A 71,254-nucleotide genomic window follows, 5' to 3' on the forward strand; every position below is an offset into this window, starting at 1 on the left:
CCATCGCTTCTTCATAGTTCGAAGGTTCACCGTTGTCTAACAACATGATTTCCAAGACAGGGTTGCCGTACCAATCTGGTGCGGAACGTGTCCTTGTGGACCTTCGAATTTTAGTAGGAGCTTGATCAGAAGTATCTTGATCATCATCATTAACTTCCTCTCTAGTCGGTGCAGGCACCTCAGGAACATTTTCTTGAGTTGCGCCATTTTCCGGTTCAAGAGGTAATACTTCATCAAGTTCTACTTTCCTCCCACTTACTTCTTTCGAGAGAAACTCCTTCTCTAGAAAGGATCCATTCTTGGCAACAAAGATCTTGCCTTCGGATCTGAGGTAGAAGGTATACCCAATAGTTTCTTTAGGGTATCCTATGAAGACGCATTTTTCTGACTTGGGTTCGAGCTTTTCAGGTTGAAGTTTCTTGACATAAGCATCGCATCCCCAAACTTTTAGAAACGACAGCTTAGGTTTCTTCCCAAACCATAATTCATACGGTGTCGTCTCAACGGATTTCAACGGAGCCCTATTTAAAGTGAATGCGGCAGTCTCTAAAGCATAGCCCCAAAAAGATAGCGGTAAATCGGTAAGAGACATCATAGATCGCACCATATCTAATAGAGTGCGATTACGACGTTCGGACACACCATTACGCTGAGGTGTTCCAGGCGGCGTGAGTTGTGAAACTATTCCACATTTTCTTAAGTGTGTGCCAAATTTGTGACTCAAGTATTCTCCTCCACGATCTGATCGCAGGAACTTGATTTTTCTGTCACGTTGATTCTCAACCTCACTCTGAAATTCCTTAAACTTTTCAAAGGTCTCAGACTTGTGTTTCATTAAGTAGACATACCCATATCTACTCAAGTCATCAGTGAGGGTGAGAACATAACGATAGCCACCGCGAGCCTCAACACTCATTGGACCGCACACATCAGTATGTATGATTTCCAATAAGTTGGTTGCTCGCTCCATTGTTCCTGAGAACGGAGTCTTGGTCATTTTACCCATGAGGCATGGTTCGCACGTGTCAAATGATTCGTAATCAAGAGACTCTAAAAGTCCATCAGCATGGAGCTTCTTCATGCGTTTGACACCTATGTGACCAAGGCGGCAGTGCCACAAGTATGTGGGACTATCATTATCAATCTTACATCTTTTGGTACTCACACTATGAACATGTGTAGCATTACGCTTGAGATTCATGAAGAATAAACCATTCACCATCGGAGCATGACCATAAAACATATCTCTCATATAAATAGAACAACCATTATTCTCGGATTTAAATGAGTAGCCATCTCGAATTAAACGAGATCCTGATACAATGTTCATGCTTAAAGCTGGCACTAAATAACAATTATTAAGGTTTAAAATTAATCCCGAAGGTAAATGTAGAGGTAGCGTGCCGACGGCGATCACATTGACCTTGGAACCATTCCTGACGTGCATCGTCACCTCGTCCTTCGCCAGTCTCCGCTTATTCCGCAGCTCCTGTTTTGAGTTACAAATGTGAGCAACCGCACCGGTATCAAATACCCAGGAGCTACTACGAGTATTGGTAAGGTACACATCAATTACATGTATATCACATATACCTTTCGTGATGCCGGCCTTCTTGTCCGCTAAGTATTTGGGGCAATTCCGCTTCCAGTGACCACTTTCCTTGCAATAAAAGCACTCAGTCTCGGGCTTGGGTCCATTCTTTGGCTTCTTCCCGGCAGCTTGCTTGCCGGGCGCGGCAACTCCCTTGCCGTACTTCTTGAAGGCTTTCTTACCCTTGCCCTTCTTGAACTTAGTGGTTTTATTCACCATCAACACTTGATGTTCCTTTTTGACTTCTACCTCTGCTGATTTCAGCATTGCAAATACTCCAGGAATGATCTTTTCCATCCCCTGCATATTGAAGCTCTTGTAGCTCGGTGGAAGCGACTGAAGGATTCTGTCAATGACCGCGTCATCCGGGAGATTAACTCCCAGCTGAGTTAAGCGGTTATGCAACCCAGACATAGTGAGTATGTGCTCACTGACAGAACTTTTTTCCTCCATCTTACAGCTAAAGAACTTGTCGGAGACTTGATATCTCTTGACCCGGGCATGAGCTTGGAAAACCATTTTCAGCTCTTCGAACATCTCATATGCTCCGTGTCTCTCAAAACGTTTTTGGAGTCCCGGCTCTAAGCTGTAAAGCATGCCGCACTGAACAAGGGAGTAGTCATCAGTACGTGCCTGCCAAGCGTTCATAACGTCTTGTTCTGCAGGGAGAACAGGTGCATCACCTAGCGGTGCTTGTAGGACATAATCTTTCTTGGCAGCTATGAGGATGATCCTCAGGTTCCGAACCCAGTCCGTATAGTTGCTGCCATCGTCTTTCAGCTTGGTTTTCTCTAGGAACGCGTTGAAGTTGAGGACAACGTTGGCCATTTGATCTACAAGACATATTGTAAAGATTTTAGACTAAGTTCATGATAATTAAGTTCATCTAATCAAATTATTCAATGAACTCCCACTTAGATAGACATCCCTCCAGTAATCTAAGTATAACATGATCCGAGTTAACTAGGCCGTGTCCGATCATCACGTGAGACGGACCAGTCAACATCGGTGAACATCTTCATGTTGATCGTATCTTCTATACGACTCATGCTCGACCTTTCGGTCTTCTGTGTTCCAAGGCCATGTCTGTACATGCTAGGCTTGTCAAGTCAACCTAAGTGTTTGCATGTGTAAATCTGTCTTACACCCGTTGTATGTGAATGTTGGAATCTAACACCCGATCATCACGTGGTGCTTCGAAACAACGAACTGTTGCAACGGTGCACAGTTAGGGGGAACACTTTCTTGAAATTATTATGAGGGATCATCTTATTTACTACCGTCGTTATAAGTAAACAAGATGCAGAAACATGATAAACATCACATGCAATCAAATAATAAAAGTGACATGATATGGCCAATATCACATAGCTCCTTTGATCTCCATCTTGGGGCTCCATGATCATCTTGTCACCGGCATGACACCATGATCTCCATTATCGTGTCTCCATGAAGTTGCTCGCCAACTATTACTTCTACTACTACGGCTAACGCGTTTAGCAATAAAGTAAAGCAATTTACATGGCGTTTCTCAATGACACGCAGGTCATACAAAAAAATAAAGACAACTCCTATGGCTCCTGCCGGTTGTCATACTCATCGACATGCAAGTCGTGATTCCTATTACAATAGCATGAACATCTCATACATCACATATATATCATTCATCATTCATCACAACTTTGGCCATATCACATCACAGAACACTTGCTGCAAAAACAAGTTAGACGTCCTCTAATTGTTGTTGCATGTTTTACGTGGCTGAAATAGGGTTCTAGCAAGAACGTTTTCTTACCTACGTGAAAGCCACAATGTGATTTGTCAACTTCTATTTACCCTTCATAAGGACCCTTTTCATCAAATCCGCTCCAACTAAAGTGGGAGAGACAGACACCCGCCAGCCACCTTATGCAACTAGTGCATGTCAGTCGGTGGAACCGGTCTCACGTAAGCGTACGTGTAAGGTTGGTCCGGGTCGCTTCATCCCACAATACCGTTGAAGCATGATAAGACTAGTAGCGGCAAGAAAGTTGACAACATCTACGCCCACAACAAATTGTGTTCTACTCGTGCAAAAGGAACTACGCATAAACCTGGCTCATGATGCCACTGTTGGAGAACGTTGCAGAAAACAAAAAATTTTCCTACGGTTTCACAAAGATCCATCTATGATTCATCTAGCAACGAGTGATCGGACTGCATCTACATACCTTTGTAGATCACGCGCAGAAGCGTTCAAAGAACGGGGATGAGGAAGTCATACTCGACGTGATCCAAATCACCGGAGATCCTAACACCGAACGGACGGCACCTCCGCGTTCAACACACGTACGGTCAGCGTGACGTCTCCTCCTTCTTGATCCAGCAAGGGGAAAGGAGAGGTTGAGGAAGATGGCTCCAGCAGCAGCACGACGGCGTGGTGGTGGTGGAGCTGCAGTACTCCGGCAGGGCTTCGCCAAGCTCTATGGAGGAGGAGGATGTGTTGGAGAGGGAGAGGGAGGCACCAAAGGCAAAAGTAAGAGGTCCTCCATCCCACCCACTATATATAGGGGGGCCTAGGGGGGGGGGCGCCGGCCCTAGGAGATGCAATCTCCTAGGGGGGCGGCGGCCAAGGGGTGGGGGGCTTGCCCCCCAAGCAAGGGGGCGCCCCCCCCTTTAGGGTTTCCCCCACCCTAGGCGCATGGGCCCTAGGGGAAGTGGCGCCCCAGCCCACTTTGGGCTGGATCCCTTCCCACTTCATCCCATGGGGCCCTCCGGGATAGGTGGCCCCACCCGGTGGACCCCCGGGACCCTTCCGGTGGTCCCGGTACAATACCGGTGACCCCGAAACTTGTCCCGACGGCCGAAATAGCACTTCCTATATATAATTCTTTACCTCCGGACCATTCCGGAACTCCTCGTGACATCCGGGATCTCATCCGGAACTCCGAACAACATTCGGGTTACTGCATATACATATCCCTACAACCCTAGCGTCACCGAACCTTAAGTGTGTAGACCCTACGGGTTCGGGAGACATGTAGACATGACCGAGATCGCTCTCCGGTCAATAACCAACAGCGGGATCTGGATACCCATGTTGGCTCCCACATGCTCCTCGATGATCTCATCGGATGAACCACGATGCCGAGGATTCAAGCAACCCCGTATACAATTCCCTTTGTCAATCGGTATGCTACTTGCCCGAGATTCGATCGTCGGTATCCCAATACCTTGTTCAATCTCGTTACCGGCAAGTCACTTTACTCATACCGTAATGCATGATCCCGTGACCAGACACTTGGTCACTTTGAGCTCATAATGATGATGCATTACCGAGTGGGCCCAGTGATACCTCTCCGTCATACTGAGTGACAAATCCCAGTCTTGATCTGTGTCAACCCAACAGACACTTTCGGAGATACCCGTAGTATACCTTTATAGTCACCCAGTTACGTTGTGACGTTTGGTATACCCAAAGCACTCCTACAGTATCCGGGAGTTACACGATCTCATGGTCTAAGGAAAGGATACTTGACATTGGAAAAACTCTAGCAAACGAACTATACGATCTTGTGCTATGTTTAGGATTGGGTCTTGTCCATCACATCATTCTCCTAATGATGTGATCTCGTTATCAATGACATCCAATGCCCATAGTCAGGAAACCATGACTATCTATTGATCAACGAGCTAGTCAACTAGAGGCTTACTAGGGACATGTTGATGTCTATTATTCACACATGTATTACGATATCCGGATAACACAATTATAGCATGAATAAAGGACAATTATCATGAACAAGGAAATATAATAATAATGCTTTTATTATTGCCTCTAGGGCATATTTCCAACAGTTAGTCCCAAAAATAATATACAAGTGGATAATAAAGCCAAATAATGTCCAAAACAGTAGATAATATAGCATGGAGAAAAAATTATATATATGTTGGAGACGTATCAACAGCCCCTGCACACAGATAACAACACCTCGCAACCCGACGTGTTAAAGGGGTTGTCAATCCCTTTCGGGGTACGGCGCCAGAAATTGCGTGTTGACAGGAGAAAGTTGTAATTGATTGGATAAATAGATCACAAATAAAATAAAGTGCAACAAAGTATTTTTGGATTTTTGGTTTAATAGATCTAAATATAAATGCAACGAAAAAATAGATCGCAAAGACAAATATATGAGAAATAAGACCCGGGGGCCGTAGGTTTCACTAGTGGCTTCTCTCGAGAAAAATAGCAAATGGTGAGTAAACAAATTACTGTCGGGCAATTGATAGAACTTCAAATAATTATGATGGTATCCAGGCAATGATCATTACATAGGCATCACGTCCAAGATTAGTAGACCGTCTCCCGCCTGCATCTACTACTATTACTCCACGCATCGACTGCTATACAACATGCATCTAGTGTATTAAGTTGATGGGAAAACGGAGTAATGCAATAAGAACGATGACATGATGTAGACAAGATCCGTTTATCTATATGGCGGTAGATATAGATCTCGTCTTTTTATCCTTAGTAGCAACGATACATACGTGTTGGTTCCCTTTCTGTTACTGGGATCAAGCACTGTAAGATCGAACCCACTACCGGGCACCTCTTCCCATTGCAAGATAAATAGATCGAGTTGGCCAGACAAAACTCAAATATCAGAGAAGAAATACGAGGGCTCTAAGAGATCATGCATAAAAGAGATGAAAGAAACTCAAATACTTTCATGGATATAAAAACATAGATCTGATCATAAACTCGAAGTTCATCGATCCCAACAAACACACCGCAAAAGAGTTACATCATATGGATCTCCAAGAGACCATTGTATTGAGAATCAAGAGAGAGAGAGAGAGAGAGATGAAGCCATCTAGCTACTAACTACGGACCCGAAGGTCTACAAAGAACTACTCACACATCATCGGAGAGGCACCAATGGAAGTGGTGAACCCCTCCGTGATGGTGTCTAGATTGGATCTGGTGTTTCTGGACTCTACAACGGCTGGATGCATATTTCGTCGACTCCCCTAGGGTTTTAGGAATATTTGGGTATTTATAGAGCAAAGAGGCGGTCCGGGGGGCACCCGAGGTGGGCACAACCCACCGGGGCGCGCCAGGGCCTCCTGGCGCGCCCTGGTGGGTTGTGCCCCCTCGGGGCACCCCCTAGGTGCAATCAGGGCCCATCTGCTTCCTTTTGGCGCATAAAAAATCATCGTAAAGTTTTGTGCCATTTGGACTCCGTTTGATATTGATTTCCTGCGATGTAAAAAACATGGAAAAAACAGGAACTGTCACTGAGCACTATGTCAATAGGTTAGTACCAAAATGATATAAAATGACTATAAAATGATTATAAAACATCCAAGATTGATAATAAAACAACATGGAACAATAAAAAATTATAGATACGCCGGAGACGTATCAATATGTAGCAAAGGTTTTCACGGCTGGCACATCAACTCCATGGTCTAGCCTTCGTGAGGGTGCTCCAGTCGATCCATCTGCCGTAACCGGAATGTTGTGGTGGGTAATAGGTAGTATGATGGTCCACAACTCACCCGGGAGGAGCGAGAGTCCATTGAGCAAGTTCTCAACACCCCTTTTCCCGGGGGTTCGTTGGCTGACAAATAGGTCGGTCTTGGTTAGGGTCGTCGTCAAGATGGGAAGCCCCATTTTTCTTATCAGGAAAGGATGCACGGGATTGAAGCACCCTCAATATTGTCTCTAGACCCACACACACACCTCAAGTGGGAGAAATTGAACTTTTTGTTAGGTTGCAGAAGAGCCTCCGCTGAAGATGCGAAGGAGGTGTAGTACTACCTTGGCCTCATGTGCTAGCGGCTTGATCAGAAAGACTAAGTCGCTAGTATAGAGTGACAGGCGGTGCCACACTCCCCACCTCCCAAGTGACTGGAACAGGCTCACCACCACTACCACTACAAAATTTGTTGTATTTTGCGCCGTTTCACTTGTGTCATGTATAACCCTTTTTCATCGCGGAAAATACACTGGCGACGTTTTCCGTCCATCACCCCCACCACCACCAAAGCGTCATCATAGAAAATAAAATCTCGACGGTACCACTTCCTCCGTTACACAAGATCGTATCTTAGCCGACAGACCAAAAAATGTCGACAAAACTATCTTCTGCGACGGCCAGAAAATGTCACTACCGTATATACTAACAACCAACCCAACATGCATGACCAGTCAATGAATCTGACGTATGGGCCCATAATATGCCGACGTGGCACCTAACAGCGGGGCTCGGCTAAGGTTTTATCACTAACGGTGCCCGTTAGTGATAATCAGGTTTGACCGGTCAAAGATCCTGACATCTGGGTCCATGGGATGTTGACGTGGCTGCTTACATGTGGGTCCAGAAGCTGGTGACGACGCACATTTCCGTCACAGTTTATTCATTGTTGCAACTGCCAACCAAATTTAAATTTAAATTTTAAAATTTGTAAAATATCAAATATGAGAATGAAATGACTTTCGTTAAAACTGAAAACAGACATGCTTGACACAATTCTGATAATGATCAGCCAACTGAGGAAGTATCATACATGACATAAAAGGAAACCGACAATTTACCACACATTACAAAATATAATAAGGGACGACCATAAGTTTTCGGACGAAAAATACCACCATCAGGGTAGCGACAAGGTGTTGTCAAAGCCCCCCAAAATAGGCCGCGACATGCTTTTGTCAGAGTCATCCTGCATCCTTAAGAGAAAACCTAAAGTTCCTTCTAGTTGCGATTGCTTCTGTTCTATAGAAGAAGTTTTCTCCTCACGTGCCTTCTTGAGAGGTGCAATTTCATCTAGCTGCTTTGCTTTCATCTCTTCGATTTCCTGTTGTTGCATTACCATTCTTGCATTCAGCTCTTCTTGATACCCTATCAAATGCTGATCTCGCAGCTACCTCATGAGTTACAAGCCTCTCTTCAAGCTCTCTAATGTGTTCATGAGAGGTTGACTTCTGCCTGGAGGAAGATGACTCTCCCATGCTTGCGAGGAACGTGCTATGCTTGGAAACGCCCTTGAGAACCTCTGCACAATCCGCACATCTGTTTTTGGCTCTTCACCTACTGCTGGAGTTGCGTGTTGCTTGTCCTTCATTTCCTTCTGCAATATGGTTGAAGCGTTGTTGGTACGGTCTTACAAACATAATATTTTGGGTGGAACATTACATGTGAAATCAACAAATTCCAGAACGCTTACGATTGCTTTTGCCGTAGTCTCACTCATCACCCCATCCTTCTTTCTGATGTGGGTTGGTTAAAAAATTCAATAGGTGTAGGTTTTTCGTTTTGCTCATTACACTAGTACATCAAACAGAATATGATGAACGTTATTGCCGCAGGCCATTTACTTATAAAAATGCGATAATTTGCATGTATGAAGCTGGGGTGCTTATCAAACTGTGATAAGTTGCAATGTAACTTCTAGAGCCAGTTTTATGGGGGAGCTTCACAACACTTCGGTTTGCTTTATTGTAAACCGACGAAGAGTAGGCAATGGCCGCCGCTCTGTTGTAATTCAACGCCGGAGCATGGCCCGAGATTGATCCCCTAAAGCTCGTCCGCTGCCTACCAATGTGTTCGTTGACGACTATAGTCACAACCACAAAATCCTCATCGTCGGACGATGAATTGTCAGGTGAACACATGAAGTTATTGAAAAGGAACTCATCCTCACTATCCATGGTACCTTGCGGGCAAAACGTCAAACACCTTTCTGAGTGTGGTGGGGTAGCGGCCGCTGAAGAGCCTTATGCCCTCCCCATATAGGTAGCAGGCCTATCAAAGTGGAGCGCGAGGCCGACAGTTGTGGAAGCGCTGCTAGACCATGCCTTCTCGTGCTACGACGGCGGTGGCGAGAAAGGGCCACCAATGTCGACAAGAGTGGGCCTCCGATGTGGCGTGGAGGTGGGGGAGTGGGTGGATGCGGGCGGTGTCCTCGGAAAAAGTGGGCAGCGATGGTGAGGGCAGCACGATCGGATGAGGTCGGGTGTGGAGGGAGGGTGAATGGCTGATGTGCCACCGACGTGCGGGCTGGGGGAGAACAAGAGAGAGCGTCACATGTGTCCGTGCTGACGCCCATTCGTTTGCGTCGGCGCGTTGGGTCACGTTTTCAGTTTGTTTTGAACACAGTACAGATGCAAGCGCTCATATACACGCGCATACGCTCATCCCTATGAACGCACACACGCACCCCCTACCCCTATGAGCACCTCTGAAAGACTGAACCGTCATATCATCTTAAAATTTACGAAGTCACCGTAGCCACCTCGTCGTCGATGGAAACTTCTTCTCCCACTGAATGTGCATCGCCGGAAACCTTGAAAAAAATGCATGAATAAATGCGAGCATCAGAATTTGAACCCTAATGGGCTGAGGATATCACAATTTCTTTAACTATTGAACCACAGATTGGTTCGCCGTTTTTGTTTGTTTTGACCCAGACGAATACTCGCGAGTGGAGTTGGCCTAAGGTTGACAATATCTCTTAACTGTACACGTAAACTTTTCGTCCCATCAGCAGAGACGGTAAAAAACCTTCTACAGTAGCCGGCGCCGTTGCTCAAATTACTCGACACCGACGAGCGTGATGAGCGGGTGAACAGGTCCTCCAAAACGGCATCATTGAACGAGTCACGTATGCGTCCGTCCTCATTCCGGCCGCACTCCCCAAGTGATGGTGACAGGTGGTCCCGGTGTAGCGCAAAGAAGCTACACCATGGTCCCACACGTCGGCCCAGGCACGCCCCAAAGCTCCGACCCGTATCAACGCAGCAATTAATTCGGCTCTGCTGAAGAAGAAACCATTAATTCCGCTATCAAGAAGAAGATGCTAGTACTCCAGTACAACAACAATAAATTCCCTTTGCCTATTTTTACCAAAAAAAGTAGTACCATCAGACCCATTCTGATTGTACTATTTTTTTTTTGCGGGGGGTACTATTATTTTGTTAATTGTGACACAGTTGAGACTTGAGAGGTTGCCTCTTGTCTCACAGATGAGAAAACATCAGTGTAGTTTTTTTTTTTCATTTTGGCAGCAGGACATCGGTGTGGGGTTGGATGGGTAACGAGGAAGAAAGGGACGGGCCAGAGCGAGCGAGCAAAGCTGTGTGGTGTGGTTAGGGAAAGCTGATAAAGCGCGAGAGTGATTAGCCGCGGGAAAACGGTGCTTAGCAGCAGCCCACGCGCAACCTTTTCGCCGCTTTCCGCTTTATTATTTTTTTCTTCTCAAAACAGAACGGGAACAAATCCAGCCCCCACCACTCCCACGCCTTTCGCTTTCCCCCCCTCCGTCGCGCTCTGCCTCCCCTCATCAGTCCTCCTCACAAGCGCAGAGAGAGAGAGAGAGAGAGAGAGAGAGAGAGAGGTGCAGAGCGCGTCTGGGTGCGGAGTTACTCTGGCTGGGACTGGCGCTAGCAGCAGCAGCGGCGGCGGCGGCACTGGTGCGCGGTGGTGGCGGGGAGGAGCCGTGGCCAAGAGCGCGGCGCGTCGTCCCGGAGGCCGAGGCGTCCGTCGTCTCTGGGATCTCCGCTTTCCCCCGTTCGAGGTGATTGATTATTTTCCTTCGATTTGTTTCCTTGTTTGGTTCGGCTGGGGAACCGGCGGCCGCCGCGCTTCGTCGCTCGTCGCGGCGTTCGCCGGCGGCGAAGATCTGAATGCGGCGCGGGGTGGGTGCATTCTGAGTCCATAGGCTGGCGGGATTCTGCTGCGATTTTGGTGGGTGCCTCGGGGTTTGAGGAAAGAACCAGGCGTGATTTGGTGGGTTGTTGTTTTCTCATTCTCGCGGAAGTACGCGTCTAATCCGGTGAATTGGTTTGTGATTCTGTTCTGCAGGGTGGAGGATTGGACCTGTTCCTACTCCCGGGGTCTGCTTTCGCTGGGTTTCCGATAAATTGCCCAGGAGCAGGTTTGATTCTTCGAACCCGTGTTGGGCTGGAGAGAAACTTTGTTCTCCTCGTCTCCTTAACCAATCTGTGTGTGACTGTTGCAGGTGAAGTGCTGTCTGTGCTGAAATTTGCCATCTCGGTGCAGGACTCCTGTCGTCCTTGTGTCTTGTTGAGGAGAGAATCGCTTGGGATTTGCCTTGTCTTGGTCGGCTCTTGCTTGGTGTTTGTGCACTTGTTATGCTAAGGTCTGCTGAATGGAGATAGTAGATAAGATTGCGGAGCCTGAAGACCCTCTGGTGGTGACCGCTCGGAAGGTGCAGAGCCTGGAGCCGCCACTGCCGATTCCGATAAAGGCGTCATGGAAAGGGAAAACCTCCCAGCAGCAGGATGAGAAGGATCTGCCAGATGATGGGGAGGAGAGCTTCCAGAGCGTGGATTCCTCAGATGAGGGTGGCCGGAGTTCTTTCTCCGGGGCCAGTCACCCCCTGGAGCCAATTGATATGGATCTTATGAAGACGGTCTATGTCGCCATTGATGAGGAGAAGCCCGAGCCGCCTGTGTCTCTCGTGCGAGGACTGTCAGCGAAAGGGCCGTTCATAGATGACCTCTCGCTCCGTGTCACAGGCCTGAAGGCAAATGCAGTGTGTGTAGGCAGTGGTGAAGGCTTGGCCGAGGAGAGGAAGGTGTCTGGTGCTGCAGTGGCGTCGTTGGCCACGGCGCGCTCGTCACATGCTACGGAAACTGTGTCCTTGCCTCCGGATTCGGAGGAGAAGGACTGTGTCTGGGATGCATCGCTCCCTCCCAGCGGCAATGTCAGCCCTCACAGCAGCATTGACAGCATGGGGGTGGTCACTGCCATGAGCATCGCGAGCAACCGCAGTAACACATACAAAAGTGAAGCCATAGCTAGCGGAACCATGCTTACTGTAGAGAGGAGCTTTGGAAGTGTAAAGAGTAGTGTTCGAGGTGACTCTTTAGAAAGTGCAAAAACAAGCATGAGCCGAGCAAGTGACAGCAGTGGTGTTAGCGATGATAGCAGCTGGAGCCATATCACTGGAGGCACCAGCAAGCCTCATAAGGGGAATGATCCTAGAGGAAAGGCGATTCATGCTGTGCGAATTCGCGATGGCGTGCTTGGGATGAGCCACTTTAGACTGCTCAAGCGTCTAGGCTGTGGTGACATTGGCAGTGTATACCTCTCAGAGTTGAGTGGGACTAGGTGCTACTTTGCAATGAAAGTAATGGACAAGGCATCCTTGGCCAGCAGGAAGAAGTTGAACAGGGCTCAAACTGAGAGGGAGATCCTACAGCTTCTGGATCATCCATTCCTACCAACTCTGTATACACATTTTGAGACTGATAGGTTCTCGTGTCTGGTCATGGAATTTTGTCCGGGTGGCGACTTGCACACTCTGCGACAGAAACAGCCAGGAAAATATTTCTCCGAGTATGCAGCAAGGTATATTAAATCATGAGCGTGTATTCACATTCAGTATTTTTGTTGTCAAGTTTAGCACTCCATTTGCTATCAATTTAATGTAGCTTAGAGTTATTACTATTTCTGCTTTTTAATATTAGACAGTTGAGCCTGAAGCATAATTTCCGAACTGTGCAAGGATTCCGGGTTGGAAATGGTTTCCACAAGGGAAAGAAATTCTGTATAGCTATAGTTTGATAGGAAGCTTATCTTTTGGGGCTTCAGGAAGCAGCTAATATAGTGTTGCCCAGTTACTTGGGCAGGATTTCTGAATAAGGTCTTGTGACTGTTATGAGATGGTGTGCAGAGAAAGGTTAATTGTTCAAATGTAGTCTGCAGGTGTGCTTGTAAATGGTGCATAAATTTATAGATTGAAATGTAGGCAGCATGGTTGAAATGATTTTGGGATATTATAAACCATGCTCCAATTAGCTTTTGCTTTAGCATCTTATCCTTCAATACCAGAATTTTGGTATTCAGTAGCTTAACATATACCTAGTTGGCTAGTTGCAACTAAAATTACTGACATTGTGCTCTCTGATTTTGAGCAGGTTTTATGCTGCAGAAGTTCTTCTAGCTATTGAGTATCTGCACATGCTGGGAGTCGTTTACAGGGACCTGAAGCCAGAAAATGTTCTGGTGCGTGATGATGGCCACATAATGCTTTCAGATTTCGACCTCTCCCTGAGATGTGCAGTGTCACCTACACTAATCAGGACATCGGCCTTTGACTCTGATCCCAGAAGGGCGGGTGGTTCATTCTGTGTGCAACCTACTTGCATGGAGCCTACTTCAGCCTGTATTCAGCCAGCTTGTTTCATGCCCAAATTGTTTGGTCAGAAGAGCAAGAAAAAGACCAAAAAGACAAGGTCTGACCTTGGTCAGAGTGCCATCAACCTGCCCGAGCTCCTCGCAGAACCAACATCAGCTAGATCCATGTCATTCGTTGGGACTCACGAGTACTTGGCCCCAGAAATCATCAAAGGCGAAGGCCATGGAAGTGCGGTCGACTGGTGGACCTTTGGTATCTTCTTGCACGAGCTTCTATACGGCAAGACACCATTCAAGGGGTCAGGCAACCGCGCCACGCTGTTCAACGTGGTCGGTCAGCAGCTGAAGTTCCCCGAGTCGCCGTCGACGAGCTACGCCGGCAGGGACCTCATCAGGGGGCTCCTGGCCAAGGAACCACAGCAGCGCCTTGGCGTGAAGAGGGGCGCGACGGAGATCAAGCAGCACCCGTTCTTCGAGGGCGTGAACTGGGCCCTCATCCGGTGCAGCACGCCGCCCGAGGTCCCGAGGCCCGTCGAGGCCGAGCTGCCTGTGAAGTACGGGGTGTCGGAGGCGGTCGCGAGCACCAACAAGAGGGTGGTCGGCGCGGACGCCAAGTCCGGCGGGAAGTACCTTGACTTTGAGTTCTTTTAGAGTTTGCGCCCTAGCGGCAGAGCTTGTTGTTTGCATACTGTTGGTGTTGTTGGGTCAGTGTGGTGTTGTGATTTCTACGGTGCTGTTTGTGTCAGTCACCGCTGTTACAAATTTCTTGCATCTGAACTGGCCAAAATTAGCTAGGTGTGTTTGATCTCAGTATCCTGATGGAATAGCCGGTCTCTGTTTCTAAACATGTTTTGCGTGCTACAGATTTTGCATTGCAGAAACACTCGGAAGAGTGGCGTCTTCGGGGTTTTACGCCATCACTAGGACAAACGGGCATTCTGACTGACCAGCCCCCCTCGTTTTGGTTAACCCTCCACCCAGTTTTTTCCTTACTGGTTGTAGAATAGAATTTGTGGAATATAATTGTAGCTAAATGTAATTCCGTGTGATTAGTCGCTAGTTTAGATGCAGTGAATTATCACAAAGGAAGGAATAGCTGAGTATGCCTGTATTAATTTCCTCAGCTCGAGAACCCGTTTCAGTACGGAGTCTTTTTCTTTTTTCTTTTTTGAGGGTCGTTTCAGTACGAAGTCTGTAGGGTGCAGAAATGTTAGTAGAAGTTTAGACGGATACACAAATTGATACACAAATTCTGTTCATTGAGCACCCCGCCGCACAAGAGAAAACACGACCTCGCTAAACCGCCTCCGCCGCCACTACTCACCATCTCCTCCCCCGGCAACGTCGGCCGCCATGGTGAAGCGGTGGCTCCCCTGGAGGCCAACCCCGACGTCATGAACCAGGTACCCACGCCTCCTCACCACCTCCGGCAGGGCTTCGCCTCGGCCTCTCCTCTTCCCCGCTCAGTCCCCTTACGCCACGGTCTGTTGCAGTTCATGTGGGGGCTGGGGGTCCCGGAGGGCGTGGGGTTCTGCGACGTGTACGGGCTCGACGACGAGATGCTCGCCATGGTGCCCCAGCCGGTCCTCGCCGTCCTCCTGCTCTACCCGCAGGTGATTCCCCAGTCCTGGCGCCTAATTGGCTGCGGGATTTTGTTTGGGTTGCTTGTACCGGTGGATGGTGGGGAGGAGCTGATTTGTTTTCCACCCGCGTGTTGGTGAGCAGGATCGGAAGAAGGAATCCGATGCTTCGGCCACCTCCACGGTGGAGACCAAGGTGAGACTGATCTGTATTGTTAGTTTGGCTGTCAGTATGCTCAGCACAATTTCCTGACCAAAATCACTCGATTTCACATTAAATCCTGGCAAATAATTTGGTTCGTTCACCTGCTTCTAGGAATTCTGTGTGCAACACTGTGTTCCTAGAATTGAACTTTGGCGAAATATTGCCATAATACTAAAGCATAACTAATCATAGGACATCAGGACCTGATCATGATGTGTCTGCTATCTGCTTAAACTGATTGAATGTTAAACTGCTTAAACTTCCAACAGTAGGTCTTTACCCATTTTCATGGCGCCCCTAGTCATTGGGTATTTCCTTGGATACTCCTTTTAATAAGTTAAAAAAAATGCACATCAATGGTTAAATTGATTGAATGGTGTCATGCTTGCTAACCAAGAAGTTCCACTGTGTTAGTTTATTTCTACTGCTGACTTATTTTTGTGCTGAACACTCAGACATATCAAACTTGTTTCCCCAAATTCCAACTAGTGAATCAACTCAGTATAATGAATGTGTCCATTCACGATAGTTAGCAGCTTCTTAGGGTGTGTTTGGTTCAGGGACGAAGTGGAATGGAATGTAATGGTTCCATTCCAGTAGAACGGGTCGGTTCCGTCACTGTGTTTGGTACTATGTTTTTAAAGCGTCCCTAAGGCGACGCCTAGGCGACGCCTAGGCGTCGAAGCGCTCCCCCTCCGCTTTGGAAAATCGACCGCTTTGGGCGCCTAGGCGTCCAAAGCGCCCGCCTAGGCGTCGCCTAGCGCCAAAGCGCCCCCCCTCCCTAAGGCGGTAAGGCGTCGCCTTAAAAACATAGGTTTGGTATGGGCAATTAGGTAGAATGGAATGGTTCCATTTCGATGTTTGGTTAGTGAGATGAAATGGTGACATCTCACATATAGATTTCTACTGCATATTAACACATGTTAAGGTAGCAAAACATATTGCCAAAAATGTACTGTACAGTCTGACACACGTTAGAGAGATGAAGTTGACCTATTGTTGGTACTCTACCTTGCAACAAACAAATTCACAACAAACATGACGGACTGGAGTGCTAAATCAAAGAATCCATCCGGTCAGTTGTGGCTGGACGGAGCTTGACTCAACTGGTAGCCGCAGATTGCTGCTGGTCGCCGTGCGGCCAACAACTCGCATGGCCGCTTGCTTGGAGAAGGCCGCCCGCCGCCCCGCAGGCCGCATCTGCTCGTCCGCCGCCAGGCAGCAGTTCGTCCACCGTGCCACAGTTGAGAGAGGAGGGGACGAGGGAGAGGAGCAGTAGGCAGCGCGGATCGCGGGAGATGGGCAGCCAGCAGCGCGGTTCGTGGCAGAGGAGCAGCCGGCGTCGTGGATCGAGGAAGAATAGCAGGCGGCGGCACAGTACAGAGAGGCAGAGGCGATGCGGTTTGTGCACGAGAGAGAGGGCGAGGGAGCGTTCCGCGTCGTTCCTTCGATTTGGAGGAATGACTGCGTTCCGGATCTGGGCTGGATATTCCCTTTTTGGGAACCAGTGGGTTCCGGTTCTAGTAGTGTACCAAACACAAGAATGAGGCCCAAGCACGGGTCGGACCCATTCCATTCCACTTGGTGCCATGTACCAAACACACCCTTAGGTATCTATTCTTTCTTCTATATTCATAATGTCATGGGTTCTATAAATATTGGTTTATGGCTTCCAAATAGCCAGAGATACAGTACAATATAATTTGTTTATGATCTTGACTTAAGCAGATGTTGGTGGCTTGGTGCACATTAAAATTTGTTGCAAAGATTTTTAAGGAACCTATGCCAAGTTTCTATATGGTTAAAGGGCAGCCCAGTGCACGTAGCTCCCGCTTGCGCAGGGTCCGGGGAAGGGTCCGACCACTTTGGGTCTATAGTACGCAGCCTTTCCCTACATTTCTGCAAGAGGCTGTTTCCAGGACTCGAACCCGTGACCTCATGGTCACAAGGCAACAGCTTTTCCACTGTGCCAAGGCTCCCCTTCCCAAGTTTCTATATGGTTATTTCTTTATAATACAGAAAAATTCATGATGCAGGAGCCCAACAAGAAAGTATATTTTACAAAACAGACTGTTGGCAATGCTTGCGGAACAATTGGTATTATTCATGCAATAGGGAATGCTGTATCCGAAATCAAGCTAGGTATTTACAGCAGTTTTGAGTTTTAACTTCCTATTGATATGCATAATATTTATGCCTACGTGCATCAAGACAAACACTATTGTGTGAAATTTTATTTCATCTTGGCTGTCCAACCATAGTCACTGTTTCATGCAATTCTATCAGTATGAGTGTATGACCACCCAATAATTCACCAAGGATCCTTAAGAACTCCTTCATCCCTGCTATGCCTTCCGTAGAGAAATGTTATAATCTATCACTACAGTTTACAGAATAGGTAATAATGGATAATCATTTACTTGACCTGCTATCACATGAATAATGTATTTCCGGAATCCAGAGTTCACAATTATATCTAGCTCCCAAGAACTTGAATGTGCATACTCTGTTTTGTTTCTATATATTGCAATACTAATGCATGCTTTTGGTCACACATAAATATGAGTTATCCAGACTTATGAGTTTAATTTGCCTAGTTCCAACTTCCAACTACCAAGACTACTTCAAAAGAATAATAATATTATGTTGAGTATCTTGCCTTTCATGCTCACTCTTTTTGACTTGTGACAATATTTGATTAGTAGTTTTATCTTTGCAGTTGATGGGTCCTATTTTCATAGATTTTATAAACAAACTGCTGATATGGATCCTATCCAGGTTAGCAGTCCATGTATGCATACTTCTTTTCTTGTTAAAGACTATTATTATGGATTGACTTCTACGCTGTACTAATTATAAAGTACTTGATATCATCAGCGTGCTGCTTTTCTTGAGGAGGACCAAGAAATGGAGGACGCTCATTCTGTTGCTGCTGCTGGTGGTGATACAGAGGTCAGGACTGCCGTAAAATTTCTTTAGTTACGTCTAGCATACTGATAATTGCCCCGGATGATCAAATAATATGACGGTACTGTTTGGCGATGGAGTGTTATATTATGAGAGTCACGCTGCTTCTAGTAACTATCTGCTAACACCAACTTCTCTTACTGGGAACTGGTCACGGTGACTGGATCCTGTCGGAATTTTGAGACCTGACTGTTAGCCAGTTTACCTGCTTCTCTGCCTTCATGTTGTTTCTTGTTTGTCAGTTTGAATAGCTTGGGGTGAATGTTGTTGCTCATGTGTCATTTCATTTGTGAATGGGTATTGAACATTGTTCATTAGTTCACAACTTCCACAAGGAGCATGTTATTACAGAATTGTCAACCACAATAATTTGAATACTTTCATGGAAGATATGTTTATGTAATATATCCTCAGTTTAAATATGAATTAATCAATGGTTGCATTCTGAGATATCTATATTTTATTGTGCAGGCCAAGGATGGGGTAATTGAACATTACGTTTGTTTTACGTGTGTTGATGGTATGCATTGTACAAATATCCATCCGTTACCAGAGTATCATAATTGAATTTTGTTACAAGTCACCATCCCTTTATCTGTTGTTCACTCTCTGTTTTTCCTTCCCTTTTCCATCCAGGTGAACTTTATGAGCTTGATGGAGGAAAGCCGCAGCCGATACATCATGGCCACGCCTCTCCTGATAGCTTGTTGCAGGTAAATTGTTCAGCTGTCCGCATCTCTCATTCTGTAAACAGCGTATGGAAGATAGTGTTGCCTTTTTATAACTTCCAACATAAGGGTTTTGGTTGTGACGGTATTACTTAGTAGCTCTTCATTTCACTAAATTATGTCGTAATGCTTAGTCAATTCGTATTTTCATAGTAAGATATCAGTAGCTGCTTAGCCGCTTTCGTGCGCAGGCCCATTAAGTAGTCAGGGCGGTCTCACGACCGCACAACCATTTTGCAAAAGAAAAAAATGGAAGCAGTCCAGCCCAACACAAAATCTGCAAAAGATAAAGCCGAGCCTAATTTTTTGCTCCCTCTGTAAGCTAATATAAGACCTTTTAGATCATTAAAGTAGTGACCTAAAAGGTCTTACATTAGTTTACAGGGGAGTAGTAAATACGCGCACTCGATTGGAAAAATCTGGTCCGCTATATCACCTCTTATGAAGGAAGATTCAGTGACAAATATAAAAACTTGTGATTTTCTGAACCCTATTATTCCTTGGCTGTATGCAATTGCAGGATGCTGCAAGAGTCATAAAAACGAGGATTGTGGAGTATTCTGAGTCACTCAACTTCAATGTCATGGCTCTCTCGAAGATATAGTGAATATATGGGTCCAGAGAGAAGGTTTATTGATTCACACACACCACTCTACCTCGTCTGCACCGGCCTCAGTTAAGTACAACTGTAGCATCATTTCCGTTATGCTGGTGTAACACGGTGAAATGAAATAATACGGGAACACAAAATGATCAACGCAGACCACATACTCTTCAAGCTACTATTTAACTTGCCATTCTGCTGCACCGAGGAGATACATTTTTCTTTTTAAAGTTGTTTGTTGATGTTTCCCTTACTAGATGAGGTTCTCATCCGTGTTAGAGTAAAATTCATCAACAGTCACTAAGCTCGTTCGTCGCGTGCAAAAAAGTCACTGAATTCAGAAACTGTAATGTTCGGGTTGACAAACTTGTTCCGCGTGCGCACATACGGTCACCGCGCCCGTTTTCATACGTATTTTGCTTGCATGGCGCTGTCTCACTCGCTGTACGTTGCCACCTCATCGTTTGAGGGACTGCAGTAGCGAAATGTCACGACTGGAGGGTGCTTTATGCAAAATGCCACGGCGGGCCAATTTCCCAAATTTCCGCCGCATCCCTAACCCTAAATCCCCAATTTCTCTGTTCTTCATCTCGTCGCTTCCTCCTCTGTTTCCTCCTCTCTTTTCCTTCGATTGTTCACCCTCTTCGCCATGGCAGGCCTTGGTAGCTCGTCCGCCGCCAACTTCGGGAGGCGTCTCCCTTTAATCGATTGCTCAGACTGCACAAGGTATCATCATTGACCTCGCAGTAGCATCTGTGTGTGTGTGTGTGTGTGTGTGTCTTACATCACTCATGTCTTGTGCAGGTTACATGCGATTTTTGGCACTGGGAGCAGAATTATAAGGCATATCTCATTGAGCATGGTCATCTGAATGATAGTGGACATGAAGATGTAGCTGTACAGGAGATGGAGGCTACCATGTTGAAGAAGAAGAAGGAGGAGGAGGCCACCATGTTGAAGAAGAAGAAGGAGGAGGAGGAGGAGGCCACCATGTTGAAGGAGAAGAAGCAGGAGGAGGAGGAGGAGGAGGAGAAGGAGAAGAAGGAGAAGAAGAAGAAGAAGAAGGAGAAGGACACAGGGAAGGAGATGGAGAAGGGTGAAATGATGATGTTGATGATGGCACTGTTGAATTTAGGGATTGAAGTAGTTAAGCTGTTGAAATGTGTTATTGTGCTACTGCTTGTGATGGTTGTTGTAGGAGTAGTTGCATTTTGAGATTGCAAAGTTAGTACCTTCTGTAATCCTGACTTGATTTCAATATGTGGCAATGTAATGTTCATGAGTACCAACCTAGGCCATTGTCGAGGCCTTGTCGACAAGCCTTGACAACCCTACCAACTTTGGCCATTGTCGAGACCTTGTCGACAACCCTCCATAACCCTACCAACCTAGGCCATTGTTGAGGCCTTGTCGACAACCCTTGACAACCCTACCAACTTAGGCTATTGTCGAGGCCTTGTCGACAAACCTCCATAATCCTACCAACTTAGGCTATTGTTGAGGCCTTGTCGACAAACCTCCATAACCCTACCAACCCAGGCCATTTTCGAGGCCTTGTCGACAAGCCTTCACAACCCTACCAACCTAGGCTATTGTCGAGGCCTTGTCGACAAACCTCCAAAACATTGTAAACATAAATTAAATGAAGATGGACAGAGGATCAACTATGACCAGCATCCACTATATATGATCAGCATCCACTATGATCGGCATCAAATATATGAAGGTAAAAGTGGAAAGTGGACAAGATATGTACTCCAACAGCATAACCACAGTACTCTCATAATTAACAGTGCACTACAAGTACCATAGAATCTTTGAGAAGCATAAAAGGAGAAACAAGAGTACCATATGATATAACACCATCAACTATTGCTTTACAAGCACCAAAATAAACTCTCTGATGGAGTAGCCAATCACAGTAACACCATCAACTAATGCATTGCAAGGTTCAATCCTTGAATACGTCAAACATGGATGTTCTGGTTCCTGGGTAGTAACCTGTCCAGCTTGAACCAACTCTAGTACTTCTCCTGTCAGCAGTAGCTGCCTTTGCTGCTGCTTGATTTTCCTTCTTCTTCTGTTGCTCAATTCTCTTTTCTTCTGCAGCAGCTGCCTTTGCTGCTGCTTGAGCTAGCTTCTTATCCTCCTGTGCCTTCCTTTTCTCCTCTGCTGCTTGTGCCTTTCTCTGTTGTGTTTCAAGCTTCTTTTGTTCTGCAGCTTCTTTCTTCCTCTGAAGTTTCTCCGCAGCTATAGCCTTCTTCTCTTGTGCTTTCTTGTCTGCTTCTTGTAGCTTCCTCAGGACTTCTGCTTCTTTCTTCTCTTCAAATTGCCTCAATTTCTCTTTTTTCATTTGTTCTGCTTTTTGGGCAATACTGGTTCCCACAGATGGACCAGAGGCAACAGCTTCTCTTGCAGTAGCAATGAAAGTGGAATCTGGTAATGGCCCTGGGTGAGTTCTTGGTTGAGTAGGAGGTGGAAGCTGCAAAAAGTTAAGCCATGGCATCATGTAAGAACACAACAACAAAGAATACTCTAACAACATTGTATGATCATGCACAATATATGGCCTGGTTTCACATTCTAAACTTACATTGTCCATCATCTCTTTCAACATGGTCTCCTCCAAGTTTGCATATGTGGCTCTCTCATGTTGTCCTAGCAGCATATACTCCTGATCACCATGAATTGTATGATCCTGAACATCTTTCCAGTTAGTGCACATAAAAAAGCAACATAATTGTATGTAATGGACACACTGAAGTTACCTGGGTAATCACAGGCTCAGTCTCCTCATCTGACTCAGCTACCACTGTTCTGCCCCTCTTCTTGGGTTGCTTTTTTGGTGGCATGCCAGCTTTGTAAGAACTGCATCCACCTTTGTTGTGGCCTGCAAGACCACAATGGCTGCAATGAATAATGACCCCATGCCTTGACAGCTTCACCCCTCCCTTCTTGCTTGGTTTTTCTTCAGGTTGTTTCCTTCTATTCTTCTTTTTCCTCCCAACTTTCTTTTCATACTTTGGAGGATCAATGTTAGGGCACTGGACAATGTGGTTCCACTCTGTCATGTCTCTAAGTGGCATCAAGAAGTGAGCATAAGCCCTATTGTAGCTCTCAACTGAGTAGCAAGAATTAACAAAATCCACTGGATTAAGTCTTGCTTCTCTCATACATGCAACTGCATGATGGCATGGAATACCAGTCAAATTCCACCTTTGACAGCTGCATGCCAAGTTCTGCAACTCCACAATGTAATCCCTACCCATGCTAGCAACAGAATAAACACCATCTCCTGCTTCTAATGGATAACAATTGTTGGACAATTCAATGTACTTGTCCAGTTTCTTTTGAATTTTGGGACATATGGGTCCTGTAAACAATAGTGCTTCATCTCTTTTGTTGCACATCCTTGTTGTGAGCTGGTTGAAAATTCTCTTAATCATTGCTAGAATGGGAAGTTCCCTTGCCTCAAGAATATACCTACATAATGGCATGATCATGTGTTGGAATTTGGAATTTAAGTAAAAAGGTTTGTGAGCTACAGAGCAATGTTGATAAACTAGAGATCAAGGTTTACTTGACTTACTTATTGAAAACCTCAGAAATATTGTTGAGCAGGAGGTCACATTTGGGCCAGTCTCTCTGAAAAGCTTTCACCCACTGGTTAGGGGGTAATTCTTCCAGCCAACTGTATGCATCAATGTTTATGATCTTCATCTCCTCCATTGCCTCATCAAACCTATCAGTTGTTGTGCATCTTGCAATTTTCCATAATTGATTTTTTAGAACTTCTCCTCTGAATTCTTTGTTGAAGTTCTGCCATAGATGTCTCACACAGAATCTATGCTCTGAGTAAGGGAAAAACTTTTGTACAACATTGATCAAGCCCTACAAATAGAGTCAAACATTTGAAAAGTTCATTCAACATGCATATAACTTAGTTAAAATGCAGAAAATACATTACAAACTTGGACAGTAAGTTACCTTCTGTTTGTCTGACATAAAAGTCCACAATGATGTGTCCTGTATTCCAAGATCTTTCTTCAGAGTTTGCATAAACCAGTTCCAGCTCTCTGTGTCCTCAATTCCCACTACAGCAAATGCAAATGGGAATATGCAGTCATTTGGGTCAACTCCAACAGCAGTTAACAAAATTCCTCCACTGTTGGTCTTCAGGTGGCATCCATCCAGACAAATCACTGGCCTGCACCCTTCCATGAAGCCCCTTTTGACTGCATCAAAGCTAAAATAGCAATGCTCAAACCTACCTTGTTCATTGACACCAAGATAGAAAGTACTTCCTGGATTTTCTCTCCTAAGCTCACTTGCAAAGTCCCACAACTTGTTGTATTGTGCATCTTCATCTCCATATATTAAGTTCTGAGCTAACTTCCTTGCTCTGCCAAGCTTTGATCTAGAGACCTTCATGCACCAATCCTTCTGCACTAGCCTTCCTAAATTCATCAAACTGATATTCTCATCTGCTCTAACAGTCTCAATGTACTTCTCTGCAATGAATCTGTAACTAAAACCCCTGATTTTCCACTTCTTTGCACAAGTGTGCACATCAACTAATCTCTTTATCATGAAGCACTTGCTTCTATTGTCATAAGAAGCCCACATGTACCAGGGGCAACCTTCTTCACACCTAGCAGCAAGTCTCCGTTGGTCATTTGTTGGCATCTGTATAGACACTCTGTTTTTGCAGCTATACTCTTTGATAGCCCTTCTCAGCAATTTAACAGAGTCAAACACTTGCCCTACTTTGAAAGTAGGATTCAACATGTCCTCTGGTGCAAATATTTTGAACTTCAACCTTAATTCCTCATCATCTGAATCAGGCAACTGTAGGTCCTCTTGTTCTGAATCCTCACTGGGCTCTACAACTTTCTTCCCTTTCAAATCATGTAGGCCTGCAACTGAATCATCATACAAATCATCATCATCCTCTGATATGTGGTAGTCACTATCCACAAGCTCTGGAACATAGTCCTCATCATCTGACTCTGAATCTGTGTCATAATCTTCATCTAATGGTGACCTCCTTTTCTGACTTTTAGCCCTATTTGCAATATTGTTTGAGTTGTGTAACTCTGACTTCATTGGACTAATGAGAGGTGGTAGCTCAGCTTTAGGGAACCTAACTACATCATCATGAACCTGACCTGTTTCCTGGCTCTGCTCAATGCTATTGTCAGTAGCAACATAGAAGCACAGTAACTTGTTCCCAAGTGCTACTGCACATGACATGTTTTCTGTGTCTTCACATGACCTGATTTCTACCAAGCCATTGGGCATCATCTCAAATCCAGGCAGACACCAGAAGACCCTTGCAGACCCAGAAATATCAAAGGATAATTTCCACAGCATGTCTTGGATACTGCTCAACCACCAATACCCTCTATCACAGTAATCAAACCATGCCATTTGTCCATTGATATAAGACCTGTTTGTGCCTTCTCCAATGAAAAACCCACCATAATTTACAGCCACAGTAAACATATCCTCTAGATCAGCACCTATATGTATAGCAAATAAATTCAGTTAGCACATACAGTCAGGTAGCATATACATTCAGTTTAGTTAATTCAAATAGCTCACAAATTCAGTTAGCTCATACATTCAGTTTAGTTAATTCAAATAGCTCACTAATTCAGTTTACCACTTGGCTAAAAAATTCAGTTCATATAGATTCAGTTAGCATATAGATTCAGTTAGTAAACATTTTACTGTAGACAAGTTCAGTTAACGCTAACATGTGTTATTCAGTTCCCAACAGAGAAACATAGCCGGGCTTAATTTTTGCATCACTAACATGTGCCAACTGTTACCTTCAAACCGTAGGAAAAAGGCCTAAAACAGAGTCAGTCTTAACCCCCCTAAAAAACCATACTTTCATAGCTATCAGGGAAAAGAACAGAGCCAGGCTTAACCCCCCTCAAAACCATACTTTCTGTACCGGACCAAGCAATGCATCACATCCAAAACAAGGAGCAACAGGGACATGAACACGAGGAACAGGGACATATGAACATGAACACGAGGAGCGGCAGGGGTGGCGATCACTCACCGTAGACGGGGGGTGGCTCTCCATCAGGTCGCAGCCGCGGTGCCATGCTTCGAATCGACGGTGAACTCACACGTGTAGGCGTCGCCGCCGTCGCCGTGCGTCAGATTGAAAACCCTAGGCGATCAGCGTTGCCTCCTCCTTTTCCTTTCCTCCTTTCTCTTCTCTTTCCCTGAATCGACTGGTTTTGAAGCGGGTCGACGGTGTCGAGGTGGGCTCGAGGGGTCTTTCTGCAAACTGCAGTACGAACGTGGCAGAATTTTTGTGATATGGCCCTCCAGTTGCGACATTTCGCTGCTGCAGTCCCTCGAACGATGAGGTGGCAACGTACAGCGAGTGAGACAGCGCCACGCAAGCAAAATACGTATGAAGACGGGCGCGGTGACCGTATGTGCGCACGCGGAACAAGTTTGTCAACCCGAACATTACAGTTTCTGAATTCAGTGACTTTTTTGCACGCGACGAACGAGCTTAGTGACTATTGATGAATTTTAGGGGGTGTTTTTTCCAGGGACTTTTTTGTGTAGGGACTAAAAAAAGTCCCTCTTAGAGACTTTTTTACCAAACGGGAGAGACTTTTTAGGGACTAAACTAGGCATTTGGGACTAAATGAAGAAGACTCTGACGTAGAGTCTTTTTGAGACTTTTTGGGACTTTTCCAACAATGTCCCTCCATGCACCCATTGGCCCGCCATCACATGGTGTTGTTTGATTGTTATTTTTCTATATACTAGGGGCAACATGGTCATTTAATAACCTCTAGGAAGGGACTAGAGACTTTTTAGTCTCTGAAAACAAACAGGGAGGAACTTTTTAAGGACTAGGGACTTTTTAGTTGGGACCAGAAAAAGTTTTAGGACTAAAGAACCAAACACCACCTTACTCTCCGTGTTATTGACCGTAGACGGTAAAAAGCGCGCTTAGTGTTATTTATGATTACACGTGTTAAGGAAAAATTCATGTACAGTAGCTTTTTTTCCCTAAAGAAAGGGGTTTCCCCCTGTTCCACCCATTTTATTAAATGAAACCACAGTAAGCATGGCCAAGAAGGATATCGGGAGCAGTCTAAGTGACTGATCAGACGAATTCAAACATGGTTCAGCCACACAGCTTATTACAAGTTCATCCCAGCAAACCCAACCTTTTTTTTGAACCGGGCATACGCCTTTCCATTGAAAGCAACGGAAATACATAGTATTCCAGAACAGTTCAGGAAGAAAAGAAAACGGGGCAGCGAGTTCAATGCGCTGCCAGGAAACCCACTGCACTCGCCCGTCATCAAAACAAGCACTATAGGGCGAAAACCTGACAGCACCATCTAATTCAAAACCCAACCATACAGACTACTGATCAAAACAACAGCCACCACATAGACAGATCCCAATAGAAGAAACTGTTTTATGACCCCCGCAAAGCTCAGAGATGAACCACCATCAGCCTGATACGAGCGCCCTTCATCAGCATTCACCAGGAAAGGACTTCACCAGCATCATCCCCCGCTCGCCTGGGTCTTTCACAGATGGTCATCAGCTTACGGCGCTCGACCTGATCATTTCGGCTCCCTGTCCTAACATCGCCCGACAAACCCAACCTAAGGGAGAAACGACAGAAAGACATCGCCCGACACCACCTACAACATCATTCAGGGAAATCAGTTGGTGTTGGCGACGAGGATCTGGTGTTGCTCATCAGTTGCGTTGCGTTCACCCGTAGGATCAGTCCCAGGCTATGCGAAGCAGCTCCCCTTGATGATGATCCGGTAGTCTGAGGCAGTGGAGCAACAATTGAGAATCGGTGCAACATGATTTTTCATGGGGCGGCAAGGGGCGCTGATAACCCACAAGTATAGGGGATCGCAACAGCTTTCGAGGGTAGAGTATTCAACCTAAATTTATTGATTCGACACAAGGGGAGCCAAAGAATATTCTCAAGTATTAGCAGCTGAGTTGTCAATTCAACCACACCTGGAAACTTAGTATCTGCGGCAAAGTGTTTAGTAGCACAGTAATATGATAGTGGTGGTAGCAGCAACAAAAGTAAAGACAGCAAAAGTAATGTTTTTGGTATTTTGTAGTGATTGTAACAGTAGCAGCAGGAAAGTAAATAAGCGTAAACCAGTATATGGAAAACTCGTAAGCACCGAATCAGTGATGGATAATTATGCCGGATGCGGTTCATCATGTAACAGTCATAACATAGCGTGACACAGAACTAGCTCCAATTCATCAATGTAATGTAGGCATGTATTCCATATATAGTCATACGTGCTTATGGAAAAGAACTTGCATGACATCTTTTGTCCTACCCTCCCGTGGCAGCGGGGTCCTATCGGAAACTAAGGGATATTAAGGCCTCCTTTTAATAGAGAACCGGAACAAAACATTAGCACATAGTGAATACATGAACTCCTCAAACTATGATCATCACCGGGAGTGGTCCCGATTATTGTCACTTCGGGGTTGTCGGATCATAACACATAGTAGGTGACTATAGACTTGCAAGATAGGATCAAGAACTCACATATATTCATGAAAACATAATAGGTTCAGATCTGAAATCATGGCACTCGGGCCCTAGTGACAAGCATTAAGCATAGCAAAGTCATAGCAACATCAATCTCAGAACATAGTGGATACTAGGGATCAAATCCTAACAAAACTAACTCGATTACATGATAAATTTCATCCAACCCATCACCGTCCAGCAAGCCTACGATGGAATTACTCACGCACGGCGGTGAGCATCATGAAATTGGTGATGGAGGATGGTTGATGATGACGACGGCGATGAATCCCCCTCTCCGGAGCCCCGCACGGACTCCAGATCAGCCCTCCCGAGAGGTTTTAGGGCTTGGCAGTGGCTCCGTATCGTAAAACGCGATGATTTCTTCTCTCTGATTTTCTCTCTCCGAAAGCAAATATATAGAGTTGGAGTTGGCGTCGGAGGGCATCCAGGGGGCCCACAAGGTAGGGGGCGCGCCCTAGAGGGGGGGGAGGCGCCCCCCACCCTCGTGGACAGGGTGTGGGCCCCCTGGCCTTCATCTTTGGCGAGGATTTTTTATTATTTTTTCTAAGATGTTCCGTGGAGTTTCAGGTCATTCCCAGAATATTTGTTTTCTGCACATAAAACAACACCATGGCAATTCTGCTGAAAACAGTATCAGTCCTGATTAGTTCCATTCAAATCATACAAGTTAGAGTTCAAAACAAGGGCAAAAGTGTTTGGAAAAGTAGATACGACAGAGACGTATCAACTCCCCCAAGGTTAAACCCTTGCTTGTCCTCAAGCAATTCAGTTGACAAACTGAAAGAAAGAAAAAAAAACTTTTACAAACTCTGTTTGCTCTTATTGTTGTAACTATGTCAAGCCAGCATTCAATTTTTCAGCATATATCATAACTAACCACATTTACAATAATTCTCAGGTCTCATAATTACTCATATCAATAGTATAATCAACTAGCAAGCCATAATAATAAATCTCGGATGACAACACTTTCTCAAAACAATCATAATATGATATAACAAGATGGTATCTCACTAGCCCTTTCTGAGATCGCAAAACATAAATGCAGAGCACCTTTAAAGATCAAGAACTGACTAGACATTGTAATTCATGGTAAAAAAGATCCAATCATAGTCACACCCAACATAGATTAATAGTGATGAATGCAAATGACAGCTGTGCTCTCCAGCTAGTGCTTTTTAATAAGAGGGTGATGAGTCAACATAAAAGTAAATGGATAGGCCCTTCGCAGAGGGAAGCAGGGATTTGTAGAGGTGCCAGAGCTTGGTTTTGCAATAAAGATAAATTGTATTTGAGCGGTATACTTTCATTGTCAACGTAGCAACTAAGAGATGGCGATCTCTTCCATGCTAAACACATTATAGGCGGTTCCCAAATAGAATGGTAAAGTTTATACTCCCCCTCCACCAACAAGCATCAATCCATGACTTGCTCGAAACAACGAGTGTCTCCAACATACATCAGGTCCCAGGGGGAGTTTTGTTTGCAATTAATTTTGATTTAGTTTGCATAAAGCATGGGACTGGGCATCCCGGTGACCAGCCATTTTCTCGTGAGCGAGGAGCGGAGTCCACTCCTCTTGAGAATAACCCGCCTAACACGGAAGATAAGGACAACCTTGGTTGATACATGAGCTATTCGAGCATACAAAACATAATGTTTATTTGAAGATTTAGAGTTTGGCACATACAAATTTACTTGGAACGGCAGGTAGATACCGCATATAGGAAGGTATAGTGGACTCATCTGGAATAACTTTGGGGTTTAAGGGATTGGATGCACAAGCAGTATTCCCGCTTAGTACAAGTGAAGGCTAGCAAAAGACTGGGAAGCGACCAACTAGAGAGCGACAACAGCCATGTACATGCATTAAAATTAATAAACATTGGATGCAAGCATGAGTAGGATATAATCCACCACGAACATAAATATCATGAAGGCTATGTTGATTTTGTTTCAACTACATGCTTGAACATGTGCCAAGTCAAGTCACTTAAATCATTCAAAGGAGGATACCACCCCATCATACCACATCATAATCATCTCAATAGCATGTTGGCACACAAGGTAAATCATTATAACTCATAGCTAATCAAGCATGGCACAAGAAACTATGATCTCTAATTGTCATTGCAAACATGTTTATTCATAATAAGCTGAATCAAGAACGAGGGACTCATCATATTTACGAAAACAAAAGAGGTCGAGTTCATACCAGCTTTTCTCATCTCAGTCAGCCGATCATATATCATCATAATTGCCTTTCACTTGCACGACCGAACGGTGTGAATAATAATAAGGGTGCACGTGCATTGGACTAAGCTGGAATCTGCGAGCATTCAATAAACAGGAGAAGACAAGGCAATATGGGCTCTTGGTTAAATCAACAATAATGCATATAAGAACCACTTCAACAATTTAATTATGGTCTTCTCCTACTGACCCCCAAAGAAAAGAAAAGAAATAAAACTATTTACACGGGAAAGCTCCCAACAAGCAAAAGAAGAACGGGAAATATTTTTGGGTTTTCTTTTAATTATTACTACTACAGCAGAAAAATAAACTACTACTATTTTTTTTGGTTTTTCTTAAGGTTTAACAAACACACAAGAAGAAAGCAGGAAAAAAATAAACTAGCATGGATATTACAGTGAAAGAGTATGAGCACCGACATCTAGCAATGAGTGTGTGTGAACATAAATGTAATGTCGGTGAGAAATACGTACTCCCCCAAGCTTAGGCTTTTGGCCTAAGTTGGTCTATTGCCAGGGATAGCCTGGCGGATATCCGTAAGTGTAGCTGGGGTCGTACTGCGACGAAGAATAGTTGGGATCATACTGTGATGAAGAAGAAGACTCTGACTGCCACTGGCTGACAGTCATCTCTGGATCCCAAGAATAAACAGATTGTCATGGAGGCTCATCTTGTGGTTCCTGTTCCGGGGCTGGTGCAGGATTCTTGTAAGCTTGGGCGGCAGCCCACGTAACGAGGTAGGGTCTGTGGACGTTGGTCGCGGACGAAGTCGGTGAGGCCAGCATTCTTAATCAATGGCTAGACATCCTCATAAATCCCGGCCTCTCTCAAGAAATTATCAGAAGGCCATTCACATGGCCGGATCTCCGCGGTACGAGGCAAATTATATTTGGGCCTCTAAGCTTCTTCATTTTGTTTATCCTTTGAGCTTCGGCTCGATGAACCCCTCAAAAGTCTCCCTCATTATTTTTTAAAATAATCTGATTTTTTTTAGTAACTTCAAACAAAAGTGAAGCAACTTCAATAAAACTGATAGCAACTACTCCTACAAGTGCCTAGAGCCTATATCAAGCATTAGAACTACTTGGAACCATATAAATTTGACATGCAAGCTCAAGAACATGGTCACCTATGCAGCACAAATTTGCAAAGAATAAAGCACTAGAGCAAAATCTAACTGGACCAATGGAGGAGTCACAAACCAAGGAACAATCTCCCCAAGCAGTTTTGCGAGAGGTGCTTTGAGCAAGGAGATCGAAAATCATAGCAAAAGTGGCTGGAACTCGTGCTTGAGTTGGTTTTCTGGGTTTGTGTGAGACAGAGGAAGAAGATGGGTGCTGGGATAAGTGGAGGAGGGCCATCATGGGCCCACGAGGCAGGGGGGCGCGTCCTAAGGGGCGGGGGGCGCCCACCACCCTTGTGGCCAGGTGGCAGCTCCTCCCGCGGTAATTTTTGCACAATAAATCCTCAAATATTCCCGAAAAATCATATTAAATTGGCATGGCATTCTGAGGACTTTTATTTTCAGGATATTTTTATATTGCACGGATAAGTCAGGAAACAGACAGAAAAATACTATTTTTACTTTATTTCTACTAATTAACAGAAAGTATAGAGAGGGTACAAAAGTTTGTGCTTCTAGTTTCATCCATCTCATGCTCATCAAAAAGAATCCACTAACAAGGTTGATCAAGTCTTATTAACAAACTCATTCCGATAATCATGAAACCGGAGAAATTTCGAATAACACTAAGTTACCTCAACGGGGATATGCACATCCCCAATAATAAGTATATCATATTTCTTTTTGACAGTAGGAAGAGGAAATTCAAAACCTCCAATTCTAATCGATGGAATTTTTCCAATGGAGTTGATACTATGAACTTGAGGTTGTTTCCTCGGGAAGTGTACCGTATGCTCATTACCATTAACATGAAAAGTGACATTGCCTTTGTTGCAATCAATAACAGCCACTGCAGTATTAAGAAAAGGTCTTTCAAGAATAATAGACGTATTATCATCCTCGGGAATATCAAGAATAACAAAGTCCGTTAAAATAGTAACGTTTGCAACCACAACACGCACATCCTCATAGATACCGACATGTATAGCAGTTGATTTATCAGCCATTTGCAAAGATATTTCAGTAGGTGTCAGCTTATTCAAGTCAAGTCTATGATATAAAGAGAGAGGCATAACACTAACACCGGCTCCAAGATCACATAAAGCAGTTTTAATATAATTTCTTTTAATGGAGCAAGGTATAGTAGGTACTCCTGGGTCTCCAAGTTTCTTTAGTATTCCATGTTGGAAATATGCCCTAGAGGCAATAATAAATTGGTTATTATTATATTTCCTTGTTCATGATAATCGTTTATTATCCATGCTAGAATTGTATTGATAGGAAACTCAGATACATGTGTGGATACATAGACAACACCATGTCCCTAGTAAGCCTCTAGTTGACTAGCTCGTTGATCAATAGATGGTTACGGTTTCCTGACCATGGACATTGGATGTCATTGATAACGGGATCACATCATTAGAAGAATGATGTGATGGACAAGACCCAATCCTAAGCCTAGCACAAGATCATGTACTTCGTATGCTAAAGCTTTTCTAATGTCAAGTATCATTTCCTTAGACCATGAGATTGTGCAACTCCCGGATACCGTAGGAATGCTTTGGGTGTGCCAAACGTCACAACGTAACTGGGTGACTATAAAGGTGCACTACGGGTATCTCCGAAAGTGTCTGTTGGGTTGGCACGAATCGAGACTGGGATTTGTCACTCCGTGTGACGGAGAGGTATCTCTGGGCCCACTCGGTAGGACATCATCACAATGTGCACAATGTGATCAAGGAGTTGATCACGGGATGATGTGTTACGGAACGAGTAAAGAGACTTTCCGGTAATGAGATTGAACAAGGTATCGGGATACCGACGATCGAACTCGGGTAAGTATCGTACCGATAGACAAAGGGAATTGTATACAAGATTGATTAAGTCCTTGACATCGTGGTTCATCCGATGAGATCATCGTGGAGCATGTGGGAGCCAACATGGGTATCCAGATCCCGCTGTTGGTTATTGACTGGAGAACGTCTCGGTCATGTCTGCATGGTTCCCGAACCCGTAGGGTCTACACACTTAAGGTTCGATGACGCTAGGGTTATAAAGGAAGTTTGTATGTGGTTACCGAATGTTGTTCGGAGTCCCGGATGAGATCCCGGATGTCACGAGGAGTTCCGGAATGGTCCGGAGGTAAATATTTATATATGGGAAGTCCTGTTTTGGTCACCGGAAAAGTTTCGGGTTTTATCGGTAACGTACCGGGACCACCGGGAGGGTCCCGGGGGTCCACCAAGTGGGGCCACCAGCCCCGAAGGCTTGCATGGGCCAAAAGTGGGAAGGGACCAGCCCCTGAGTGGGCTGGTGCACCTCCCACAAAGCCCAAGGCGCAGCTAGGAGGAGAAGGGGGAAACCCTAGGCACAGATGGGCCTAAGGCCCACCCTAGGGCGCGCCCCCTCTCCCCCTCTTGGCCGCCCCCTCCATCTAGGGCTGCCGCCCCTCTAGGGGTGGGAACCCTAGGGGGGGCGCACCCTCCTCCCCTCCTCCTATAAATAGTTGAGTTTTGGGGCTGCCCAACACAAGACGATTTGATCTCTCCCTGGCGCAGCCCTACCTCTTCCCTCCTCGTCTCTTGCGGTGCTTGGCGAAGCCCTGCTGGAGTACCACGCTCCTCCACCACCACCACCACGCCGTTGTGCTGCTGCTGGATGGAGTCTTCCTCAACCTCTCCCTCTCTCCTTGCTGGATCAAGGTATGGGAGACGTCATCGGGCTGTACGTGTGTTGAATGCGGAGGTGCCGTCCGTTCGGCACTAGGATCTCCGGTGATTTGGATCACGACGAGTACGACTCCTTCAACCCGGTTCTCTTGAATGCTTCCGCTTAGCGATCTACAAGGGTATGTAGATGCACTCTCCTTCCCCTCGTTGCTGGTTTCTCCATAGATAGATCTTGGTGACACGTAGGAAAATTTTGAATTTCTGCTACGTTCCCCAACAGTGGCATCATGAGCTAGGTCTATTGCGTAGATTCCATGCACGAGTAGAACACAAAGTAGTTGTTGGCGTTGATTTTGTTCAATATGCTTACCGTTATTAGTCCAATATTGATTCGGCGGCATTGTGGGATGAAGCGGCCCGGACCAACCTTACACGTACGCTTACGTGAGACCGGTTCCACCGACAAACATGCACTAGTTGCATAAGGTGGCTGGCGGGTGTCTGTCTCTCCCACTTTAGTCGGATCGGATTCGATGAAAAGGGTCCTTATGAAGGGTAAATAGCAATTGGCATATCACGTTGTGGTTTTGCGTAGGTAAGAAACGTTCTTGCTAGAAACCCATAGCAGCCACGTAAAACATGTAAACAACAATTAGAGGACGTCTAACTTGTTTTTGCAGGGTATGCTATGTGATGTGATATGGCCAAAGGATGTGATGAATGATATATGTGATGTATGAGATGATCATGTTCTTGTAATAGGAATCACAACTTGCATGTCGATGAGTATGACAACCGGCAGGAGCCATAGGAGTTGTCTTAATTTATTTATGACCTGCGTGTCAACATAAACGTCATGTAATTACTTTACTTTATTGCTAACCGTTAGCTGTAGTAGTAGAAGTAATAGTTGGCGAGACAACTTCATGAAGACACGATGATGGAGATCATGATGATGGAGATCATGGTGTCATGCCGGTGACGATGATGATCATGGAGCCCCGAAGATGGAGATCAAAAGGAGCAATATGATATTGGCCATATCATGTCACTTTTTGATTGCATGTGATGTTTATCATGTTTATACATCTTATTTGCTTAGAACGACGGTAGTAAATAAGATGATCCCTCATTAGAATTTCAAGAAAGTGTTCCCCCTAACTGTGCACCGTTGCGAAAGTTCGTCATTTCGAAGCACCACGTGATGATCGGGTGTGATAGATTCTTACGTTCGAATACAACGGGTGTTGACGAGCCTAGCATGTACAGACATGGCCTCGGAACACATGCAAAACACTTAGGTTGACTTGAAGAGCCTAGCATGTACAGACATGGCCTCGGAACACAAGAGACCGAAAGGTCGAGCATGAGTCGTATGGTAGATACGATCAACATGAAGATGTTCACCGATGTTGACTAGTCCGTCTCACGTGATGATCGGACACGGCCTAGTTGACTCGGATCATGTAATCACTTAGATGACTAGAGGGATGTCTATCTGAGTGGGAATTCATAAGATGAACTTAATTATCCTGAACATAGTCAAAAGGTCTTCGCAAATTATGTCGTAGCTCGCGCTTCAGTTCTACTGTTTAGACATGTTCCTAGAGAAAATTTAGTTGAAAGATGATAGTAGCAATTATGCGGACTAGGTCCATAAACTGAGGATTGTCCTCATTGCTTCATATAAGGCTTATGTCCTTAATGCACCGCTCAGTGTGCTGAACCTCGAATGTCGTCTGTTGATGTTGCGAACATCCGACATACACATTTTGATAACTACGTGATAGTTCAGTTAAACGGTTTAGAGTTGAGGCACCGAAGACATTTTAAAACGTCGCAAAACATATGAGATGTTTCGAGGGCTGAAATTGGGATTTCAGGCTCGTGCCCACGTCAAGAGGTATAAGACCTCTGACGATTTTCTTAGCCTGCAAACTAAGGGAGAAAAGCTCAATTATTGAGCTTGTGCTCAGATTGTCTGAGTACAACAATCGCTTGAATCAAGTGGGAGTTGATCTTCCAGATGAAATAGTGATAGTTCTCCGAAGTCATTACCACCAAGCTGCTAGAGCTTCGTGATGAACTATAATATATCAGGGACATATATGATGATCCTTGAGATATTCGCGATGTTTGACACCACAAAAGTAGAAATCAAGAAGGAGCATCAATTGTTGATGGTTGGTGAAACCACTAGTTTCAAGAAGGGCAAGGGCAAGAAAGGGATCTTCATGGAATAACAAATCAGTTGCTGTTCTAGTGAAGAAACCCAAAGTTGAACCCAAACCCGAGACTAAGTGCTTCTGTAATAAGGGGAACAACCACTGGAGCAGAATTACCCTAGATACTTGGTAGATGAGAAGGCTGGCAAGGTCGATAGAAGTATATTGGATATACATTGTGTTAATGTGTACTTTACTAGTACTCCTAGTAGCACCATGGTATTAGATACCGGTTCGGTTGCTAAGTGTTAGTAAACTCGAAATAAAAGGCTGCGGAGTAAACGAAGACTGGCTAAAGGTGAGCTGGCGATATGTGTTGGAAGTTTTTCCAAGCTTGATGTGATCAAGCATCGCACGCTCCCTCTACCATCGAGATTGGTGTTTGCGTTGAGCACAGACATGATTGGATTATGTCTATCGCAATATGGTTATTCATTTAAGGAGAATAATGGTTACTCTGTTTATTTGAATAATACCTTCAATGGTCTTGCACCTAAAATGAATGGTTTATTGAATCTCGATCGTAGTGATACACATGTTCAAGCCAAAAGATATAATATAGTAATGATAGTACCACCTACTTGTGGCACTGCCACGTAAGTCATATCGGTATAAAACGCATGAAGAAGCTCCATGTTGATGGATCTTTGGGCTCACTCGTTTTTTGAAAAGTTTGAGACATGCGAACCATGTCTATTGGTGTATATGCATGAAGAAACTCCATGCAAATGGACCGTTTGGACTCACTTGATTTTGAATCACTTGAGACATGCAAATCATACCACATGGGCAAGATGACTAAAAGCCTCATTTTCAGTAAAATGGAACTAGAAAGCAACTTGTTGGAAGTAATACATTTTGATGTGTGCAGTCCAATGAGTGCTGAGGCGTGCAGTGGATATCGTTATGTTCTTACTTCACAAATGATTTGAGAAGATGTTGAGTACATTTACTTGATGAATCACAAGTCTGAATTATTGAAAGGTTCAAGTAATTTCAGGGTGAAGTTGAAAGATCGTCGTGACAAAAGGATAAAATATCTATGATATGATCATAGAGATGAATATCTGAATTACGAGTTTGGCACAGAATTAAGACATTGTGGAAATTGTTTCACAACTAATACAGTCTGGAACACCATAGTGTGATGGTGTGTCCGAACATCATAACTGCACCCTATTGGATATGATGCATACCATGATGTCTCTTATCGAATTACCACGATAGTTTATGGGTTAGGCATTAGAGACAACCACATTCACTTTAAATAGGGCACCACGTAATTCCGATGAGATGACACCGTATGAACTATGGTTTAGAGAAACCTAAGCTGTCATTTCTTAAAAGTTTGGGGCTGCGACGCTTATGTGGAAAAGTTTCAGGCTGATAAGCTCGAACCCAAAGCGGATAAATGCATCTTCATAGGACATCCAAAATAGTTGGGTATACCTCCTGTATCAGATCCGAAAGCAATAAGGGATTGTTTCTAGAATCGGGTCCTTTCTCGAGGAAAAGTTTCTCTCGAAAGAATTGAGTGGGAGGATGGTGGAGACTTGATGAGGTTATTGAACCGTCTCTTCAACTAGTGTGTGGCAGGGCACAGGGAGTTGTTCCTGTGGCACCTACACCAATTGAAGTGGAATCTTATGATAGTGATCATGAAACTTCAGATCAAGTCACTACCAAACCTCGTGGGATGACAAGGATGCGTGCTACTTCAGAGTGGTACGTAATCCTGTATTGGAAGTCATGTTGCTAGACAACAATGAACCTACGAGCTATGGAGAAGCGGTGGTGGGCCTGGATTCCGATAAATGGCTCGAGGCCATATAATCCGAGAGAGGATCCATATATGAAAACAAAGTGTAGACTATGGCGGAACGGCTCGATGGTCGTAAGGCTGTTGAGTACAGATGGATTTTTTAAAGGAGGACGGACAATGATGGCAAGTATCACCATTAAGAAAGCTCGACTTGTCGTTAAGATGTTTTCCGACAAGTTCAAGGAGTTGACTACGATGAGACTTTCTCACTCATAGCGATGCTAAGAGTCTGTTGGAATTATATTAGCGATTACTGCATTATTTATGAAATCTTGCAGATAGGATGTCAAAACATTGTTTCCTCGACGATTTTTGAGGAAAGGTTGTATGTGATACAACCGAAAGGTTTTGTCAATCCTGAAAGATGCTAATAAGTATGCAAAGCTCCAGCAATCCTTCTAAGGACTGGAGTAAGCATCTCGGAGTTGGAATGTACACTTTGATGAGATGATCAAAGATTTTGGGTGTATACAAAGTTTATGAGAAACTTGTATTTCCAAAGAAGTGAGTGGGAGCACTATAGAATTTCTGATGAATATATGTTGTTGACATATCGTAGATCAGAAATGACATAGAATTTCTGGAAAGCATATAGGGTTATTTGGAAAGTGTTTTCAATGGAAAGCCTGGATTAAGCTACTTGAACATTGAGCATCAAGATCTATAAGGATAGATCAAAACGCTTAATGGTACTTTCAAATGAGCACATACCTTGACATACTCTTGAAGGTGTTCAAGATGGATCAGTCAAAGAAGGAGTTCTTGCCTGAGTTGTAAGGTATGAAGTTAAGACTTAAAGCTCGACCACGGCAGAATAGAGAGAAAGGATGAAGGTCGTCCCCTATGCTTAAGACATAGGCTCTACAGTATGCTATGCTGTGTACCGCACCTGAAATGTGCCTTGCCATGAGTCAGTCAAGGGGTACAAGAGTGATCCAAGAATGGATCACAGGACAACGGTCAAAGTTATCCTTAGTAACTAGTGGACTAAGGAATTTTCTCGATTATGGAGGTGGTAAAAGAGTTCGTCGTAAAGGGTTACGCCGATGCAAACTTTGACACTAATCCAGATTATTCTGAGTAGTAAACTGGATTCGTATAGTAGAACAGTTATTTGGAATAGCTCCAAATGTAGCGTAGTAGTTGCATCTACAAGATGACATAGAAATTTGCGAAGTACATACGGATCTGAAAGATTCAAACCCGTTGACTATAACATCTCTCACAAGCATAACATTATCAAACCCAGAACTCATCGAGTGTTAATCACATGGTAATGTGAACTAGATTATTGACTCTAGTAAACTCTTTGGGTGTTAGTCACATGGGGATGTGACCTTGAGTGTTAGTCACATAGCGATGTGAACTGGATTATTGACTCTAGTGCAAGTGGGAGACTGTTGGAAATATGCCCTAGAGGCAATAATAAATTGGTTATTATTATATTTCCTTGTTCATGATAATCGTTTATTATCCATGCTAGAATTGTATTGATAGGAAACTCAGATACATGTGTGGATACATAGACAACACCATGTCCCTAGTAAGCCTCTAGTTGACTAGCTCGTTGATCAATAGATGGTTACGGTTTCCTGACCATGGACATTGGATGTCATTGATAACGGGATCACATCATTAGAAGAATGATGTGATGGATAAGACCCAATCCTAAGCCTAGCACAAGATCATGTAGTTCGTATGCTAAAGCTTTTCTAATGTCAAGTATCATTTCCTTAGACCATGAGACTGTGCAACTCCCGGATACCGTAGGAATGCTTTGGGTGTGCCAAACGTCACAACGTAACCGGGTGACTATAAAGGTGCACTACGGGTATGTCCGAAAGTGTCTGTTGGGTTGGCACGAATCGAGACTGGGATTTGTCACTCCGTGTGACGGAGAGGTATCTCTGGGCCCACTCGGTAGGATATCATCACAATGTGCACAATGTGATCAAGGAGTTGATCACAGGATGATGTGTTACGGAACGAGTAAAGAGACTTGCCGGTAATGAGATTGAACAAGGTATCGGGATACTGACGATCGAATCTCGAGTAAGTATCGTACCGATAGACAAAGGGAATTGTATATGGGATTGATTAAGTCCTTGACATCGTGGTTCATCCGATGAGATCATCGTGGAGCATGTGGGAGCCAACATGGGTATCCAGATCCCGCTGTTGGTTATTGACTGGAGAACGTCTCGGTCATGTCTGCATGGTTCCCGAACCCGTAGGGTCTACACACTTAAGGTTCGATGACGCTAGGGTTATAAAGGAAGTTTGTATGTGGTTACCGAATGTTGTTCGGAGTCCCGGATGAGATCCCGGACGTCACGAGGAGTTCCAGAATGGTCCGGAGGTAAAGATTTATATATGGGAAGTCCTGTTTTGGTCATCGGAAAAGTTTCGGGTTTTATCGGTAACGTACCGGGACCACCGGGAGGGTCCCGGGGGTCCACCAAGTGGGGCCACCAGCCCCGGAGGCTTGCATGGGCCAAAAGTGGGAAGGGACCAGCCCCTGAGTGGGCTGGTGCGCCTCCCACAAAGCCCAAGGCGCAGCTAGGAGGAGAAGGGGGAAACCCTAGGCGCAGATGGGCCTAAGGCCCACCCTAGGGCGCGCCCCCCTCTCCCCCTCTTGGCCGCCCCCTCCATATAGGGCTGCCGCCCCTCTAGGGGTGGGAACCCTAGAGGGGGCGCACCCTCCTTCCCTCCTCCTATAAATAGTTGAGTTTTGGGGCTGCCCAACACAAGACGATTTGATCTCTCCCTGGCGCAGCCCTACCTCTTCCCTCCTCGTCTCTTGTGGTGCTTGGCGAAGCCCTGCTGGAGTACCACGCTCCTCCACCACCACCACCACGCCGTTGTGCTGCTGCTGGATGGAGTCTTCCTCAACCTCTCCCTCTCTCCTTGCTGATTCAAGGCATGGGAGACGTCATCGGGCTGTACGTGTGTTGAACGCGGAGGTGCCGTCCGTTCGGCACTAGGATCTCCGGTGATTTGGATCACGACGAGTACGACTCCTTCAACCCGGTTCTCTTGAACGCTTTCGCTTAGCGATCTACAAGGGTATGTAGATGCACTCTCCTTCCCCTCGTTGCTGGTTTCTCCATAGATAGATCTTGGTGACACGTAGGAAAATTTTGAATTTCTGCTACGTTCCCCAACATTCCACCCTTAAAAGTATAATTAGCAAGCATGGTGGAAATTTCAACTTCCGGTATCTTTCTTTTATTAGTAATGATATCCTTCATATATTTAGCATAAGGATTTGTTTTGAGCACATCAGTTAATCGCATACGCAAAAAGATAGGCCTAATCATTTCAGCAAAGCGCTCAAAATCCTCACCATCCTTTTTCTTGGATGGTTTCAGAGGAAAAGACATGGGTTTCTGAACCCAAGGGTCCCTTTCTTTACCATGTTTCCTAGCAACAAAGTCTCTTTTATCATAACGTTGATTCTTTGATTGTGGGTTATCAAGATCAACAACAGGTTCAATTTCTACATCATTATCATTACTAGGTTGAGCATCATCATGAACATCATCATTAATATTTTCACTAGGTTCATGTTCATTACCAGATTGTGTTTCAGCATCAGACATAGAGATATCATTTGGATTATCAGGTGGTTCAGCAATAGGTTCACTAGAAGTTTGCACAGTTCTATCATTTTTCTTCTTCTTCTTTTTAGAAGAACTAGGAACATCAATATTATTTCTTTGAGAATCTTGCTCGATTCTCTTAGGGTGGCCTTCAGGATATAAAGGTTCCTGAGTCATTCTACCAGTTCTAGTAGCCACTCTAACAACATAATCATTTTTCTTACTATTTATTTCATCAAGCACTCCTTTTTGAGCCTTAAGTACTTGTTCCACTTGAGTGGTAACCATAGAAGCATGTTTGCTAACAAGTTTAAGTTCACCTTTAATATTAGCCATATAATCACCCAAGCGTCTAATCATATAAGCATTTTCTTTTAATTGTCTACCAAAATAAGCATTGAAGTCGTCTTGCTTAAACATAAAGTTATCAAACTCATCCAAGCACTGACTAGCAATTTTAGCAGGAGGGACTTCAGCTTTATCATATCTATAGAGAGAATTTACCTTTACTTCCTGTGTCGGGATATCAGGATCAGGAGGTTCTTCAATAAATAAAGAATTGAGATCATATGTTTCTTCAACAGGCAGTATATTAAGACCATGTATTTCTTCAATAGGAGGTAAATTCTTAACATCTTCAGCTTTAATACCTTTTTCTTTCATAGATTTCTTTGCCTCTTGCATATCTTCGGGACTGAGGAATAGAACACCTCTCTTCTTCGGAGTTGGTTTAGGAATAGACTCAGTAATTGGAGCAGGAGCTGGCTCAGGAGGTGCCCAATTATTTTCATTTGTCAACATATTATTCAATAGAATTTCAGCTTCATCCGGTGTTCTTTCCCTGAAAAGAGAACCAGCACAACTATCCAGGTAATCTCTGGAAGCATCGGTTAGTCCATTATAAAAGATATCAAGTATTTCAGGTTTCTTAAGAGGATGATCAGGCAAAGCATTAAGTAACTTGAGAAGCCTCCCCCAAGCTTGTGGGAGACTCTCTTCTTTAATTTGCACTAAGTTGTATATTTCCCTCAAAGCAGCTTGTTTCTTATGAGCAGGGAAATATTTAGCAAAGAAGTAATAAATCATATCCTGGGGACTACGCACACAACCAGGATCAAGAGAATTAAACCATATCTTAGCATCACCCTTTAATGAGAATGGAAATATTTTGAGTATATAAAAGTAACGCAATCTCTCATCATTAGTAAACAGGGCGGCTATATCATTTAACTTAGTAAGATGTGCCACAACAGTTTCAGATTCATAGCCATAAAACGGATCAGATTCAACCAAAGTAATTATATCAGGATCAACAGAGAATTCATAATCCTTATCAGGAACACATATAGGTGAAGTAGCAAAAGCAGGGTCGGGTTTCATTTTATCTCTAAGTGATTCTTTGTTCCATTTAACTAATAACCTCTTAAGCTCATATCTATCCCTGCGAGCTAAAATAGCGGCAGAAGATTCCATATCAAAAAGATAACCCTCAGGGATAACAGGCATATTTTCATCATCACTATCATCATCGTATTCAGATTCAATAATTTCTTTTTCTCTAGCCATAGCAATTTGTTCACCAAGAAATTCATGAAGGGGCACAGTAGTATCAGGCATAGAAGCAGTTTCATCATAAGTATCATGCATAGCAGAAGTGACATCATCAATAACATGCGACATATCAGAACGAATAGCAGAAGCAGGTTTAGGTGTCGCTAGCTTACTCGTAACAGAAGGTGAATCAAGTGCAGAGCTAGATGGCAGTTCCTTACCCCCCCTCATAGTTGAGGGATAAATTGTTGTCTTAGCGTCTTTCAAGTTCTTCATAGTGTCCAGCAGATATAAATCCTAAGTGACTCAAAGAATAGAGCTATGCTCCCCGGCAACGGCGCCAAAAATTAGTCTTGATAACCCACAAGTATAGGGGATCGCAACAGCTTTCGAGGGTAGAGTATTCAACCCAAATTTATTGATTCGACAGAAGGGGAGCCAAAGAATATTCTCAAGTATTAGCAGCTGAGTTGTCAATTCAACCACACCTGGAAACTTAGTATCTGCGGCAAAGTGTTTAGTAGCACAGTAATATGATAGTGGTGGTAGCAGCAACAAAAGTAAAGACAACAAAAGTAATGTTTTTGGTATTTTGTAGTGATTGTAATAGTAGCAGCAGGAAAGTAAATAAGCGTAAACCAGTATATGGAAAACTCGTAGGCACCTGATCAGTGATGGATAATTATGCCGGATGCGGTTCATCATGTAACAGTCATAACATAGGGTGACACAGAACTAGCTCCAATTCATCAATGTAATGTAGGCATGTATTCCGTATATAGTCATACGTACTTATGGAAAAGAACTTGCATGACATCTTTTGTCCTACCCTCCCGTGGCAGCGGGGTCCTATCGGAAACTAAGGGATATTAAGGCCTCCTTTTAATAGAGAACCGGAACAAAGCATTAGCACATAATGAATACATGAACTCCTCAAACTATGATCATCACCGGGAGTGGTCCCGATTATTGTCACTTCGGGGTTGCCGGATCATAACACATAGTAGGTGACTATAGACTTGCAAGATAGGATCAAGAACTCACATATATTCATGAAAACATAATAGGTTCAGATCTGAAATCATGGCACTCGGGCCCTAGTGACAAGCATTAAGCATAGCAAAGTCATAGCAACATCAATCTCAGAACATAGTGGATACTAGGGATCAAACCCTAACAAAACTAACTCGATTACATGATAAATTTCATCCAACCCATCACCGTCCAGCAAGCCTACGATGGAATTACTCACGCACGGCGGTGAGCATCATGAAATTGGTGATGGAGGATGGTTGATGATGATGACGACGACGAATCCCCCTCTCCGGAGCCCCGAACGGACTCCAGATCAGCCCTCCCGAGAGGTTTTAGGGCTTGGCGGCGGCTCTATATCGTAAAATGCGATGATTTCTTCTCTTTGATTTTCTCTCTCCAAAAGCAAATATATAGAGTTGGAATTGGCGTCGGAGGGCATCCAGGGGGCCCACGAGGTAGGGGGCGCGCCCTAGGGGGGGGCGCCCCCCACCCTCGTGGACAGGGTGTGGGCCCCCTGGTCTTCATCTTTGGCGAGGATTTTTTATTATTTTTTCTAAGATGTTCCATGGAGTTTCAGGTCATTCCGAGAATATTTGTTTTCTGCACATAAAACAACACCATGGCAATTCTGCTGAAAACAGCGTCAGCCCGGGTTAGTTCCATTCAAATCATACAATTTAGAGCCCAAAACAAGGGCAAAAGTGTTTGGAAAAGTAGATACGACGGAGACTTATCAGGCGCGTCCGTCACGTCGGCTTGGCCCACCTGTGCCCACAAATATCCCCCATGCCGAAAACCCTAGACCGCGGTCAATCCGAATTCCATTTCACTCCCCTCTTCGCCCACTCCACTTCTGATCCCTTTTGATCCTATTCGATGGCCGACGACCGAAGCAATGTTGGCTCCAGTGGGGAATCGGCGGCTCCGACGACGACTGGGCGAGCCCGTTGCGTGAAGCGGAACTTGACAATGTGAAGGAGGCCGCCCTTCGCATCACATTGAGGCGGACGCGGCTCGACCAAGGCGGATCCGGTGAATCAACTTTGTCTACGCCCAACGCCCGTCGACGTAGCGTCGATGACGTCGCCGGCCCATCCCGCCCGGCGCGCAACCCCGGCCGCTCCGCTCCTTTAGGTACGCCGCCCACTACCGCACTCTGCTTCGAAAGTGGTACCCGGCCACCGTTGGGTCCTCATGCCCTTGCCGATGCCAGGACGCATGAGGATGCCCGAGTCCGTGGAAAGAGAAGACTGGCGCGAGCGACAACGGGCAAGAGAGAGGGCAGCGGCGTGGGAGGCGCTGACCGCGCGTCGGTCACGCGTGAGCGCCGGTCGATCCCGAGGACGCGCTTCTTGCGTTGGTCCTCCGTCACCCTCTCATGACGGCGGAGACAGATGTGTGGCACCTCTGCCGCAAGAATGCCAAGGCACTCCGACTCGCCATCGAGTTGTCGAAGCGCGAGGCAAACAAAGAGGCGGCGGTGAAGGTGAAGACGATCTGCCATGCGAAGGAGCAGGACTGCCTGCTCCACAGGCCGTCGGGCCAATTGTGTAGCTCTGACTCCGATCAGACGGACGGCTCCGCCTCCAGCTCCGACGACGACGCACCTCCGCATGCCGATGCCTACATGGAGGAGGGAACACAACCGCACTGACGACCGGAACGGGAAGGGGCTGGCGAGGAAATGGTGATTTCCTCCATCCTTTCCCATTTTATTTATGTTTTATCTATGCTAAGTATTTGTAGTATTCATTTGCACTGTCTGCCGATGAACTTCATGAACTATGGTCCTTTTGTCCCGTGATGCAACGGTGATCCGGCGTGTTGAACGTCTTTATACATAGTGTTGCATGAGTTTGGGGTTTCGGATATGAGGACGCGGATGTGAAAGCTAACATATAAGGCGTGAACGGTCAATCCCCACGGACGCGCCCACGAGCGTTTGAGGGGCTGAATCTGCCAAGTCCGGCGGTAGATGCTCTTAGCACGTCCAATGTTGTATCTTGATAGTTATGGCAACATGCGAAGGGCCAATTTTTTTGCGGGCTTCCAGAATAAACTAGGTAGTGGGCTTATTCCAGAAGCCCAATTAATTTTTTAAGTCTCCTAATTAAGATTTGATTAGTAGGCTTCTAAAAATATTTTTAATTGAACTTCTAGAATATGCTAGGCACAGGGCAACTTATTCTGGAACACCAAAAATATCATCAAAAGAACTGACCCGAATTGAGCTACCCAGTTGAAATAAAAAGAAAACTACTCTAAATATTTGTTTTTTTAGAGATTTCAAATGAACTACCACATACGGATGTATATAGACATATTTTAGAATGTAGATTCACTCATTTTGCTCCGTATGTAATCATTTCTTGAAATCTCTATAAAGACAAATATTTAGAAACGGAGGGAATATATGCTACTGGGTGGTGGCGGGGGACCAGACACATGTATGCGGCTGCTCCTCATGATCATACCGCTACACACATTGTGATCAAACGCAATCGTTGGACCAGTCGGTTGAATTTCGTCTAGAACTCAGTCAACTAAGACTTCATGAAGTCTAAGTCGCATGACGTCATCGTATGTAAATTGATTGCATGTGACTCCGTTCGTTGTTCCGTGTTCGCTACGCACCACATGGGCTTTTATTCGGTTGTGTGGTCCTCATCCATCGTTGTGTTGTTTTTCTCGGGAGCAACTAGTTAACGAGCGCTTCGTCGGGAGCCTCGCAACGATCAGCGCCACTTGGTGCGTTCTCAGCCATTCGACATGTGTCACGCTCTGGACGCTCCCTTCGGATTTTTTTTTTTTTCGCATGCGTTTTCGGCTTTTTAAACGGTTTTTTTCGACATTTTGGTTTTCCCCTGGTCTTCCTTAGCTTTTCGATCAATTTTTTCACGAAAAAACGCGTTTTCTTTTTTTCTTCTTTCGCGAAAGTCACGGTTTTTTTTCTGCGAGAGCCACGGTTGTGTTTTAGCTAGAGTCACGGCCGTGCCTTTCGAAAATGAAAAAAAACGCGTTTTCTGTTTTTCTTTCTTTCGCGAGAGTCACAGTTTTGCTTCTGCGAGAGGCACGGTTGTGCTTTCGCGAGAGTCACGGCCGTGCCTCTCGGAAAAGGTAAAACAAAACACGTTCTATATTTTTTTTTCTTTCGCGAGAGTCACGGTTTTGCTTCCGCGAGAGGCACGGTTGTGCTTTCGCAAGAGTCACGGTCGTGCCTCTCAGAAAAGGAAAAAATACACGTTTTCTGTTTTTTTTCTTTCACGAGAGCCACGGTTTTGCTTCTGCGAGAGACACGGTTGTGCTTTCGCGAGAGTCACGGCCGTGCCTCTCGAAAACGGAAAAAAACGCGTTTTCTGTTTTTTTTTCTTTTATGAGAGTCACGGTTTTGCTTCCATGAGAGGCACGGGTGTGCCTCTTTCGGAAAGGGAATAAAACTGTGCTCCCGGTTCGGTTTTTTCGTGAAAAAAAGTTCATCAAAACCTATCAACATGGGATCTAGTTTTAAAGATCTCAACGCGAAAAATCCAATGGTGAAAACGGTTCGAGATTTGGACGCACGGTTTAAAAGATAAAATATTTCGAATAAACGGATCTACGAAAAAAGGGAAAACTCCCAGGTTGCGACAAGTGGCGCGCTGCATGTGCGCCACTTGTCGTGACATGTGAAAGTGGTGTGTTCTTTGCAACGAGTACTCCTTAATTAGTGATTTCGGTTTTTCTCATGTTCCGTTCCTTGCCTTCGTGTCATCTTGCTAGACCTTTTCTTTTATTATTTTGAAAAAAATCATTTTATATTAAAAAAGGAATGATTTTTTTTAATGTAACAAAGAAATAAAAAACAAAAATAAAGAAGAAGACAATTTATTTAGTTGGGTGCGGCCAAAGGATACACAAATATGTGCGGTCAACTAGCGTGCAAATGGATATCAATATTATTTGGGAAGGCCCAGTCAATTTTTTTTATTATTTTGGAAGGGAAAAGATAAGTTAACCAGTTGTTGTTGCATTAGGCGCCATGCAGTTTCAGTTGGATTGCAACAGTTGTAGTTGCATGTCTATCGGTGGGCATGCAACTGGCTGACAACCCCGCTACCAACCCAGTTGTCGCCACGTTGTACATCATGCAGTTGCAGTCAGCTTTCAACAATTGCAATTGCAACTCTATTGATGGACATGCAACCGATCGACAACCCCTATCAACCCACTTGAAGTCGGGTTGCAACACTTGTAGTTGGACATGCAACTAGCTGACGAAGCCCCATAGCAGCACAGTTGCAGCATGTTGGGGGCTATGAAGTTACAGTCAGGTTGCTATACTTGCAGTTGCGTGTCTAGCGAAGGACATGCAACTAGCTGACAACCCCGTAAAAGCATAGTTGCATCCGCGTTGGGGGCCATGCAGTTGCAGCCGGGTTGCAACACTCGCAGTTGCATGTCTACCAGTGGACATGCAACTAGCCGACAACCCCCTACAAGCCCAATTGCAGCAGCGTTGGGGGCCATACAGTTGCAGCCGGGTTGTAACACTTGTAGTTGTATGTCTAGTGGTGGACATCAAACTAGCCGACAACCCCCTACAAGCCTAGTTGCATTCGCGTTGAGGGCCATGCAGTTGCAGTCGGGTTGTAACACTTGCAGTTGCATGTCTAGTGATGGAAATCAAACTAGCCGACAACCCCCTACAAGCCCAGTTGCAATTGCGTTGAGGACCATCGTAGTTGAAAAAAACCCAGGCAACAACGTACTAGGCCATCAACAGAACACACATGTCAACCACACAGAAAACTTGATGACCAAAAATCCATAGCCACCAAAGCGAACGAGATCTAACTAATTCTCTATTGATCAAGAAAATGACAAATAAAAAATAGCCCAAGAAGAAAACTATCTGAAAGAAGAAAAGAAAAGGAATGAAATTTGAAGAAAAGAAAAAGAAAAACAATAAACAAAATGAAAATATAACAGAAATAAAATGAAATAAAAATAAGGGAAAACAAACACCTGATGACTCATAATCACCAAAAAAACTGGATAGAGAGGACAAAAGGGCTGCACTGCAAAACTAACCGGGATGCAACATAAGAAGCCTACAACCCTATCCCACCCGTGTTAAAAAAGAGAGAAGACAACTTGTAATGTGCACCGGTCGTGCGACACAACTAAGTGTCACGTGAACAAATCCATGAATCGCAACGTGTTTTTGTCATACGACGAAGGACGTGTATGGGGCATAATTATTTTCAGAAAACTAGAATAGTATGCAACAGAAAAACTAAAAACTAAAATAAAGAAACAAAGAAAAAATATTACAAGAAAAGATAAGAAAACTATAAAAGAAAAAGGGACAAACATATGAATTGGAAAATGCAACATAGAAATGACAAATAACTAGGCAACAAAAACTAACAAAAAAATGGAGACAAGTACAAATAATAAAATAAATAAATTGGATTGCTTGATTTTGAAACATATGGAGAAGAGCCATGTGAAGGAGACACACTGGATTGGGGATGCGGCCAGAGCATACCTGCACCCTCCACAAGATAAAAAGAGAGAAGAAACACTAAACAGGCCGGCTGTATCCCTACAGGGCATATTTGACAAGAAACAAACATCATGCAATGATCTTGAAGCACCTGGTGATCTAACGAAAGGGGAGCGGTCGACTGAGACTTTGTAAAAAGTTAGTTGGCTGATTTTTAGCATAACCGTTCCTTTTATTAGCAGTGGCACGAAAGATAAGCACACGGTAGTTGTTCGGTCTAAGATTTGTCTATCGACGCGTGCTCCGCCGCGTCCAGTACATCTGTCGTGCTCAAACATTAACCGCTTCAGCATCTGGCCACCGTCCATCACACCTCTCTCCATCTCCGGTCACTCTCAGTATGCCCTGCTCACTGACATTATCACTAGCGGGTTTTCGTTTCCGTCAATCGTACATCGACTGAAAATGGCAAGATGGTCAAGCAGGCACGACGCGGTTGGCCGGCCAAACCTGCTCATGTCGCTGGCAGCTGAGTATGAAGTCTTGCTCCATGGTCTTCGGATGACTAAAGAGATGAACTTAAGCCGGGTGAGGTGCTTTGGCGACTCAGATTTGGTGGCTCAGCAAGTCTTAAGCACTTGGGATTCTAAGGACCCACTCATGACGGCTTACCGCCGAGAGGTTGATGCTATAGCTCTAGTCCAAACGTGCCCATAGTGCCTCGCTGGTTGCTGGTGTGAGATCATTATACGAGTAACCTTCAAAGTACCCCGATTGCAGACAATGGTGCGACGCAGTCAGTGTTGCGCCAGAGCCCGATCTAGCGGAGCTAGAGAAGAAATGCTGAAGGGGCCAAAGGCAAATACATCAATTTTGAGGGGGCCAAGACTATACTTTTTCTAATTAAGCATTTCCCGCGGGGGGGGGGGGGGGGGGGGGGGGGGGCACGGCCCCTCCCTGCAGGAACACATGTAGCCCCGCCGGTGGCAGTGCGGGTGCAGCTTGGTGAGGTGGGTTGTGTCGTCGCGCTGCGTCAAATGGCAAAGGGAAAAAATTAGAACACAGCGCGCGGAGTGCTCCACCTTTTCCAAATCGATGACACAGCAGCATTGGACGCGGGCTGGTCCTTGGAGCTGGAGGGAGTAGACTTGCACAACTACTCTCATCGCCACGCCATTTATAACCCTTTGTTTTTGGTTTTCTTAGCTGCTTATTGATGCTTCCCGTCCTATCCTACTAGACGAGCTTCTCATTTGTAGTATCATCGAGTGTAGATCAAAACGTCCAAAAGCAAGGAAAATTCGGTCTCAAGTGTCATTCTCCTTGCAACTTAGCGCATGTCAAGGCGAAGTTGCTGCAATGACTGGCTGACCGCTCAATATGAGTAACCTGTAGAGGAATTCTGAATTCAAGTGCTGGTGCTGCACTTAACAAATGTTACTGGTTGGCAGGTTGTCGCATGGATACCCGGCCACTGCGTGGTATAGTACAAGATTTTCACAGGGGAAGGGAGTTTTAGCTTAAAGCTGCTGAGAGACGTATGAGGCAAAACGCATGCAAAGTTCGCAATGCTTTTGCCAGTTGTTAGAGCCCCAACCTAGCTCACATAATACTCCCTCCGTAAGTAAAGAAGTAGTGATCTAAATGCTCTTATATTTTCTTTACCACAATTCGTCCAACCCTACCGAAAAACTACCACTTTGCATTTTTTTGTCCGAAAACTACCAATTTACGTCTAATTTTTGTTCATTTACATTCAAATTTGTTTTTTACTCTATCAAATATAGATGATCCGCTAGAACCGACCAAATTTAGCAGAGTAGATATGCTTCACTAAAGATTACTCGTAAAGAAAAAAATTACTGCCTCTTTTATTTTTAGGGAACCGGCTAGAGTTGGCCTTAGCAGTGGCACGAAAGTCTATCGACGCGTGCTCCGCCGCGTCCAGTAGGCCGTCGTGCTTGTTAGAAGGGAGAGAGGGGGATTGGTGGAATTGTTCGTTGTATTGCTTGAGCCTCGTGGGCATATATATAGAAGTACAATCATCTACTTGGATTACAAGACAAGCCAGAACAACTTCTAGTCTATCTCTTTTTTCCTAATAAACATTATACTTAACATCCCCCCGCAGTCACAACGGTAGCGACGCAGACGGTGAGACTGAAGAAGAATCCGAAGGCAAGCCGACGGACACCCCCACAGTCGTAACGGTCGACGCATCGCGGAGTCGTGACTGGAGTGGCAACCGACGAGGTTGCTCAAGCATGGCGGTAGCCCTTTGTGCCGTTTTTCGATGTAGCCGAGAGTGTGGGTGGTGGACCCGTGGTCGAGGTAGCCGTGCGAAGAACGCTGTGGTCGATGTCGAGTCGGGGTGGCCGGTGTCGAGAAAGTCGCCGTGGAGCCGTGGGCGCAAGAGGGCGCCGAGTTAGCATGGGCGCAGTGGTGTCGAAGTAGGGGTGCGTCGGGAAGAAAATGTTGTTGACAACGCATCGCAGCAGGTTTGCCAAGCCCGGGGACACATCATGGACGAAGGCATGCACCAGTGTTGCCAGCACCGGGCATGTGTAGACAGACGAAGACGAAGTTTAGGAAGCGCCGACCAGGCTTGCCAGGCCCGGGGACACGTCGTGGATGAAGGCACGCATCAGTGTTGCCAGCACTGGGCATGCGTAGACGAGGGACCTGCACGAGTTGTACGCCATGTCGAAGAAGTCGGAGAGGCCAACAGAGAAGGACTCGACGACGGTTGCGGCGCCAATCAGCGTGAGGCCAATGTCGCATGCGGTTGTCGGAGTAGATGAAGCGGTCAGGGTAGATGACGGCGACGCTGGCGACGGGCTGGTGCTGGACGAAGACGAAGGGGGTGGACTGGCGGCTGCGGCGGCCTAACGGCGACGGCGGCCAGGTTAGAAGTGCGGCGGCGATGCTCGAAGTAGGCGATGAACCCTGACAGCGTGACGAAGACCAGCGCGGACGGTGGCGTTCCCGCGCCAAGGAAGATGGCGCAGCGCATACCACGGGAGGTCGACGCGCGGTGACGGCGAAGCGGACCGCGGGCCGCGGCGTAAAGGCCTGAAGGGGCAACGCAGCGGCGACAGGCGGGTCGGGGCGACGGCGGGGACCGCGGGCCGCGATGCTGCGGCCCAAAGGGGCGACGGCGGGGAACGCGGGCCGCGACGCTGCGGCCTGAAGGGGCGACACAACGGCGGTTCATGAGTCGGTGCAATCGCGGGGACGGCCTCGGGGTGGCGGCGGTGACCGCATATCGCGACACTATGGCCCGAAGGGGTGACGCAGCGGCGACGCACGAGTCGATGCAGCCGCGAGGAGAACCACGGGGCGGCGGCGCTGCGGCCCGATGGGGCGACGCAGCGGCAGCCCGATGCTCGATCGATGGAGATGCGCACTGAACTCGGGGTCGATCTTCACGGGACCTGCGGAGACGCGCGTAACCGACGGGCCAGGTCGGTCACACGGCGTAGATGAGGCGGATCACGGCGGCGGGCGGGTGATCAATCCGATTGCGCGCGAGGTCGTGGACGCCGCTCGGTGGAGGCTGTTGGAAATATGCCCTAGAGGCAATAATAAAAGGATTATTATTATATTTCCTTGTTCATGATATTTGTATTTTATTCATGCTATAATTGTGTTATTCGGAAATCGTAATACATGTGTGAATACATAGACACCAACGTGTCCCTAGTAAGCCTCTAGTTGACTAGCTCGTTGATCAACAGATAGTCATGGTTTCCTGACTATGGACATTGGATGTCATTGATAACGAGATCACATCATTAGGAGAATGACGTGATGGACAAGACCCAATCCTAAACATAGCACAAGATCGTATAGTTCGTTTGCTAGAGTTTTTCCAATGTCAAGTATCTTTTCCTTAGACCATGAGATCATGTAACTCCCGGATACCGTAGGAGTGCTTTGGGTGTACCAAACGTCACAACGTAACTGGGTGACTATAAAGGTATACTACGGGTATCTCCGAAAGTGTCTGTTGGGTTGACACGGATCAAGACTGGGATTTGTCACTCCGTATGACGGAGAGGTATCTCTGAGCCCACTCGGTAATGCATCATCATAATGAGCTCAAAGTGACCAAGTGTCTGGTCACAGGATCATGCATTACGGTACGAGTAAAGTGACTTGCCGGTAACGAGATTGAACGAGGTATTGGGATACCGACGATCGAATCTCGGACAAGTAACGTACCGATTGACAAAGGGAATTATATACGGGGTTGCTTGAATCCTCGACATCGTGGTTCATCCGATGAGATCATCGAGGAGCATGTGGGAGCCAACATGGGTATCCAGATCCCGCTGTTGGTTATTGACCGGAGAGCCATCCCGGTCATGTCTACATGTCTCCCGAACCCGTAGGGTCTACACACTTAAGGTTCGGTGATGCTAGGGTTGTAGAGATGTGAATATGCAGTAACCCGAAAGTTGTTAGGAGTCCCGGATGAGATCCCGGACATCACGAGGAGTTCCGGAATGGTCCGGAGGTGAAGAATTATATATAGGAAGTGCAGTTTCGGCCATCGGGAGAGTTTCGGGGGTCACCGGTATTGTACCGGGACCACCGGATGGGTCCCGGGGGTCCACCGGGTGGGACCACCCATCACGGAGGGCCCCATGGGCTGAAGTGGGGAGGGGAACCAGCCCATAGTGGGCTGGTGCGCCCCCCTTGGCCCACCCCCTGCGCCTAGGGTTGGAAACCCTAGGGTGGGGGGCGCCCCACTTGTCTTGGGGGCTACTCCACCCTTGGCCGCCGCCCCCCTAGGAGATCCCATCTCCTAGGGCCGGCGCCCCCCCCTTGGGAAGCCTATATAAAGGGGGGGAGGGAGGGGCAGCCGCACCCTTGACTCTTGGCGCCTCCCTCTCCCCTGCTACACCTCTCCCTCTCGGAGTAGAACGGCGAAGCCCTGCTGCGGTGACTGCTGCATCCACCACCACACCGTCGTGCTGCTGGATCTTCATCAACCTCTCCTCCTCCCTTGCTGGATCAAGAAGGAGGAGACGTCACGCTGACCGTACGTGTGTTGAACACGGAGGTGCCGTCCCTTCGGCGCTAGGATCTCCGGTGATTTGGATCACGTCGAGTACGACTTCCTCATCCCCGTTCTTTGAACGCTTCCGCGCGTGATCTACAAAGGTATGTAGATGCAATCCGATCACTCGTTGCTAGATGAACTCATAGATGGATCTTGGTGAAACCATAGGAAATTTTTTGTTTTCTGCAACATTCCCCAACAGTGGTATCAGAGCTAGGTCTATGCGTAGTTCTCTTTGCACGAGTAGAACACAATTTGTTGTGGGCGTAGATGTTGTCAACTTTCTTGCCGCTACTAGTCTTATTTTGCTTCAGCAGTATTGTGGGATGAAGCGGCCCGGACCAACCTTACACGTACGCTTACGTGAGACCGGTTCCACCGACTGACATGCACTAGTTGCATAAGGTGGCTGGCGGGTGTCTGTCTCTCCCACTTTAGTTGGAGCGGATTCGATGAAAAGGGTCCTTATGAAGGGTAAATAGAAGTTGACAAATCACGTTGTGGCTTTCACGTAGGTAAGAAAACGTTCTTGCTAGAACCCTATTGCAGCCACGTAAAACTTGCAACAACAATTAGAGGACGTCTAACTTGTTTTTGCAGCAAGTGTTTTGTGATGTGATATGGCCAAAGTTGTGATGAATGATGAATGATATATATGTGATGTATGAGATGTTCATGCTATTGTAATAGGAATCACGACTTGCATGTCGATGAGTATGACAACCGGCAGGAGCCATAGGAGTTGTCTTTATTTTTTGTATGACCTGCGTGTCATTGAGAAACGCCATGTAAATTACTTTACTTTATTGCTAAACGTGTTAGCCATAGTAGTAGAAGTAATAGTTGGCGAGCAACTTCATGGAGACACGATGATGGAGATCATGGTGTCATGCCGGTGACAAGATGATCATGAAGCCCCAAGATGGAGATCAAAGGAGCTATGTGATATTGGCCATATCATGTCACTATTATTATTTGATTGCATGTGATGTTTATCATGTTTTTGCATCTTGTTTACTTAGAACGACGGTACTAAATAAGATGATCCCTCATAATAATTTTAAGAAAGTGTTCCCCCTAACTGTGCACCGTTGCGACAGTTCGTTGTTTCGAAGCACCACGTGATGATCGGGTGTGATAGATTCCAACGTTCACATACAACGGGTGTAAGACAGATTTACACATGCAAACACTTAGGTTGACTTGACGAGTCTAGCATGTACAGACATGGCCTCGGAACACAGAAGACCGAAAGGTCGAGCATGAGTCGTATAGAAGATACGATCAACATGAAGATGTTCACCGATGTTGACTAGTCCGTCTCACGTGATGATCGGACACGGCCTAGTTAACTCGGATCATGTTATACTTAGATGACTGGAGGGATGTCTATCTGAGTGGGAGTTCATTGAATAATTTAAATAGATGAACTTAATTATTATGAACCTAGTCTAAAATATTTACAATATGTCTTGTAGATCAAATGGCCAACGTTATCCTCAACTTCAACGCGTTCCTAGAGAAAACCAAGCTGAAAGACGATGGCAGCAACTATACGGACTGGGTCCGGAACCTGAGGATCATCCTCATAGCTGCCAAGAAAGATTATGTCCTACAAGCATCGCTAGGTGACGCACCTGTTCTCCCTGCGGAACAAGACATTATGAACGCTTGGCAGACACGTGCTGATGATTACTCCCTCGTTCAGTGCGGCATGCTTTACAACTTAGAACCGGGGCTCCAAAAGCGTTTTGAGAGACACGGAGCATATGGGATGTTCGAAGAGTTGAAAATGGTTTTTCGAGCTCATGCCCGGGTCGAGAGATATGAAGTCTCCGACAAGTTCTTCAGCTGTAAGATGGAGGAAAATAGTTCTGTCAGTGAGCACATACTCACTATGTCAGGGTTACATAACCGCTTTACTCAGCTGGGAGTTAATCTCCCGGATGACGCGGTCATCGACAGAATCCTTCAGTCGCTTCCACCGAGCTACAAGAGCTTTGTGATGAACTTCAATATGCAGGGGATGGAAAAGACCATTCCTGAAGTATTTGCAATGCTGAAATCAGCAGAGGTAGAAGTCAAAAAGGAACATCAAGTGTTGATGGTGAATAAAACCACTAAGTTCAAGAAAGGCAAGGGTAAGAAGAACTTCAAGAAGGACGGCAAGGGAGTTTCCGCGCACGGCAAGCAAGCTGCCGGGAAGAAGCCAAAGAATGGACCCAAGCCCGAGACTGAGTGCTTTTATTGCAAGGAAAGTGGTCACTGGAAGCGGAACTGCCCCAAATACTTAGCAGACAAGAAGGCCGGCAAAACAAAAGGTATATGTGATATACATGTAATTGATGTGTACCTTACCAGTACTCGTAGTAGCTCCTGGGTATTTGATACCGGTGCAGTTGCTCACATTTGTAACTCAAAGCAGGAGCTGTGGAATAAGCGAAGACTGGCGAAGGATGAGGTGATGATGCGCGTCGGGAATGGTTCCAAGGTCGATGTGATCGCCGTCGGCACGCTACCTCTACATTTACCTACGGGGTTAGTTTTGAACCTTAATAATTGTTATTTAGTGCCAAGTTTGAGCATGAACATTGTATCAGGATCTCGTTTAATACGAGATGGCTACTCATTTAAATCCGAGAATAATGGTTGTTCTATTTATATGAGAGATATGTTTTATGGTCATGCTCCGATGGTGAATGGTTTATTCTTAATGAATCTCGAGCGTAATGCTACACATATTCATAGTGTGAATACCAAAAGATGTAAGGTTGATAATGATAGTCCCACATACTTGTGGCACTGTCGCCTTGGTCACATAGGTGTCAAACGCATGAAGAAGCTCCATGCGGATGGACTTTTAGAGTCTCTTGATTACAAATCATTTGACACGTGCGAACCATGCCTCATGGGTAAAATGATCAAGACTCCGTTCTCAGGAACAATGGAGCGAGCAACCAACTTATTGGAAATCATACATACTGATGTGTGCGGTCCAATGAGTGTTGAGGCTCGCGGTGGTTATCGTTATGTTCTCACCCTCACTGATGACTTGAGTAGATATGGGTATGTCTATTTAATGAAACACAAGTCTGAGACCTTTGAAAAGTTCAAGGAATTTCAGAGTGAGGTTGAGAATCAACGTGACAGGAAAATCAAGTTCTTGCGATCAGACCGTGGAGGAGAATACTTGAGTCACGAATTTGGCACACACTTAAGAAAATGTGGAATAGTTTCACAACTGACGCCGCCTGGAACACCTCAGCGTAATGGTGTGTCCGAACGTCGTAATCGCACTCTATTAGATATGGTGCGATCTATGATGTCTCTTACCGATTTACCGCTATCATTTTGGGGCTATGCTTTAGAGACTGCCGCATTCACTTTAAATAGGGCCCCGTCGAAATCCGTTGAGACGACACCGTATGAATTATGGTTTGGGAAGAAACCTAAGCTGTCGTTTCTAAAAGTTTGGGGATGCGATGCTTATGTCAAGAAACTTCAACCTGAAAAGCTCGAACCCAAGTCGGAAAAATGCGTCTTCATAGGATACCCTAAAGAAACTATTGGGTATACCTTCTACCTCAGATCCGAAGGCAAGATCTTTGTTGCCAAGAATGGATCCTTTCTAGAGAAGGAGTTTCTCTCGAAAGAAGTAAGTGGGAGGAAAGTAGAACTTGATGAAGTATTACCTCTTGAACCGGAAAATGGCGCAACTCAAGAAAATATTCCTGAGGTGCCTGCACCGACTAGAGAGGAAGTTAATGATGATGATCAAGATACTTCTGATCAAGCTCCTACTGAAATTCGAAGGTCCACAAGGACACGTTCCACACCAGAATGGTACGGCAACCCTGTCTTGGAAATCATGTTGTTAGACAACGGTGAACCTTCGAACTATGAAGAAGCGATGGTGGGCCCGGATTCCGACAAATGGCTGGAAGTCATGAAATCCGAGATAGGATCCATGTATGAAAACGAAGTATGGACTTTGACTGACTTGCCCGATGATCGGCGAGCCATAGAAAATAAATGGATCTTTAAGAAGAAGACAGACGCGGATGGTAATGTGACCATCTATAAAGCTCGGCTTGTCGCTAAGGGTTATCGACAAGTTCAAGGAGTTGACTACGATGAGACTTTCTCTCCCGTAGCGAAGCTGAAGTCCGTCCGAATTATGTTAGCAATTGCCGCATACTATGATTATGAGATATGGCAAATGGACGTCAAAACGGCATTCCTTAATGGTTTCCTTAAGGAAGAATTGTATATGATGCAGCCGGAAGGTTTTGTCGACCCTAAGAATGCTAACAAGGTATGCAAGCTCCAGCGATCCATTTATGGGCTGGTGCAAACATTTCGGAGTTGGAATATTCGCTTTGATGAGATGATCAAAGCGTTTGGGTTTATGCAGACTTATGGAGAAGCCCGCGTTTACAATAAAGTGAGTGGGAGATCTGTAGCATTTCTCATATTATATGTAGATGACATACTTTTGATGGGAAATGATATAGAACTTTTGGACAGCATTAAGGCCTACTTGAATAAGAGTTTTTCAATGAAGGACCTTGGAGAAGCTGCTTATATATTAGGCATCAAGATCTATAGAGATAGATCAAGATGCCTCATAGGTCTTTCACAAAGCACATACCTTGATAAGATATTGAAGAAGTTCAATATGGATCAGTCTAAGAAGGGGTTCTTGCCTGTGTTGCAAGGTATGAAATTGAGCTCAGCTCAATGTCCGACCATGTCAGAAGATATAGAAGAGATGAGTATCATCCCCTATGCCTCAGCCATAGGGTCTATTATGTATGCCATGTTGTGTACCAGACCTGATGTAAACCTTGCCGTAAGTTTGGTAGGTAGGTACCAAAGTAATCCCGGCAAGGAACACTGGACAGCGGTCAAGAATATCCTGAAGTACCTGAAAAGGACTAAGGAAATGTTTCTTGTTTATGGAGGTGACGAAGAGCTCATCGTAAAGGGTTACGCCGATGCTAGCTTCGACACAGATCTGGATGACTCTAAGTCACAAACCGGATACGTGTATATTTTGAATGGTGGGGCAGTAAGCTGGTGCAGTTGCAAGCAGAGCGTCGTGGCGGGATCTACATGTGAAGCGGAGTACATGGCGGCCTCGGAGGCAGCGCATGAAGCAATTTGGGTGAAGGAGTTCATCACCGACCTAGGAGTCATACCCAATGCATCGGGGCCGATCAAACTCTTCTGTGACAACACTGGAGCTATTGCACTTGCCAAGGAGCCCAGGTTTCACAAGAAGACCAGGAACATCAAGCGTCGCTTCAACTCCATTCGTGAAAATGTTCAAGATGGAGACATAGATATTTGTAAAGTACATACGGACCTGAATGTAGCAGATCCGTTGACTAAACCTCTCCCTAGAGCAAAACATGATCAACACCAGAATTCCATGGGTGTTCGATTCATCACAATGTAACTAGATTATTGACTCTAGTGCAAGTGGGAGACTGTTGGAAATATGCCCTAGAGGCAATAATAAAAGGATTATTATTATATTTCCTTGTTCATGATAATTGTCTTTTATTCATGCTATAATTGTGTTATCCGGAAATCGTAATACATGTGTGAATACATAGACACCAACGTGTCCCTAGTAAGCCTCTAGTTGACTAGCTCGTTGATCAACAGATAGTCATGGTTTCCTGACTATGGACATTGGATGTCATTGATAACGAGATCACATCATTAGGAGAACGACGTGATGGACAAGACCCAATCCTAAACATAGCACAAGATCGTATAGTTTGTTTGCCAGAGTTTTTCCAATGTCAAATATCTTTTCCTTAGACCATGAGATCATGTAACTCCCGGATACCGTAGGAGTTCTTTGGGTGTACCAAACGTCACAACGTAACTGGGTGACTATAAAGGTATACTACGGGTATCTCCGAAAGTGTCTGTTGGGTTGACACGGATCAAGACTGGGATTTGTCACTCCGTATGACGGAGAGGTATCTCTGGGCCCACTCGGTAATGCATCATCATAATGAGCTCAAAGCGACCAAGTGTCTAGTCACGGGATCATGCATTATGGTAGGAGTAAAGTGACTTGCCGGTAACAAGATTGAACGATGTATTGGGGTACCGACGATCGAATCTCGGGCAAATAACGTACCGATTGACAAAGGGAATTATATACGGGGTTGCTTGAATCCTCGACATCGTGGTTCATTTGATGAGATCATCGAGGAGCATGTGGGAGCCAACATGGATATCCAGATCCCGCTGTTGGTTATTGACCGGAGAGCCATCCCGGTCATGTCTACATGTCTCCCGAACCCGTAGGGTCTACACACTTAAGGTTCGGTGACGCTAGGGTTGTAGAGATGTGAATATGCAGTAACCCGAAAGTTGTTCGGAGTCCCGGATGAGATCCCGGACATCACGAGGAGTTCCAGAATGGTCCGGAGGTGAAGAATTATATATAGGAAGTGCAGTTTCGGCCATCAGGAGAGTTTCGGGGGTCACCGGTATTGTACCGGGACCACCGGATGGGTCCCGGGGGTCCACCTGGTGGGACCACCCATCCCGGAGGGCCTCATGGGCTGAAGTGGGGAGGGGAACCAGCCCATAGTGGGCTGGTGCACCCCCCTTGGCCCACCCCCTGCGCCTAGGGTTGGAAACCCTAGGGTGGGGGGGGGGGCGCCCCACTTGCCTTGGGGGCTACTCCACCCTTGGCCGCCGCCCCCCTAGGAGATCCCATCTCCTAGGGCCGGCGCCCCCCCTTGGGGAGCCTATATAAAGGGAGGGGGAGGGAGGGGCAGCCGCACCCTTGACTCTTGGCGCCTCCCTCTCCCTCTCGTAGTAGAACGGCGAAGCCCTGCTGCGGTGACTGCTGCATCCACCACCACACTGTCGTGCTGCTGGATCTTCATCAACCTCTCCTCCCCCCTTGCTGGATCAAGAAGGAGGAGACGTCACGCTGACCGTACATGTGTTGAACACGGAGGCGCCGTCCGTTCGGCGCTAGGATCTCCGGTGATTTGGATCACGTCGAGTACGACTTCCTCATCCCCGTTCTTTGAACGCTTCCGCGCGTGATCTACAAAGGTATGTAGATGCAATCTGATCACTCGTTGCTAGATGAACTCATAGATGGATCTTGGTGAAACCGTAAGAAAATTTTTGTTTTCTGCAACGTTCCCCAGCAGAGGCGCGGTGGCGGCGGAGTCCGAGATGAAGGCGGCGGGCTGTAGGGCGGCTATGATTGACCGCCGCATGATGCGAGGCCGCCGGGTCGGGGTGATGCAGGAGTCCCGGTCGGAGCAGGGCGGTGACGGCCGGCGTTGATCGACGGGCGGGCCGGCGCGCGAACGGCGGCGGTGAAGGGCCGCCGCATGACGCGAGGCCGCCGGGTCGGGGCGACTGGCGAGCCGACGCGCGGACGACGCATGAGGCCGCCTGGTCGGGGCGACCGTCGGGCAGACGCGCGGACGACGCGCGAGGCCGCCGGGTCGCTGAAGAAGCCGGCCGATCGCGCCGGTGTTGGAGTAGAGGCGCACGGGGTCGACGGCGGCGGTAGGCGGCGCAAACCGGATCACATAGACTGAAAAACTAAAAAGTAGATGCCGATCAAAGCGACCGGCGAGAGAGAGAAAATCCGGATCAAAAGATCGGGAAAAAAAGACTCTCTAGAGCAGCCGGCGAACACGGCCGGCGGACGAACCCTAGGTACGGGCTGCGCGGCCCCGGCGGCGGTCATGAAGGCCGACCTCCCCGGGGACGGCGCGCGGGTGCAGAACCGGTGGCGGCTAGGGTTTAGGATCGACTTGCAATAGATACCATGTTAGAAGGGAGAAAAATGGATTGATGGAATTGTTCGTTGTATTGCTTGAGCCTCGTGGGCATATATATAAGAATACAATCATCTTCTTAAAGTACAAGATAAGACAAAACAAATCTTGGTCTATCTCATCTTTTCTAATAAACATTATACTCAACAGTGCTTACTCATTAACCGCTTCAGCATCTGGCCACCGTCCATCACCTCTGCTCTCTTCATCTCCGGTCACTCTCAGTAGCATACTGAGAGTGACGGGAGCTTCAGCATCTGCACTTCAACAAATGTTTATGGTCGTTACCAACATTAATAAAATAAATGTTACTGCACTGCGTGGTAAAACCATAAATCACGTGGGAGTAAGTTGCGCGGGAAAGCTCGTGGGAGACGGATGAGGCAAAACCATGCGCATGCAGTGCTTCTTTCCACATAGCAGAGCCCTAGCGCACATACATACTCCTCGGCTCCTCCTCCGAGTCTCCACCACTACCTTCCCGGAGTTGCCTATTCCCATGGCGCTCTCCAGCCGCCTCCTCCTCCTCCTCTCCCTCGTCGCCATGACGGCGGTCACTGGCACCTCCAAGGTCATCGTGACAAGGTGCTACGTACCCGCCGCCGATGCCCCACCCCAACGGCAGGGACGCGTTCCACCGCAGTCTCCTCTCGCTCCTCGACGACCTCCCCTCCGCCGCCGCGCCGACGGGCTTCGCCTCCAAGCGGACCAGCGGCGCGTTCGCCCGCGGCCTCTGCTTCGGCGACCCCGCGCCCGGCCCGTGCCTCCACTGCCTGTCCGACGCCGGCGCGAAGATCGCCGACCAGTGCGGCAACGCGAGCCGGCGCGCGGGCTTCCTGAACGACGGCTGCTTCCTGAGCTACGCCGACACCAACGTTTCCTCCGACGGCATTGACATCGGTGCCCTCACCATCTCCGACGACTCCGTCCCGGGCATCCACGCCATCGACGTGCTGTACTTCTTGGGCGTGGCGCTGCCCCAGGTCCCGCAGTCCGCGAACGGCCGGGTGCCCGCCGCCGGCGCGACTGCCACGGCGAGCAACGGCGACAAGGTGCGCGTGCTGGCACAGTGCGCGACGGACCGCGCCCCGGCGGAGTGCGACCTGTGCCTGAGTGATGCGGTGCTGCAGATGGCCACGAGCTGGGGGCTCACCGCCGACGGCGTGCAAGGAAGCGTGGCCGCGGTTCTGGGCCCAGACTGCTACCTCCGTCTCGAGATATCGGCACCGCCGCTGAGATTACTCCGGCCGGTAAATTCCATGGCGATTCCGTCCGTCTCTAACTTGTGATGCGCTGCGCTGCAGGGAGGAATGTAAAGGATCACATCTTCCTGACTGTGTTCATTGGTTTCATCGTCGTCGGAGCTATCCTCGCGCTGGTAGCTCATCTCTGCAGCCTGGCGATGAGAAAGGCCGGGAACTGATGCAGCAGCAGCAGCAGCAGCAGCAGCAGGTATGTACCTACGTCTCCGCCTCGTTGTTGGTAAAACACACCCGCGATCTTGAGTTCTTGACACATCTATCTTTATCTCCAGCGGCGGAAGGGAAGGGAAGCCATGATCTTACCGGGAGAAGAAAGAAGCAGATTGAATAAAAGCAAGCAGGACATGCGGGCGCCGGAGGAAGTTGGTCCGGCTAGCCAGCCAGCGCCATTTTACTACTACTGTTAATCTAGTTATGTTGATCTATCCTATGCATTTGGATGCTTGGTACTCCATTTTACTACTGCTCTGTTCCGTGATCATCCACTAATCTTCTTTGTGATTGTGGAGCCCGGTCATTTGGCGCGATCCTATGTGTGTGTGGAAACCTAATGCTGATCTTTACAAGATCTTCAGCAGATGTTGATCTCTTCTCTTAGCTAGCTCGATCTGCATTCAGGTGTTTTCATGCATTGCATGAGCTATTTTCAAAGGTTATTATTATGCATGTTTAGCTAGTTCTCGCAGCGAGGCATATTTGCGATGCCAGTTTAGCTAGTACACGCAAGACGCAACATCTCTTTATGAACCTTGATCGACCGATGCTTGCCGCTGATCGTGTATGTTGATCATATCCAGTGCCTCATAGTCATAGATTTTACCGCCGGGTGTAACACTTCACGCGCGCACACAGTTCAGTTATTTAGCATCGTAAATATCACGAGTGGATGACGACCCCTTTGTCATGAATTAAGACCTTAGCGTACCGATCGAAGAGCTGAAATCAAAGGGCAGTGCATGTCCTTCGAGAGGATAAATGAAGGTCTGCACTTGATGCAAAGTGACCACGTATATACATGAACTTCTGCACATGACTTGGCTCGGCTTCTTGAAAGGCTAAACCTTAGGCAAAATGCGTGTAGTGAAAAGGGAGAGAGTAATTGGAGTGGAAGACAAAGCTCCTCAATATATTCTTGAATCAGTTTAACTAATTCACATCTAGATGTTTTTTAAGGATGTCACATCTAAGGTTTCACAAATATATTTTTTGAATAAAAAGGTAGAGCATTTTCTACCTTATGCATTCAAAACGGGCGAAAAAACCCGGATGACCAAAGTCATTTACATGAAGGTGATGTTAACGCCGCACAAAGGAGTACAACAGGCCATCACCAGACCTATTGGGGTACAGACTTGGAGATAGATTTGTGGATGTGTGTCCTAAGGCGCCGGGTATATCACACTTGCTATTTGTGGATGACACATTACTTTTTTTTTCATGCCATAACAGCAGAAGCTATGGAAGTCAGAGATGCTCTTGCTATCTATAGGAGGAATACATGCCAATTTATAAACCCCGCGAAGTGCTCTATCTTATGTGCGGAGGTGTTGACCTGCTGATCAAGCTACTGTATCCCCGGCATTGCAGGTGCAGAATCTGCATTTTGATGAGCGCTACCTTGGGCTCCTTACACCCAATGGGCGCATGTCTAAGGGCCGGTTCCAAAGCTTATAGGAGCAACTCACTAATAGGATTCTAGTTTGGGGAGAAGGAGCATCACCAGGAGGGAAAGAAATATTGATTAAAGTTGTTGCACAGTCCTTGCCCACGTACTTGATGGGGGTGTTCCGGCTACCGCGTAGTGTTTGCGAGGATCTCACCCGAATGGTCAGAAATTTCTAGTGGGGGCGAAGGAAGGAAGATGAAAGACGCACTAGAGGGCATGGGATACCATGATCAAGCCGAAGGAGCAGGGCTGGGTCAGTTTTCGGGACTCTTGCTTGTTCAACCAAGCGTTGCTCGCACGTCAAGCTTGGTGTCTTATCTCTAACCCCGATAGCTTGTGTGCGCGGGTACTAAAGGACTGATACTACCCCGATGGACGCCTTGAGGACACAGTCTTCTCCAGCAACGCTTCAACAACTTGGCAGTCCATCATCCATGACCTTTACCTCCTCAAGAAGGGCCCAATCTACCGCATTAGTGACGATGCGTCGGTCCACATTTGGCGTGACCTGTGGATTCTTCATCCGCAGCCCGTGCCCAATCTCCTTGCAAGGATGACGCCGACTTAGGAGAGTTAGCAACTACTGGATGGACATGCATGGAAACCGAAAGGTCGCGCTACTGCAACAACATCCCCTGCAAATAGATGTGATAAGAGTCTCTGAAAATTAATGCTTCTCCATGGCAAGCGTAGGATTGTATTGGGCGGCTGAGCGGAATGGAGCCTTTTCGGTGAAGAGCACTTATCGCCTCAGCCTCAATGAGTGTTTCCTGCCATATTCAGTCACAGCAAGCAGGGCACCGGACGGGTGACATGCTGGGCACTTATATGGTGGTGCGATGCTCCACCCAAAATGCGTATATTTGTGTGGAAACTTGCATCAAACTCGTTGGCCAGTTGGGCAAATAAAAACCAGAACATTGAAGATCACTGATGTGTGCCCATTGTGTGCGATGGAGCGGGAGGACACATTCCATGTTTTTTGTAGGTGCCCTTGAGCGGTGGAGCTCTAGCGAGCCATGAAGAAACATTTGAACCTGCTGGAACTTGCAACTGTGCGTCCAACGGGGGTGGAGTGGCTCTTTGATGTCTTGCACAGGGTCGACCCTAGCATTCCAGAGGCCCTTGTGTGTACTGAGAAAATGGGCCCTTACACTATACTAGACAAAAAAAAATACTCCCACACCTATCATGTACACCGAAAAGTCATTATAAAAGCAACTGTAAACTTCATTAGCAAATATCGACTTCATACACCATTGGCCACAGATATATCATATGATTATAAGAGTAGGATACACGCTCCAACAACCCAGAAACCTTAACTCTTAACTAAATATATATATATGACATTGTTCTCAATTCTTGATCCAATTCGACAGAAGCTACAACTCCAACTCTAGCAGTCCAACTCCAACCATAAACGTGCATCAACAAATATCATGCGTTTGTTTTTCACCTGAAATGTCGCAACTAGGTTTCGCTACTAGGAGGAAGACGATACAATTAACCGATCTTCTTAATAGGCCTGGTCTACTTCTCTGCGTACTATTTTTTTCTACACACATATATATAGTACACATACATGTACAGGGTATGGGCCACTACCTGGGCTGGGCCCTAGGCCCCCCCACCAGCGTCGAAGCTTCCTGCCGTTTCTTGCTCAGCTGTGAAGCGTCACTATCGCCCTCAAGGTCATGTAAAACAACATTATAATCAATTATTCATATTAATCACGTGACACATGGGTAATCGACGGGCACAAACTCAAAGCCATAACCTACTCACTAATATCAGGTTACCCATGGGGCATGGGCGTGACCCATGGGCGGAGAGCACGATCCGTACCCTACCCATTCGGATGCCCATGGACAGCCATACCCATGTGATGAATTGCTGGATTGACAGGTGTTGCACTTCAACAGATGTTAGTATACCAACATTTGAAAAAATATAAAACGTTGTTACTGTAGTGGGTGGTAAAACCATAAATCACCGGGGGAGGAAGTTGCGTAGGGATGGCAATGGGTAGGGTATGGGCGGGTACAACCTCCTTCTACCCGAACCCATACCCATAGGAACTTTTTATACCCACCCACTTCAATACCCATGGGTATAAACTGACACCCATGCCCATACCCATCGGGTATCCTATACCCAATGGGTATCCATTGGGTACAATATATAGCATTCAAATTCTTAAGAGGTAGAGAAATGAGTTCAAAATTCAAGTGATCATGGTAGAGTAGTATAGCACGTATGTGGCCTCCTCCAGTGGGTGGCCTCTTGGAGGCATTAGGGGAGTATGAGCAGCGGTTGGTGGAAGGCCGACGTAGTGGAAGGCGGTGGTGGGATTGGGGATCACTGTATCGAGTATTCGACAAGAGTCTGGTAGCTAAGAGTCGATATTTCATTTTTTTTGAGGAGTCACATAGGACGTTTGAGGAGTGGCGAGCAGGTGATTATGAGCCTATGAGCTATGACTTGTTTAAGGAATACGAGATTTAGGGTTGGACCATATGAGTTGGATGTTAACCCCACATGTTATAGGAATTATTTTCATTTATTAATTTTTTCTGGGTATCCATTGGGTTACCCATGGGCACAATTTCTTACCCATGCCCTACCCATATATTTTACGGGTATGGGTACCCATTACCTGTGGATAGAAAATCTCTTTAAGTCTTGTCCATACCCATTGTTTTCGGGTAAGATACCCGCGGGTACCCATACCCATGGGCAAAACTGTCATCCCTAAAGTTGCGCGGAAGCTCGCGTGGGCGACGGATGAGGCAAAACAATAAAGCGCTGGCAGTGTTTGGCAGAGCCACTTCTTAGTGCGGGTGCAGCTTGATGAGGGGTGGTGTCGTCGCCTTGCTTGGAATGGCAATGCGCGTAGCAACCACGCAGCGCTCCACCCTTTCCATATCGATGGTGCCGCGGCAAAGCATTCGACGCGAGCTGCCTGCCATACGTACATTACTACCAGACGCGAGCTCGCGCTGGTCCTTTCCTTGCGACTAGACTAGACTAGTTCGTTCGAGCTCCGCGAGACCTTCCTCGGCTCCTCCTCCTAGTCTCCACCACTGCCATCCCGGAGCTGCCAACTCCCATGGCGCTCTCCCGCCGCCTTCTCCTCTTCCTCTCCCTCGTCGCCATCACGGCGGTCACCGGCACCTCCGAGATCATCGTGACCAGGTGCTACCCGCCGCCGACGCCCACTGTCAACGGCAGCACCAGCGCGTTCCGGCGCGATCTCCTCTCGCTGCTCGACGCCGTCCCCTCGGCCACCGCGCGGACGGGCTTCGCCTCCATGCGGACCGGCGGCGCGTTCGCCCGCGGCCTCTGCTTCGGCGACCCCGCGCCAGACCCGTGCTTCCGCTGCCTGTCTGACGCCGGCGGGAAGATCACCGACCTGTGCGGACACGCCAACCGGCGCGCGGGCTTCCTGACCGACGGCTGCTTCCTGGGCTACTCCGACGCCAACGCGTCCTCCGCCGGCGCGGACGACGACGACATCAGTGGCGTGACATTCTCCGGCGACGCCGTCCCACGCATCGACAACGTCGACGTGCTGAAGCTCGTTGCCGTGGCGCGGTCCCTGGTCCCGCGGTCCGCGAACGGCCAGGTGGCCGCCGCCGACGCGACTGCCACGGCGAGCAACGGCTACACGGTGCGCATGCTGGCACAGTGCGCGACGGACAGCGCCCCGGCGGAGTGCGCCCGGTGCCTGCGGGATTCGTCGCTGCAGATGGCCAAGAGCTGGAGGCTCACGCTCACCGCCGGCGTCGACGTGCAAGGAAGCGTGGCCGCGGTTCTCGGCCCGAACTGCTACCTCCGCTTCGAGATATCGGCACCGCCGCTGCCCGTGAGAGAGAAGATTCGTGAGTATTGCTACATAGTAACTCCGGCCGGTAGATCTCATGGCGATTCTATCTGTAACTTGTGATGCGCTGCGCTGCAGGGAGGATCGTAAAGGATAACATCGTCCTGACTGTGTGCATTGGCTTCATCGTCGCCGGGGTTATCATCCTGCTGCTAGTTCATGTCTGCCGCCTGGTGACGAGGAAGCTCGGGAATGCTGCAGCCGCACCAGGTATGTACCATGTACTACCCACGTTTCCGCCTCGTTGTTAAGAAATATACATCCGCAATCTTAAGTCTTAACACAACTATCTTATCTCCAGCGGCAGAAGGGAAGCCATGATCTGACCGGGATAAGAAGGAAGAAGACCGAATAAAAGCAAGGAGCCATCTACAGGACATGAGAGGGCTCGGGCGTTACCAACTTCCTGCAGGAACACATAGCTAGCTAGGGTAGTGTTGAACTGTTATGTTGGTCTGTCATATGCATTTGGATGCTTGGTACTCCATTTTACTACTGCTCTGTTCCGTGATCTTCCACTAATCTTCTTCGTGATTGTGGAGCGATCCCGGTCGTTTGGCGCGATCCTATGTGTGTGTGGAAACCTAATGCTGATCTTTATAAGATCTTTAGCAGATGTTGATCTCTTCTTTTCTCTGTAGTTGCCTACCTAGCTAGCTCGATGTGCATTCAGTTGTTTTCACGCATGAGCTTGTTTTGAAAGGTTATATGCATGTTTAGCTAGTTCTCTCTGCAAGGCATATTTGGGATGCCAGCTTAGCTCAGCGTCCATGGCTGGAGCTCGGTGCTTGCTCAACGTCGATGGTGTCCACACAACGCACGCTTTACCAACTGCTGCTCTCAGGCGTAGCTGGATTTCTGTGTGCTTCCCCTCCATTTCAAACTAGCCTCACCTCGTTGCTGGCTGACGGTGCGTGCTAGCTGCCGTGAGATGTGTATAGTTCTTTTTCGATATATCTTCATTGTATAAAGATTTCTTGCATTTTATCACACATGTATATGTAATGGCCTTTGACCCTTAGTGAATATAAGTTGCTCATTATCCAACATGGTATCAGATGCCAGGTTAGCCTTTCTCCCGCATGATGCAACTCCGTGCGTGCTCCTTCTACCCACTGTCGTCGCTGTTGAGCTTTGATCCTAGTCTTTCTGGTCATCGGCTGCCTGCCCTTTTTCTAGCCTCGCGCGAGCAACTGCTCGATCCAGATCGAGTTTCCCCACTCGCAGATTGTGCCCGGTCTGCAGCCCCGCTGTCGATCTCCCCTCGTCTGGTCGCCCCTTTCTCTTCGACCGGCCGCCGCCCGCCCGTTCCCGTCCAGCCGCCGGTGCTCCTTCAGCTGCTG

General features: G+C 46.5%; 4 protein-coding genes and 1 pseudogene across 5 annotated transcripts; 4 read left to right on the plus strand and 1 right to left on the minus strand.

Moving 5' to 3' along the window:
• Positions 1-10,870: 10,870 nt before the first annotated feature.
• LOC125539255 (Protein kinase superfamily protein) lies at positions 10,871-14,604 on the plus strand. 2 transcript variants are annotated; one of them, XM_048702668.2, is made up of 4 exons: positions 10,871-11,325; positions 11,443-11,515; positions 11,600-12,954; positions 13,524-14,604. In XM_048702668.2, exons 3-4 carry the CDS (start codon positions 11,750-11,752, stop codon positions 14,392-14,394), a joined length of 2,076 nt encoding a protein of 691 aa, XP_048558625.1. In that variant the 5' UTR covers positions 10,871-11,325; positions 11,443-11,515; positions 11,600-11,749; the 3' UTR covers positions 14,395-14,604. The 2 variants fall into 2 exon arrangements, with proteins under 2 accessions (XP_048558625.1, XP_048558624.1); XM_048702667.2 differs by having other exon boundaries at positions 10,871-11,155.
• Positions 14,605-14,751: 147 nt separating this feature from the next.
• On the plus strand, positions 14,752-20,079 carry LOC125539257 (ubiquitin carboxyl-terminal hydrolase 3-like). The gene is made up of 9 exons (XM_087544613.1): positions 14,752-15,146; positions 15,237-15,356; positions 15,469-15,519; positions 17,565-17,670; positions 18,248-18,306; positions 18,406-18,480; positions 18,967-19,015; positions 19,132-19,208; positions 19,744-20,079. Exons 1-9 carry the CDS (start codon positions 15,138-15,140, stop codon positions 19,825-19,827), a joined length of 630 nt encoding a protein of 209 aa, XP_087400739.1. The 5' UTR covers positions 14,752-15,137; the 3' UTR covers positions 19,828-20,079.
• A 1,699-nt stretch (positions 20,080-21,778) lies between these two features.
• On the minus strand, positions 21,779-24,615 carry LOC147986270 (uncharacterized). Its single transcript, XM_087541940.1, has 5 exons — positions 23,815-24,615; positions 23,516-23,718; positions 22,596-23,310; positions 22,421-22,501; positions 21,779-22,309 (listed from the first exon to the last, which is right to left on the minus strand). Exons 1-5 carry the CDS (start codon positions 24,613-24,615, stop codon positions 21,779-21,781), a joined length of 2,331 nt encoding a protein of 776 aa, XP_087398066.1.
• A 38,981-nt stretch (positions 24,616-63,596) lies between these two features.
• On the plus strand, positions 63,597-64,520 carry LOC125533802 (uncharacterized; annotated as a pseudogene).
• A 4,353-nt stretch (positions 64,521-68,873) lies between these two features.
• LOC125533803 (uncharacterized) lies at positions 68,874-70,638 on the plus strand. The gene is made up of 3 exons (XM_048697150.2): positions 68,874-69,909; positions 69,990-70,121; positions 70,213-70,638. The coding sequence occupies exons 1-3, from the start codon at positions 69,138-69,140 to the stop codon at positions 70,230-70,232; spliced, it is 924 nt and encodes a 307-aa protein (XP_048553107.1). The 5' UTR covers positions 68,874-69,137; the 3' UTR covers positions 70,233-70,638.
• Positions 70,639-71,254: the final 616 nt, after the last annotated feature.

The sequence above is a fragment of the Triticum urartu genome, chromosome 2A, assembly GCF_056163025.1.
Source record: "Triticum urartu cultivar PI428250 chromosome 2A, HENAU_Tu73, whole genome shotgun sequence".
Taxonomy (NCBI): Eukaryota; Viridiplantae; Streptophyta; class Magnoliopsida; order Poales; family Poaceae; genus Triticum; species Triticum urartu.

Bases quoted from the DNA above. Each gene is read 5' to 3' on its own strand.
- LOC125539257 (XM_087544613.1), top strand. The intron at 17,671-18,247 runs GTATTTACAGCA...TTATCTTTGCAG, and splicing joins TGTATCCGAAATCAAGCTAG to TTGATGGGTCCTATTTTCAT. The intron at 18,307-18,405 runs GTTAGCAGTCCA...TGATATCATCAG, and splicing joins CTGATATGGATCCTATCCAG to CGTGCTGCTTTTCTTGAGGA.
- LOC147986270 (XM_087541940.1), bottom strand. From the start codon at position 24,615: ATGTTGAATCCTACTTTCAAAGTAGGGCAAGTGTTTGACTCTGTTAAA. The intron at 23,311-23,515 runs GCTGGAAGAATT...GCCATTATGTAG, and splicing joins AACATTGATGCATACAGTTG to GTATATTCTTGAGGCAAGGG. The intron at 22,502-22,595 runs GTAACTTCAGTG...CATGGTGATCAG, and splicing joins CTGAGCCTGTGATTACCCAG to GAGTATATGCTGCTAGGACA.
- LOC125539255 (XM_048702668.2), top strand. From the start codon at position 11,750: ATGGAGATAGTAGATAAGATTGCGGAGCCTGAAGACCCTCTGGTGGTG. The intron at 12,955-13,523 runs GTATATTAAATC...GATTTTGAGCAG, and splicing joins TTCTCCGAGTATGCAGCAAG to GTTTTATGCTGCAGAAGTTC.
- LOC125533803 (XM_048697150.2), top strand. From the start codon at position 69,138: ATGGCGCTCTCCCGCCGCCTTCTCCTCTTCCTCTCCCTCGTCGCCATC. The intron at 69,910-69,989 runs GTGAGTATTGCT...GCTGCGCTGCAG, and splicing joins GCCCGTGAGAGAGAAGATTC to GGAGGATCGTAAAGGATAAC. The intron at 70,122-70,212 runs GTATGTACCATG...TCTTATCTCCAG, and splicing joins GAATGCTGCAGCCGCACCAG to CGGCAGAAGGGAAGCCATGA.